Raw genomic sequence first — 72,089 nt, forward strand, 5'->3', positions numbered from 1 at the left:
CGCAACATATTCCATTTATTGAGGTAGTCACAAAATCCCATCCAGTCTCAAGAGGAGGAGAAATAGATAATGCCTCTTAATGGGGAGAAGTAAGTAAGGTGCTGGAACTGCATGAGGGACTGGGAATCTTGTTGCAACCATGTTTGAATGCGGTTTGTTGACTTTGAGCTCCCCTTGAAGTGTAATCTCGTTGGCTCTTTGCAGGGAAGCATTGGTTTTAGTCTTTCTTTGGAGGATGATCAGATTCCTTGAAGTATATTCTTTGAATTTCCTGCTTGGTGCATTTGTGGGAATGCAGCATTCGATGTTGATACGTATCAAGACAAGATTATCTCCTTGTCTTCAGCGGGACACTCCATCTTCGATTACACCAACATCTTTGCCAGCCAACCCCAATTCAAAGTTCTTCCATTTTACCCTCTTCAGAGAATAAACATCTAGTCCTCTGTGGGCTTGGGGAGGGTCAGTTTGCCAGTGGCACAGATTTTGGAAGAGCTAGAAATCTGATTGCTTTGCCAATGGTTTTTACCCAATTCTATTTATTTTTGTTCCCACCATGACGTGCCGTTACAAGGGTAACTGGAGCTGTCCATCCTGAGCATTCTGAGGAATCTGTGATAGGTAACTACTCTGGTTTGGGATTCAGCTGTTTGGTTTACTAGCTCAGTTAGGATTTTCTGTATGCTTTCCAGCTTCCAAATATAATTGTTTTCTTCCTCTTTATTTCCCAGTTCTCTGAATCTCCTCCCTGTAGCTTTGGTGGGGTCTTGACAAGGGGGTGACTTTGGATATGCATATTTGAGCTTCCGTTTTAGTCTAGGAGTCTTAAGTCTCTTTCCACTGTTGTTCAGGGGATCTGATTAGTAAACATCTGAAGATCCTATTTGCTCTTCTTTCAACGTGCTCTTCTTTCAACGTGCTCCTCTTTTCAGCAACTCTCTTCAAGTGTAATAGCACCACAAAGTGAATTTCAGGTGTGTTCTAACCAGTTCAGATTATAATTGTTACTTCATTTGTTGTAGACATTCAACTCAATGCTTTCCAAACTGTGTGAGACAGTATAGTAGTGTCCCTCAAGTGATTAATAGGTATGGTCAAAAAAAGTTTGGAAAATACCATGTGCCCTCCTCTCAAACATCTACAATACTATAAATTGAGAAAGTAATGTGCTTGATTTTTTTTAATCCAGTGTTTCTAAAACATTCGACTATATAATCCCTTTTATGGAGAATATCTTATCAAAGTGGGGTTCACTAACCTCTTGCATCAGATCATTTGGGATTCTTTTATATATTTGGATACAGATCTCGAATCAAGATTGGGCCTGTGGAATCTTGCAATTTAAAACAAACAGCTAATTCTTACACAACCTGACATTCCTGGAGACCCTATTCCCCACCATTTGAACCTCCATATCAAGGAATTCTTCCCTTGGCCCCTCCCCCATGCCTTATGTATTCTACTCCTTTAGGGAGAAATGCCTTTCCTGAGCAGTGAACTTGGCTCACACCCTGCATCTCTCTCCTCTCTTTGGGATCTGCTTGCTGCTAAGAGAGTATATTTCACTCCATGGGGTAGGTTTTGCCCCAAGGGAAGAAACTTGTGATTATCCAACTGTTGGAGACTGAGTTAAAAAGTGTATTGAATACAGGATTAAAACAATAGAAAATCAATCTACTCACTCAAAGTGTTAAAGGTGATATTGTATTCTAGGTTACCTGTGTTCATCTCTCAATTGGTTCTGAACTGAGGCTTGTTATGTATTGAGAGGAATGTACTGAGCTGCCTCAAATCCCAAATTTACATTTGAGGATAACTGACCTGGAGGCAAGCTTCAGAAAACTATGACCTAATATAAGTACATCATATAGTACAGTAGAAAACACATGGCTATTTATCTTTTTGTTGTTGCTGTTTTGTTTGTTTGTTTGTTTTTTAATTTACAATCATGGGAAGAGCAGACAAGGTAAAGAGGCAGTAACTGAAATTCATTGATTTGGAAGTAATTCCCAAGGATTTGAAAATAGCCAGATCCATCCTTCATATTTCTTTTAAGATCCCTCTTAAGCAGGAAGATAGAAGATCAGCCTGGGTAACATCTGGTTTGTTTAGGAATAGAAGGGATGTAGTAGATGAGTTCTTAGAAGCATTCTTAAAAGATGTGAAAGGAGAACACCTGGAAAAGCCCACTTTATTGAAGGAAGGCTGCAGGGACCCAGGCAGAGGAGGTCATGTTGAACAAATCGGATGGAGTTTCCTTGAGATATCCCTGTCATGAAAGATGAAGGAGATTTAGTGGCTGTATAAAGAGTACTTTGATTTTAAATAAGATTTGACAGGATTCCACATCTGGGATTAATGGTCAAGGAGAAGTCATTGAAGGTGGGTAATGTAGAGTGCAAGATACAAAACTGGCTCCAGACAGAGATGGATGAGACAGGGAAGAGCTTTGTGACTTGGAAAAGGATTACCTGCCTGGAGGAGGGGACAGTAGTAACAGAAAATGGTCAGCTGGGTTGGGATAGCTTTTATTTATAATATGCACTGAAGGGGAGCCAAACAATAGAAAAATGCACCAAGTCTTGAGATGATTCTGAAATTCAGACTCAGCAATCCTAGCAAATTGTACCACACAGGGGTCGAGGTCCTTGGCTAGGACATGGTGCCTTGGGCAGAGGGGAGGAAACAATATAAAGCAAGGAGACCAAGATTAATGAGCCAAGGAAGGGAAGAGTTAGCCCAATGGTATTTCCTGAGGCCAGAGCTTTAGATCATTGTGGAGTTAGCCAAATTTGTCTTTGGTGTTTCTGGCTTCTCTTTTTGAGCCATCTCCCTCAAATCTTCCTTTCACCTGCACCAGAAACCACCCCCAATCTCAACCCCAACTTCCTGAGTTTCAGGCATTCTAGTGTTCTCACACTTTCCTCTTTTCCTCCTATAAAAACCTAATGTCAGTAAAGTATCTAACTCCCCCTAAGGGATAAATGTGTAGAGAAAGTGCAAGGCATTACTCTTCCCCTGCATATATACATTTTAATGTGAGACAAAAACTTGAAGTCAGTTATTATAGCTGTTGTGATAGGATTTCAGGGAGGGGCATAGGGAGGATGTAGAGGGGTTATGATGTGTCCCTGAGGTCACTCACAGCTGCTGTCTCCTGCACCTGGTGGTGATATCAAGGTTGGTCCTGCCAAACAGTATTCTGGTCTTCAGTGCTCCTGAACACATACAGTGAAAATCGAGCTTTAAAAGCTGAATTTGCAAAGGAAAAATCAGTATTGGCAGGATCCCATGGTATAACATCATGGTACAAGAATATGAGGGAGAAAAGAGCAACAGGGAAGGATACTCAGGTCCAGAGACATTCAGGCTCTAAGGGCTGCAAGCCTTTTCACCTTCTACATCTTCCTCATCCTGATAGAAATCATGCCCTGTTCAACTGCTGCTTCTTCCATAAAGATAGAAACAGACATGATTTTATTATCTTCTTCTTACTAACAGCATTAGAAGAAATAGAAGGATGTTTTCTATAATGAATCCTCATATGAACTCAAGGAGAAAAAGGAAGGAGGAGAACAAAATGGACGTTAAGCCCAATATTCAGCTACCACAGTCTTTCTTGCTTACTTGGAATCCAGAAGGCGTAATTACTGTACATGACAATGGTTTTCCTTTAGAAATCTGGTAGATTTCTTTCTGAAGACACAGGAGTGTGGGAGATACGCCTGTAAAGGAAGGGGACTGTGTTCCTACAGCTTCTTCACTCTCACCCAAAAGTCAGACACTCAGCAGCCTTACCTAGCAGAGACACAGTGAGAGGTCAGTATGAAAAGACACTGAGTGTTCGAGGGGCTCTCAAACTCTCCATGAACTTTATCATAGAAGAGTCTCTCACACCCTCACTGGAGCCCAATTTGATCTTCTGTATCAGGTTTTAATAAGACTAATTATCTAATTTCTCATTCCAAGATTAGAAACAGGGCCAACTTGATAGAAAAGGAAAAGAAAAAAAAAAACATTATGAAAAGGACACAAGGACTTTAAAGCATTCAGTCTGAGGCCACTGGGATCTGGGATGGAGTCCTGCTACTCGGGGTGTCCTGGAGCCTCACTGTCTCAGAGCAGATTTCCAACCTTGCTCTCCATGACTCTCCCTCCAGCTCATTCCATTCAAGGCTGCCATGGCCTTGCTGTTCCGGGACCACACCCATCCTCAAGTCAGAGCCTTGCCTCACTTTTGCCCCTGCCTGTCATGCTCAGAAGCAGCTCATCACATGGCCAGCCCCTACTCTGTTCAAAGCCCTTGCCATTCCCTAACTAGCCACCCGCAATCTGCAGACCATTACCCCATTCCATTTTCTTTAGAAATGACAGTTACCATTTGAGACTATATGATTTATATACTTTTCTGCTTGTTTATTTTCTGTCTTCTCCCCTTTGAATGAAAGCTCCATGAAAAAAAGAATCTTGCCTTGACTGGTCACAGTTCTACCTCCAGTTCTAGAAAGGCGTGGAGTAGCCACTCTTTAAACACTTGTGAATAACTAATAGGAGAGGGGTTCCCAATGATGCCACCTAGCGCTCTCTAGGAGGTGACATTATTGTCAGTGTCCTCCCCATGAAAGACAGAAGCATCTATGTACGTTTAGTACTCCACCACCTCCCCCCTCCCCACCACACACACACACACACACAATGGATTGTTTGTATTTGCTGGAAATTCTCAGTCATCAGGAAAAATCTGATATTCTGAAAGTCCTTTCCGCAACAGGGATACCAAGAACGTTGTGAGGAGAGGTGGTTGCCTGTTTTCCCTCGCTGGATGAAAGGAGGCCACGAGTCTTTTTGCAGTTCCACTCAGGAGCCAGTAAAACAGAAACAAAACACACACGTGCCAAGAGTTAAGGGACAAGACGGAAGTGGCTTAAGTTTGTGGTCTGTTACCACATGACAACACTGAGTTGGAGCCAAGGTATTTTCTGTTCTCTCCAGTCTCTGGATGTTGGAAGGCTCTGCTTTGGAACAGAGGGGATCAGCATATCACAGAGGAGGAACTCCGTGCCTGGCTCATGGGTGTGAAAACATCAGGGAAGATGCGTTTCCGCAAATTGAAGAGTTAGGAAGTTTAAAGTTTCCCCTACGAAAAGGCTAAGCAAATGATGGCCCAGGGCCAAATCCAGCCTGCTCTCTTTTTTTGGAGGGGATTGGGGCAGTTTTAGTTTTTATTTTCTCAAATGGATTTTTTTTGAATTAAAAAAAAAAACACCTTCTCATATTTACTTAGAATCTTGCTAGTTCCTAGGAAATAAAATTAGCATGGCATAGAAGAAAGGACATTAGTGTGGAAGTCAGGGGACCTGCACTCTTGCCCTGACTCTTCTACTCACTCGTTATGTCTGCGGCCTGTTTTTGTGAATAAAGTTTTATTGGAACACACCCATAGTCATTTGTTTACATATTGTCCATGGATGTTTGCCTATTATAATATCAGAGTTGAGTAGTTGTGGAGCCCACAGAGCCTAAAACATTTACTATCTGGCTCTTTATAGAAAAAGCCTGCCAATCCTTCCCCTATACCGGTAGTATGAAAAGAAACATGTTGTTATACCATATGAAATTGCTGATATTTGACTGTTTTGATTTTTAAAATGGCAATTTCATATAATTCAATTTAAGAGTTCATTCTTTAAAATCCATTATTCAATATCCATCTCAAAACCATTTCATCCATAAAGGTTTCCCCAGTTCTCCCAAACAGATGGGAGCACTCTCTTCTCTTAATCCCCATAGAACTTTGCTCCTACATTTGGCTGATTCTATGTTTGCATAATAGTCATTCAATGCATAGCTTCTCAGCTACCACTAAACAGTACTTTTATAGGCTAAATTGTCTCCCCCAAATTCATGTTGAAGCCTAACCCCCAGTTCCTCACAATGTAACTGTATTTAGAGGTAGGGCCTTTAAAGAAGTAATTAAGTTAAAATGAAGTTTATAGGGTGCGTCCTAATACAAAATGACTGGTATCTTTCTAAGAAGAGATTAGGACACACAGAGAGACACCAGAAATGGCTGCACACAGAGGTAAGATAATGTGAAGGCAGAGGAGAAGGTGGTGGTCTACAAGCCAAGGAGAAAGGCTTAGAAGAAACCAAATCTGCCATCAGCTTTATCTTGGACTTCTAGCCTCCAGAACTGTGAGAAAACAAATTTCTGTTGTTTGATTATGTGGTATTTTATTTCTAAAGTATTTTGTTATGGCAAACTAATACAATACCTCAAGAGTTGAAGTTATTCCTTCTTTTCCTTTGTATTCCCAATAGCATCTGGAGACACATGTCTAGTATATGTTGATTAAACTTCACAGAATTGAGTGAAACAAGGTGTATAACATGATGTGTCTGGGGTTCAGAATATTGATTTTCCAAAATTCCTAGAGTGTAAATAAGAACTTTCTACATAGAAATGTTCCAGAAGCCTCTAGAATGGCCCATTCAACAAACATTTATGAAATGCTCAGCACAAATGTGAACTTACACAGCTCTGATGATTTACTGTTTTCAGTGAAACTGAAGAAGTGCACTATTCCTTTCTTGGTCTACTCAGGGAGAGAAAAGAATAACCGGAATGCTGGATAAGAATTCTGTCAATTAGAATAGCAGGCCTTTGGCAGCCAATCCTGAATAACAATCTTCAAGGGAGACCAATAATGAACATTAAACAGAAATATTAAATGTGTTGTTCTAATTTTCATTCCAGATGTCAGAATCTGCAAAAACGGGCAATGCAACAAAGATCAAACAATTTGAGGAGCCAAAGCTTTCCTGGTTTATCCACAATCCGTTGAGTAAGAAGTAAGAAGTGTGACTGCTTCACATGGGACTGTAGCCAAACCCAACCTGAAAGAACTCGTTTTGCAAATATCTCCCAAATGCAGAAGCTTTCCTGGTTGTTCGTTTCCAAATGAACAAATAAAAGGTTTCAGTATGAACAATGTCCAGATGCCCCAGAAGCCTGTTCTGTTTGCCAATTCCATTGACCAAACACACATTCTACTCTTTTTAGATTTCAATGACAGCACACAGTGAGAAGCACTGTTTTATCTGCTAAGGATTTTACCAACTTAAAGCTTGATGAGCAGATAGCCAAGGAGACACCACCAGCCATTCTGATGGGCTGGAAAATCAGAAGTCATTGAGCATTGTCAGTTCTGATCTTTCCCAGACCCATGCATGTCACCCAGGGAATTTCCATACAATTATGGGAAAACCTAAACCACATTATCCCTAACCAAGTCCTAGTTTTTAGTGGCAAAGGAAACCTCCTCCCTGAATACAATGAAGGCTTTATAAACACCATGGCTGCTGTGGTCTACATTCTCAATAGAAGGGTGATTAGCTTTTCAATGATAAGTTCCTTAAGGGTCTCTGAAAAATAATGCCTGGTCACCAGTTTGCCCTTGGCCACTGGATCAAGCAAAAGAAAAGTGTTCCAAGTTGATACCACAAGCCCTTTTACTCTGTGTGTGGTGAGACTTTCCCTAAGAAGTTGAAGTTCCTATTGTTAGTCCCTGGTGTTCTATGGAAACATGACTTGGTAACTCTAAGTAAAAAATCATAAATCAGTTCATTAAATCCACATCAACTGACCCACATATGAATGTCATGAATGTGGTTGTACAGAGCTATATGTATCTGTATAAACTAGATGGGGCTAACAATAAGATTGTCCAATTAATTAAATAATCTGGACTTCAGGGGATTTATTTACATTTTTTAATCCAGACTTATCACCATTATACAAATAAACAATTGTCCTGGTAATTTCCAATCTTTTTCATGGCATGCAGTAGACCTTTGGGAATGACAATATATGTGCAATCCTTTCTGTGGCCTGAATCTTTAATACACCAAATCCATATTCTTTAACAACAGTATTCATCACATCACCCTTGTATCCCCAACACCCTACTGCCACCACACCCAAAACATTCCATGGTCCTTTACTCCCAACCCATTAAAATTAAACTTCTCCATCTTCCACATTTTTTCTCTAGTCAAATGTCCCAATCCTCTCCAAAGTCTCCCCCAAATGCAAGCTAGTGCAGCCACTCTGGAAAACAGTATGGAGGTTCCTCAAAAAGTTTAAAATAGAGCTACCCTATGACCCAGCAATTGCACTACTGGGCATTTACCCCAAAGATACAAATGTAGTGATCCGAAGGGGCACCTGCACCCCAATGTTTATAGCAGCAATGTCCACAATAGTCAAACTATGGAAAGAGCCTAGATGTCCAACAACAGATGAATTTAAAGAAGATGTGGCATATATATATACAATGGAATATGATGCAGCCATCAAAAAAAAAATGAGGGCGCCTGGGTGGCTCAGTTGGTTAAGCGACTGCCTTTGGCTCAGGTCATGATCCCAGGGTCCTGGGATCGAGTCCCACATCGGGCTCCCTGCTCGGCGGGAGGCCTGCTTCTCCTTCTCCCACTCCCCCTGCTTGTGTTCCTGCTCTCGCTGTCTCTGTCTCTGTCAAATAAATAAATAAATAAAATCTTTAAAAAAAAAAAAAGAAAGAAAGAAATCTTGCCATTTGCAACAACAATGGATGGAACTAGAGGGTATTATGCTAAGTGAAATAAGTAAATGAAAGACAAGTATCATATGATCTCACTGATATGTGGAATTAGACAAACAAGGCAGAGGATCATAGGGAAAGGGAGGGAAAAATGAAACAAGATGAAACCAGAGAGGGAGACAAACCATAAGAGACTCTTAATCTCAGGAAAAAAAACTGATGGTTGCTGGAGGTGGGAGGGATGGGGTGGCTGGGTGATGGACATTGGGGAGGGTATGTGCTATGGTGAGCACTGTGAATTGTGTAAGACTGATGAATCACAGACCTGTACCCCTGAAACAAATAATACATTATATGTTTATATATATATATATATATATATATATAAAAAGAAAGGCTCCCCCATGTCTCCAAAATAACCATGTTTACTCTTGAGTCTTTTCCTTCTATTTCTTCCTGCCTACCATTTGAAGGATTTCTCCCAAACTTCAAACTCCAGTTCAAAATGTAATTCCTTGAAGTTTGTATTCTGGAAACAATACCTCCACAGTCATTCCTATAGCAGTGATCCTTCAGACCATATAATAGCCATTAATTATATTTTGAATACTCTTGTTTATGCATTTTGGTCAAGTCTCCCTGAAATGCAAATTTTGTTCGCTGCTGTATTCTTATCACCTAGAATAGTGCTTGGCACATGAGAGGACTTGATAAATATTTGTTGAATGAATAAATGATTAAACAATGTCTCCCTAGTATAACCTGGAACATCTCAAGGGCAAGGACCATATTATTACCCTCTTATTTTTACTCCCCACAATCCACTGTGGGGTACATCCTCTTTACCAAGCTCTCATCATTCTCCAGTGCCCAGGAACTGATAAGTCAGCCAGAAGTCCAACACAACAGACTAGCTGCATGTCAGCTTTGGAGACGAATACCATGCAATGACCATATTACAGTGGGCATTGCTAAATTCTTCCTGGGGGAAGAAAGAAAAGAAGGAAAGAGAAAGAGAGAGAAAAAGATATATTGAGATTGTCAAGAAAGTAACTGTCCTTAAAGTTGAAAATGAGATCAACCATCATTTAAGGAACATGGTCCTCCTTAATTATCATGTTTCACACAACCATTGTTAGGCCTAGTTATGTCTGCGCTACACAGAACAACACTTATTAAAAAATAATACCTCCTCAGATTTCTATGTGTACATGTACTCCTGAAGACAAGGCAGGTATTATTTTTTAAGATTTTATTTATTTATTTGAGAGAGAGAGCACGAACAGTGGGGGGAGGTGGGGAGAAGCAGGCTCCCCACTGAGCAGGGAGCCCAACTCAGGGCTCAATCCCAGGACCCTGAGCTGAAGGTAGATGCTTAACCAACTGAGCGACCTACGTGCCCCAAGGCAGGTAAGTATTATACCCATTTCACGGATGAAGAAACTAGTAAGTCTTGTCAATGTGATATGGATACTAAATGGTAGGGTTAGTTTGTCTCCCATTTTTTTCATGATGCTCTTTACAAAGATCCATAGTCATAAAGATAATTTCAATGTCTACTCACTATCCATTTTTTGGAATCTTCCTTTTTTTTTTTTATCTCCTTGGTACTCCTAATGGTCTACCTTCCTCCCCCAATGCTCATGAAAATCTGATCATTGCTAAAATGAGCAAAGCAAATTGTAGCAATTCTGAGCATAGCAGGGTAATTCTCTGAAATAGTAACCAATGCATTATTATAAACTTTTCTTCATAGCATCAATCCCTAGAAACCTAGACTTTTGTTTTTGAACTGAACCCAGTGCTCTAGGGAAGGAGAAAATGCAGAAAATGAAAGAATCAGATGTTGACTTCATAGTTCTAAAATATACTCTAGAAACAGAGCATAACCTTGAGAGCCAAGGTTTTCATTGTGAGAGCCAGACTTTTATGCTAGAGAAAAGGTTTTCTGAGTCTTCAACAACTTGGATAGAATCAGAATACAAGTCTTATACTATAAATAGTAGTATAAGGAAGAAGGCAGATTTCTCTCCAGAAATTACATAGCTTTGAACTGCTGGAGGAACAAGAGAATTGAGATGGAAAAGGGGGCAAGATTTAGTAGTTGTTGCAGATCTCAGAGGAAGGATGCATATTTCCATCTTCCCTTCATATACGGCCTGGCCTAGCGCCAGAGGAAGCTGATCAAAACTGTAACTAGATATAAAATGTAACCACAGGGGAATGGAATCTCACTTCCTGTCCAGCAGGCTGAGTGGAGAGCCTCTCTGATGTGACCTCTCCAACCTCAGTGCAGTGAACTAGGAGGGAAAGTTGGGACCAGTCAGAAAGAAGGATACTAAGACCATCTTCTGAATGTCCTCCAGCCCTAGGGAGGCAGGAGAGCATCCAAACATACCCTGTGTCCTTGAGGGAAGACTGGTAAGGGGCCATCAGCAGCGGTGATGGGTGGGACAAACCTGAGGCCATGGATAGATCCTGGATAGATCCTGGACACCAGCAGGAGAGACACAGGTCAATGTCATTGTGCATGAGGTAAACCTCATTGATGACCACAAAAGTCAAGGACAACTATGCCAGCCCCTTGCCCTAATGCCATCATCTGCATACCAACCCCTCCAAAAACACTTAGGTGCCACTCTGAGTTTACAAAGGATGAGGGGAAGAACACTGAATGACTGGGCTTCAATTTAAGCCTGCCAAGAAGTGACTAAAGTTCCTGCTATTGGGCAGAAAGGGGCTCAAGATAGTAAGTGTTTGCCTCCAGAAACTTCAAGAACATCACAGTTTTGCACACCTGCATTTCTACCAGGGACACATGTAGAAGGTGATGGGCTGGGAAGGATGCAGACTACTGTGGGACACTGAGCCAGCGAAGGAATGCCAGATCCATTTCAGAAGCTGGGTCTGTCTTCAAAGGGTTTTGACTCGCTGACCTCTGGCTGTCCTATGCCTTCTCTTCAGACACACCAGACAGACGAGTAAACACAGATCACAAGTGGACCACATGTTCCTATTCTTCTTCCAAGTGCTCTGTGGCTGTGGGCCTCCCCCACTCCAGACTTTTCATCCAGGTCCTCCTGACTGATGCTTGGGCCCCACAGAAGCCCCCTCCCCTCAGCCAGACAATGGCTTAGAAGACAGCAATCTCATTTATGGGAGCTTCCCAATATTGGCCAAGATCCTCACCCACAGTTTCTCTCATATTCATGGTCTATACAGTTCCTGAAACCCTGACTTTACTCATTGCTTTCAACAAATCGTTTCCCTTGCTGGTTTATCCCTTTAAATGCTGACATTCCCAGGTAAAGGCCCTGGTAAGTCCCTAACACTTCACTATGAAGAAATCCTTATATTCTTGCCTTCTATGACAGGGGTGACTGAGAGAAGTAGAAAGACAGTGAGGTAAGAAAGAAGGTGAGGACCCTAAGAAGGGGGAAAGAGGGTCCAGAAGGAGGAGTCTAGAAGAGCCAGAGGGAGCTTTGCCCATCATACTTCTTGAGGATAGGCCCAAGTATGCAGTGAACTGCCTCTGTATGTGGCTAGAAGAAATAGAAATCCATGTCAAAGACAAGGATGCCTGACGGAGGACAGAGGAAGAGGATGTGGACACAGATGCTTTCTGATACACCTGTATCCCATGGTTCCACGTCGGCCAAACTACTCATCCACTGTTTTTAGAATGATAGTCCAGAAATCTCCATCTTATCAGTGACTTTCTTAGCATTCCACTCTTAGCTGAAGCTTAAACTCTTTTGCAAATAAGGAAATGATTCCCTTAAACCAGCCTAGCACAGAAGCTAATAGAGAACTTTTGTAACTATCTTCTCTGTCCTTTCTGCATCACAACCCAATAAAGACGGCAAGGTGTCCCAGTTTGAGCCTCCAGAAATTCACTTTCGATTTTCACTTTTGGTTGAGAAAGAGCGGGTGAGGAGAATGAAGGGGATCTCTGAAAAATCCCTAGGAGCAGCATCAGATGCACTGTGAGAAGGGGCGGCCACTCAGAGGGGTGCCCCAGGGGCTGGGAGTAGCTGCTGGAGAAAGCTCAGCCGCCTTCTCGAGAACATCCTTGGAGACCATTTCAGTTCTCCTTTCACACCTGGCATGTATTTATGTGGTACCAGAAAAGGGATTTTTTACTTTTAAATTATGCATGTGGATTTACACCTTTATTCTATCAGAATCAAACTAAATGTTATTCCACAACACTCCATATAAAGTTAATGATACAACGTGACTAGAGCTCTTTCCTGAAATATGACATTCTTCGGAGACCCTGAAAGTATTAAAGGGACTGGATGCCAGGGCCAAATCATACCTCTGGAGTCACATAGAAGTTCCACAAGTACTTGTATACCAATGACATATATATTCCTTGGTTTCTGTGAATGCAATCAGAAGGTTTATACGCAAAGCCCCTGAAAAACCAGAGGCATCATGGCCCCGGGGTCCGGGAGCCACCCATATCTGGGCAGAGCAGTTCACAGCCATGCTTGATGGCAGAGAACTGATGCTGGTCAAAGTCAAGAGAAAAACTTAAAGATTTAAATGAAAAAGGAAGTTAAACTTTCACCGCTGTGATTCCAAAATGTGGTAACACTTATGAAATTAGAAAGTCTATTTTGTGTTGAACTCAATGAATATTTTTAAATCACCATTTGATCAATAGCTGTTGAATTGCATTTTGTTGACCCAGTGTCAGAGATTTGGCAGAGCAACTAAATTTAGAATTTTTAAAATTACAGAATTTTTTCTCTTCATTTTCCAGATTTAATTTGCATGTGGTCTGCTCATGATATAACTGAGTTCATTTGAGGCATAATACTTCCTATGAAAAGAGTACATATTTACATTTTAGATATGTAACATATATTATCTATGAAATATATAAATATATATATAATACATGTATAAAATATCACATACAAATACATATATAATGTAAATACATACATATGTGTGTGTATATATTTCCATGTAGGTATGTAGGATATTTTGGAGAAGGCACTGAAATAGGATTTTAAAGGGCTGACTGGCTCTAGCCTTATGGCAAGCTAACTGCCACTGGTAGTCTGTGTGGCTTTGGATAAACTATCTAACCTCTCTGGGCCTGTTTATTCATTTATAAAATGGGCGTAATCCATTCTCTCAGTACTATTATGAGTAGTAAATGAGATAACGAATATGAGAGCAGATCACTCTTAAACACTCATTTAGTTATATATTGGTAACAGAGACGTATATTCTGTTTGTCTTTTTTTTTTTTTTCAAGATTTTTTTTAAGAGTCCTACAGAGCTGTGATGGGTTATCCGTGATTCAGTTACCCAAGCTATTCTGGGGCTCCTATGGCAAGTCAGCAATTAGCACCTAGCAGATGTTCACCACGCTCAATCCTTAATAAATATTTCTAATTTTCTATCAGCACTGTTCCATAGCACTTACTATGAAGGAAATGTTCTACATCTTTACTGACCAAAATGGTAGCACTAGATACAACTGGATGCTGAACTTTTGAAATGGATCAGTGCAACTGACAAAATGAGTTTTTCATTTTATTTCATTTTCCTTAATTTAACTACAAATAGCCACATGTGGCTAGTAGCTACCACACTGGAGAGGGTAGGCAGGCTAAAAGCTTGAAATAGCTATATTTTAAGTACTATTCCAGAGCTTATATATCCCTAGTAGTTTGCACCACCAAGATGCAGTGTCTGTCTCCACAGTGACTTCCAACCCTTAAAGATGGGAAGTATGTCTTGAATTAAAGCGTGAGCATTATAAACACACAGTGCACCTCCCCATTCTCATGGCAGACACTCACTCCCAAAGAGGAACCTCAAGAAGGCAACACTTAATCAAAAGGAATGAAAAGCCAGTGGTGAGATTTCCAGAACCTAGGCAGGAACACGGTGTTGGGAAAAGAATCCTCCTCAAAGGATTTACTATAGACCACCTCCCTCCCCACCTCCATATATGGCTCTGTCATCTCTCCTGCTTTCTCATCCCTCCCACTCACCACACACCCGATGGCCTGCTTATTCTAGCCAGGAGAGACATGGCCCAGTTTGGGCCACTGTGAAGATGTGAATTTTCTAAAGGAGCAAAGTTTGCAGTAGCTGCAGAATATCTGGAATTGTGTGTGTGTGTGTGTGTGTGTGTATGTGAGCGCCCTTGCATGTGTGTTCGCGCATGTATTTCTTCCCCCTTTTCTTAAATAGCTCTAATTCCAGCACTGAACTTGAGACTGATCGTTATTTCGTCCTCTCATCATCTCTCAATATATTCATACCAGCACAGACAAGACTCCCAACGTCAACACTGTTTGCTTTCCTTTCTGAGAGAGACACGTTCAGTCCTACACTATCACACATTTAGAGCAGATGTTCCTAAAAAGGATAAACCAGGTGCTTAACATGTTTTATTCCAAGGGGTAATTTTAGAAATTATTGCAATCAATGACCTAATAATAATGGTGGTAATGATGAAGCCAAGTTATTATTACCTATTACCTTTAATCATCGACAGCAACTCAATTGGACATAATTGGAGGCATCATCATAAATAACGTGGAGCAGATGGAAGATGCTGGGCTTTGCATTTCCAGGACTAAGTGGGAGGGTTAATGATGGAGCAATGGCCATAAAAAAAAAATGGGTCACTTATGTCCAAAATGCACCCTGCACTGGAATCTTCCCCGATACCCACAAAAACAGAGCTGAAATTGATAGAGATAGAAGCAGCCGACCCCATGCTAATTTTGCAATGGCCTTCTCCCCATCACTCATTGCAAGACTCCGGTTCTGCCCCATTTCCACCCCTGTGGGGTAACAGTGGCCTTGTTTGTTTCTTTCTTTTGATTTTATTGGCACAAGAAAAATAGAGTAATAGCCTGTCCTAACCTTCTCCCAACCTCCCTCATTCTAGAAAATCATGCCTCTGGGGTAGTTTTCACCTTTTGAAAACATGCAAATGCTTTGGTGAGTCATTTAGCATTACTTTAATATTTGGTATGAAATACAGTAAGAAACCACGTCACCTCCTATTCAGTAACTCCATAAAACACCCATTTCCTCTGTACTGCTGACTGCTGTTTATGTGCTGAATGCCCACTGAAGACACCTTAGGTATACAAGGTGGGTAACTTGATAGAGAGAAAAGCCTAGGATCTGGGGTTTTGCCATTGGGGTTCAATTCCTGCAAGTGCCATATACTGGGCCATGACATTGGACAAGTTACTTGCCCTCTGTGAGCTTCTGCTGCATCAAAGGAAATAGCTTGTGTGTGTGAGCAGACTCCTCTCTGCGAGCCAGTGACACCCCATGCTTTTCTCCACAAAGCACTCTTCCCTCCAGACTACAGCTGTTGGTTCACTTTCCTGTCTCGCCAACAGACTGTGAGGGTACTGTACCGGGTTATTCCATTCACCATCCCTGGCAGCTGGCACATATAAAGTGCTCAAAGAACATGAGCACTTTTCATATCTCTAAAGGAACTTACAGTCTAGATGGGGAGATGACCAGTGTCCACGAAACAGAAAAGAGACACAGAGCCAGAGAGGCAGTATAGAGTCAGGAGGATCAGTGGGGCTCGGGATGGCCAGGCAAACCAACTGGAAGTGGGACTGAACCACTATTGAGGGCTGTGCCACAGTCTTTCCAGATAAAGACATTCCCCAAATTACCTTGTGTGCGCTCTCAAGCAATTAGCTTCACCTCTTCATCATTTGGTTCCACATTAGTCAAATGGCTCTAACCTTGATCCTTAAGAACCATGTAGAGTTGAAACAATTCTATTTTTTAATAGATGTCCTCATTTTAGCTCAAACACCATATAAAATCATAATGATAGTCACACTGAGGAATAAAATGTTAATGGTGCAAACATTTATGTAATATAAAAGACCACAAATATTTCACGTTTGTGGTCTTTGAGGGAAGTTTTCACTCAAATGTCTCTAGATGAATAAATACATATGGTCCATAAATATGTCCAAAAGTACTTTTCTCTGTTGCACGTACACATACCTCACCAGAGAACTAAAAACAAAATCACTTAAAACTTTTATGGATTCATAGTCTTTTTTAAAAAATCAGAATTCTCATTAAAGCTGATAGGAATTTGGTATAAAAATTAATAGCAGGATATAAGCTTATAGAATCTTATCGATAATATCTTTACAATCCACTGAGCTCTTTGAGATGTGCCAAACATAACCAAGATTTACTGATGGATATGATATTTGGGAGCATAAAACTTTATATGTGTTTTCCTTTGTTCAATTAGTAAATCTCATCTAAGTTAATACTGTCATGAGATTTTACTTAGCAATGGCCTTATATCATGGTCAAAATAGACACTTTGGTTTGGATTCTCCACTTATGTGCTCTAAGTATCCACTTTATTTCATGTAATTAGGGAAATTCAGCCGAGGTAAAAATCTTTAACTTGAAAAAAATAAACTTACAACTATAATGAGAGGTATGAATGGGGATAGAAATACAAATAAGAGAATCTCAGCTCTCAATAAGATTACCTCTTAGTTAATAAAGAGACTGGAAAGGAGAGAAGACTAGCAAACAAATAGAGCGTACTGTAGAAATACATGAAATAACAGAAATAAATGCCGGATCATATGAAATCTCCAAGAACAAAGAGAGTCTACTCAATTCGGGTGATGACCAAGGAGCACGGAGTAGTTGGGCCACGGGAGACTTTGGACCAGAAGTGTTAAGAGGCTTGTCAACGCAGACCAGAAAGCTTGAGCCATGAGAGAGAATTGGGAAAACAGGGAGAGCAATTAGCATTCCTTGATGTGTTCTACCAGCAAAGGAATGTTGGGAAATCAAGTCAGAAAAACAGATTGGATCCCAATTCTGGAACATGCAGAATATCAGGCTAAATATTTGCAACTTCATTTAGTAAGTCAGGAGAGACCACCGAACAGTAGGCTTCTCTCTCCTGTAGGATAACATCCAAACCCTCAGCATGGTATACAAAGCCTGTCATCTTCTGAACTTTACCCGTAAACTCCACAAATACACTTACGCCGTGCCCTCTGTGCTTTGACCTAGAATTCATCACCATTTCATTAAACACCATGATTTCTTATACGTCTATGTTTGGGTGAGTAGCCTCCTCGTCTGAGAAAACACTACCGACCCTTGGGAATTTAGCTCAAATGTCACGTCTTCCATGAAGCCTTCCCTGAGACTCCCTACCCTCACCCCTCCTATTGAGTTAATACCTGGTCTCTTCTTCTCCATGATAGCACCACACAAGAGTTCTGTGACGGCACTTCTCACATTTCCTTGTATTCGTTCGCATGACCATTTTCCTGCTACACTGGGCACCACCATTGCTCACTGTTCTCTGTAGTCCTCAGGCAGGCATTCAAAATGTAATGTTGGATAAACTAATTCCTCTATTTTTATCACACCAACTTCCTGAAAATATCCAAGGCAGTGGAGAGAGTAAAGAGCTTTAGAAAAATGCATATGACAGTGATGGATTCGGTAAACTGGATGGGAGACTGCAGGTTTGGAAGGAGGGGGAGAGGCGATGGGTTCTGCTTCGAACATGGAAACTACGCTTCTGGCACCCGTTGCCATGAGGGCCTGCTTTCGAGGCTGTGAGTGGCTCGGATCAGACAGGACCAAAGATTTCACTCGCCCCTCTCGCTTCCCAGCCCAACCTACTGTCACTTTTGAGAACTTCCTCCAAGATGACTTGGAATTTCTGTAGCCCTGTCTCTCTTATCCAAATATTTCCTTGAACAAGAATGCAAACGGGCACATTTTCAGATCCTGTGACTCTGAATGTGTGTGAGCTCAGGGAGAAGGAAACAGAAAGTGATTTGCAACCTGGCGCTGGAGGGATTGCCACTGTCAAGGGGGCTTGGGAGTATTTTTGTTATTGCTGCCTCACTTTAAGCCCAGGTCTGTTTATTGTTATTGTCTTGTCCCCTCACCGATGCTCAGTCCATTTCCTCCTCACAAGTATGAAAGGAAACCTGGCCGAAGTTCCCATAGCGAGAGTTCCGAATCCATAATGGATTCATCCTGAGATACGGCGTGACATCTGTTAGATATTTGGAGACGCTGTCCATCCTGCCTTGAGGGGTACTTAAGCAGTCAGGCTCCTCTCTCCCTGGAAGGCTATAAGACACGGAAAATTAAGAAGAGGCAGGAAAGTGCTAGTGACGTCTGCTTAAAAGAGCAAATGCTAGGACTTCTAGGATGCATACGTTCAAAAAGGAGAGACTGGAGTTTAAATGTAGCATGTGTCCTTGAACTCACACGTACAGGGAACTTGAATCAGGACAACAGAGAAGCATTTAGGCTGACTCTAGCTGTATAAAGGAAATGTACATTTGCATAAGCGATTTTTACATGCTTCTTTTAAGGATTCCAGGCTGTCCTCTCTTGTAAAGGTTTTTCCTTTTCTTTTTTTTTTTTTCCTTCAGTCACATTAAACAAACTTTAAAAGAACCTTTCATAGAAACCCTGATAGCTTCTAGCCACAGCTGGTCTGGTAGGGGTTCCAATGAAATAGCAGAACCCTTTTTTCCTCCTGTAATATGAAAGCTCACCAATGAGAAAATCAACACCAGAAAGAGAGAGGAGGGGAAGATGGAGACAAACAGAAGAGAAGGGGGAGCGAGCAGCAGGGGAGAAGCTTCAGAATAAATGGGAAAGGAAAAGAGGTGGGAAAAAAGCTTAGGAGAGGAACAAAGGACAAAAAGGAAGGAGCAAGCAAATAAAACATAGCCTTCGAGAAAAAAAATTACAGATTACAAAGTCCCCTTTAAATCGATGGTAAAAGAAATCCCAAAGCAAAGCCACAATGGTCACAACAAAGACAAGCAATTTTTTTAAAACCCCATTTGGAATTTCAAGAGGTTATCAAAGTATCAATTAGCCAACTGAATAGTTGGCACAACATTTTAACAACCAAGCTTACCACTTTGAAGAGAGCCTGAGAAAAGACAGATGTAAAAAGGGACCAGAAAAACTGGGAGAACGACAGAAAAATAGAAGGAAGAGGGCAAGAGAAAGCCAGGAATGAAACAAAAGTTGAAATATTTTGTTTTATGAAGTATTAATAACTTGCAAAGGGCTATTTGTCATTGCCGAATTTAGAAATTTATTATCCTATATTAACAGGAGACCAACATGTCTAGAGTCATTGGCTCAGGGTGTTTTTAAAATGTGCCTTCATCCAGAGGACAGTGACCCAAGTTGACAGGCGGTCTCACACTGAAAGGGGAGAGGACAGGGCTCTAAATCTGCCAGTTCCCATACTCACTGCCCTGCTCATGGCCAGAGAGCTGCTCTGGGGGCCCAGGGAGCTTTGAAGTGCAGAAGAGTTTGGGATGGGGAAGGAGGAGTGGCTGCTGAAAAGAGAATGAGAATTTATTATCAGGACCTTTGGGGGTTTCATATAAAAGCCCCAAATTAACGTTTAATACTTATGAAACTCTGTGCTGTCACCCACTTTCTCAGCTTTATTGCTTTAGTGTTTGCTGAGCCCTTGCCATATCATGAGGGACTAATCTCCGATCTTTGCAATTTCATTAACATACAGAAAAAAGCATGTGTGTCCAAGTTCAGGAGGAGTCTTAAGGAGGCAGGAGAGAGAGGGCACCATCAACCACTCTCTGCATGTCTAAGAGAGAGAATATAGAAACGTCTTAGAATTTTGTGAACCATCTAGAATGCCTACCATCAAGGAGGTTCACTGCCTCCAGAGATGCCCCCTTCCAAATGTCAAGTTCTTGAAGACAGGCACGCATACTGTTTGCTGCTGTCTCTTCACACCCAGTCCAGGGTCTGGCACCCAAAAAACCTTTTTGAATTAGTAAGTAAGTGGGATTTGAAATCAGATCTCAACTCTAAAACACACATTCTCTTTGTTTTATCATGGTGCTCAAGATATTATCTGTTTGTGTGGCCCAAATGGGGTTAATGTCGGAAAGGCAGATCCCTGGACTCCAAACTCAAACTCTCACCTGGTCATCTTTCTAAGCACTAATGTTTGAGTTGTACCAGGTTCTAGGGGTAAAATACAATATTTACCTTTAAGGAATGTCTGAGCTTTTTATTCATTATTGAGCTTACAAATTATTATACCTGTCACAGGGGATACAATGGTAAAAATGACAGAAAAGTAGGTTCCAGACTTTAAGGAGCTTACCTTCCAGCAGGTTGACTAACATGAGACCATTAATTACATAGGTGCTATGAGAGTGTGCACCAGGGGACCTCTGTCCAGCCTTCCTGGAAAAGGGCAGTATGAGCTGACCTTTGGAAAATTAATAGACATTCATAAGGCAAAGAGCAAAGGTGAGAGGAAATTTGGGCAGAGTGGAGGGGGAGACATATGTGCAAAGGCCCTGGGGTAGGAAGCTGTGTGGCTTGTTTGAGGGACTGAAAGGTCATGTGACTGAAGTCTAAAGAGAGGGGAATTCCACAGGTGGCATGAGATGAGAGGCTAGAGAGAAAGACAAAAGGAGCCTGTGCTCATGCCTAAAGATACCCAAAGAATGGTCTTTCTTATGTGTGGTTAAGAAATATATAGATATATAAAGCTACCTCTTAATTTTCAACAGGATCCCAAAAGACATATTGTGGATATACTTTTATTTATTTAAGATTGTGTTCTGGGTTCAGTTTGTTTGTTTGGGTTTTGCTACTATAAAAAATGCTACTGTGTTCTTCCTTATCCACAATGGTATGTCTTTGAGTAGCTGGCTGAATTTAACTAGAGGACCGCAACTCCTGGGGCAAAAAATGAGCAGAAACACAGAGACAATCAATAAGTTGATGTTAAAGGGGGGAAATGACTCTTAGGAGATGCATAACTTAGAACCATTAAGGATGTAGGAATAGTGTGGAACAGTCCTACAGATGGTGTTTGCTTGTTACTTTCTCAATCAACATACTGTCTTGCGTTAGCCCAGAGGGGGTTTTCAAATTACAGCAGGTCGCCATCTCCGGCCCCAGGTAGAGCCCAGTGTTTACCTGGATAAGGCACTACTGCATGGTGGTTGCAGACTCCAGCTCTGATGTCCAGAGAGTTGCTTTAACTCCCGGCTCTGCCACTTACTAGCAGTATACATTGGAGCAGCCTACAAAAGAGATCCAACATGACCTACCATGTAGGGTTGTGAGGGTTGAATGAGCCGATGCAGGCAGAGCGTGTAGCACCTGTCTCGACGGGGAGCACCCTGTCAGCGTTCGCTGCTGTCATTAGCAAAGTGAGGCCAAGGCCAGTGTGTAGGCATAGCTTTCTATTTAATATTTTCGATGTCCCAGACCCTGATCTCAGCATTTTGCCTATGTCAACTTGTTTAACCTCACAACTCTATTGAGGCAGGCACTATGACTGCATTTTTTATTGCTATGTTAATCCCCATACATTACATCATCAGTTTTTGATGCAGTGTTCCATGATTCATTGTTTGCGCATAACACCCAGTGCTCCATGCAGAACATGCCCTCTTTAATACCCATCACCGGGCTAACCCATCCCCCCACCCCCTCCCCTCTAGAACCCTCAGTTTGTTTCTCAGAGTCCATGACTGCATTTTTATAAAGAAAGAAACTGAGGCCAATGAGACGAAATCCCTTGGAGCCCATACGTGGCAAAGCCAGAGCATGAACCCAGCGGTCTCCTTGTGCTTGTGAGCCAGGCCTATCCACGGGGCCAGAACCACAGAATGTTATGGTGGGAAGGGAACACAGAGACGATCTGGTAAACTCCAATTTAGATGAGAATATGGAGGCCTGGAGAATTAAAACGAGTTGCTTCCAGATCACACATTTAATCTGAGAAAGTCCATGAGCATTAGGAATTTATATAGTGCTTGAACATTTTGGAGCTGTATCTTGCAAATGAACTTTCCTTTGGAAGACCAAAGGCATCCTGGCTCTTGGGTATCAAGTAGCTCTTATGCAATGCTGTTTTATGATTTAAATGTTGTTAATCCTAAAGCATATGGATTTGATCTTTCTTTAAACGTTCATAAGTTTAGAAATGAAGGGAATAGAGAAGAGTCTTGCAGTGAGTTTTTGGTTTTCAAATCAGGAGGATTTTTTTCAGTTTCAAATGCTAGGCAAGGATTGGCAGGTTCTGCTCGGTTCTCCCTACCCACTGGGCTTGTGAATGTCACCATGAATTGGCCTCTTTTGTCTTTGCGTGGGATCCACATTGTATGCAGTAAATTCCTTTTGTTTGTAAACAGAGCACCAGCTATCAAATTAATGTCTCCATCCCAAACTCTGATAAACCATTCCTTTTTCTGCTCAGTTTATAATTATTTCTGGAAATTCCTTCACACACAGTTAGATGCACTCAAAAAACAGCTTTGATGTGGAGGTGAAGCTTCTACTCTAGCACATAAAGCTATATGTTGGAGGGTGAACAGTGAAGAAATAAAAACTAAAAGAGTTCTAATTCTGGCTTTCCCTCCAACCTGCTGTGTGACTTTAGTCAAGTCCTTCAATGCATCTGGGATTTTGGTTTCCTGATCTATGAATGTGACCCTAAGAATGACCCTGTTCACATCTCCATTTCTGTGAGATTTGAGACAACGGATGCAAAAGTCTCTTGAAATATTTAAACATCTTGAACGTGTAACATTACAGAACCTTCTAAACCATCATTCCTCTGTCCTTCCCCTGGCTTCAGCCTTCTCCTCCTTCAAGACACAATTCTAGTAGTTAAGGAAGCCCTTCTATGGAGCCTCTATCCCCACACATAGCACATCACTTAGTAACTACCTGGTCCTAGGTCTGCCACTCTGCAAGACCAGGAACCTAGCTTATTTTATTTTATTTATTTTATTTTATTTTATTTTATTTTATTTATTTTATTTTATTTTATTTTATTTATTTTATTTATTTTATTTTATTTATTTTTATTTTATTTTATTTTATTTTATTTTATTTTTTTATTTTATTTTATTTTATTTTATTTTATTTTATTTATTTTATTTTATTTTATCCTCCAAATAGTCACCAAAAGTTTTTTGAGCACCTATCAAGCACTCATAGATGTCAAAGGCTGAAATGAAAAGATGGCTAAAACTCAGTCCCTGCCCCCAAGGAATTCACTGCCAACTGGGAGGAACAGATGAGGAAACCAACCATCACAATGAAGTATGGCAAATTCAGACCCATGCGGGGCCCTTGAGAGTGGAGAGGACCTTTGCTGCAGGCTGTGAGCCACTCCTCTTCCGTGCCTACTGAAGGTGTGTTCTAAATTTCCCTTTCAGCAGGATCTCTAGCAGAAATTAGCATTAAATCTAGTCTCCCTGACCTCCAGAAGGAAGTTTACTATCACCACCCACTAAGCACTAGTGATGGGCTCCAGGCATTTCTCTCGAATTCCGGTGACCAAATAACTTTGGCACCGTTGACCACACACCCAGGTGGTGCTATGTATATAGGCTTCATAACAGCAACTAATGAATCATTCCCTTTGGCTACATAAAGAGCAAAGCCAAAGTTGCCTCTGGCACCCACCGTGAGTTAGAGGCCAAGTTCAGAGGAGCCTCGAGTTACAGCCTTTGTTACTTCAGCCTATGTTTCTTTGCATATTCACAAATAGAAATAATAATCTTACACCTGAAGCATACTTTACATTTTACAAAACACCTCCACACCCATCATCCTATTTGATCCTCACAACTACTCATTGTAGGGAATAGAGCAGAGATCATTTCCCCTATTTTATAGATAAGAAAACTGACACCGGATGACTGGGAGTAAAACCCAAGATTGAGGACTCATAATCCACTGCTCTGGCCACTGTAGCATACTGGGGGACACTTAGATTGCCCCTACTTCTCATGAGTCAGTTCAGGTTTTCAAGCAAATGTTCCCTTAGACTGGGTAACATCAAGGCACTGTGCTGGGTGTGTGGAGAGGGGAAAAGAGCAAGACCACCCAACTTCTAGAAACACCTTTCTGGTAAGATATACATAAGACAGGCGTACAATTAACTACATGATAGGCAAAATGAAACAGTGGCCAGAAAAACACCTGAAGGGTTGTGTTTGTTTAAAGAAAGCTGAGTGTAAGCAAATGGACATAAGCCAAAGTAGAGCTAGAAGTCAAGGACTTGGGGAGTACAGAGCCATGGGAGATTTCATCCCTCCAGCAGAGTCCGAGAGGCTTTGGGAAGACAAGGGCTCTAGAGCTGGCAGGTCGTTGCGGTCACTTGGCTCGTCTTCATGGTGCTAGTTAGTCTAAGACACAGCTCATGCACTCATGGTCTTGGAGCAGTGACTACCAAGGCAAGACCCAAACTGCTGAGCAGTCTTTGGAGGTCCTATAAGCTTAGACAAGTAGGAGCCTTACACTCTGGTTAGCAACCGAGATGATTTCAGCCAGGAAGAGGAAGTACACGGGGCTTTATTGATGTGGCTGACTTCATTAGCCAGAGAGGTTCCCTCTGTGGTTACATAAGAATGTCCTAGTATCCCTGAATTCCCTCTTATATCTATTTTATAGTCACTTGCCCATTCAGGCAGTTCACAAATATTTATTGATTACCCAGTATGGGTATGGGGTTAAGTGCTGGGGATCCAGTGATGAACAGAAAAAGACAAGCTTCACAAAGCATATAGTCTGGTGAAAGAGATAGATGTGACCTAAATAACTTGCCCCAAATCAACAGCAAAACACAATTATGATAAAATATATAAAGGAGGGATCATGGTGCTGAAGTAAAACAGGGGTATTAGAACTAGTCATGGGACCAGAATGACATGAAGTTGTGATCTATGTGTTGAGTTGGATTAGATTGAGGGAAGAGAGGGGAAGGATGTGGAAGACTTAGAGGCAGAGAACACAGCACGTGAAAAAGCCCTGTGGTCAATGAGGGCAGTGAGCATAGAAGGAGCTGAAAGAAGATGTATGAGGGATCAGCAGCAGCATGGGAGTGGAGGCTGCTGAACTCGGGGATGGGAGGGTGGCCAGCATGAAGGGTTTCAAGCGGATGGGCAGCATGGTAAGATTAGACCTCATTTTGCCCCAAGATTAGATCCCACAGTGGCTAAAATTTCGAGAACAAATTGGAAAGAGGCAGGTGTGGATGTGGGGAGTCCAACTGGGGTTTATTGCAAAATCTGGTCAAGAGTTAATAGGACATTGGTCTGGAGTGATAGAGGGAGAGAAAAAAACAAGTGAATAAGTTGGAGAGATCTTCAGGATGTATTATACTCAACAGAGCTTTGTGAGGAAACAGGATGGTTTTTTTGTTTTTATTTTTGTTTTTTTAAAGATTTTTATTTATTTATTTATTTATTTATTTGAGACAGAGAGAACGAGAGAGAGAGAGCACATGAGAGGGGGGAGGGTCAGAGGCAGAAGCAGGCTCCCTGCCAAGCAGGGAGCCCGATGCGGGACTCGATCCAGGGACTCCAGGATCATGACCTGAGCCGAAGGCACTCACTTAACCAACTGAGCCACCCAGGCGCCCAAGGGATGGTTTTTATTAGATACAGTCACCCACTATATATACATAAATAGTGAGCTTTGTCTTTGTTCCTACATGTATTTTCTCTGGCTGATTATAATATTTTTGCTTTATCACTGATTCTGAAAATGCCATTATGATGTGCCTTCCTGTAGTCTTATGTTTCTCATGCTTGGTGTTTATTGAACTTTATGTACTTCAAATTTTTGCTAAGTGCATACACATTATGAACTATTATGTCATTTTGATAAACTGACTACTTTATAATAATGTAATGTCCCTTTGAAGTCTATTTTGTCTGATATTAATAGAGCTACTCTGGCTTTTTTTTTGTTAGAATTCGTGTGGTATATTATTTTCCATCTTTATACTCTTAACTATGTCTCTATTTAAAGGGGCTTTCTTATAAACAGTATATAGATTTATCTTGCTTTTTTAGCCAATCTGGGCAATCACTGCTTCCCCCTCCCTAGCTTTGAGATATAATTGGCATGTAACATTGTGTAAGTGTAAGGTGTACAGCATGAGGATTTTATATACATATATGCTGAATCACTGCTTGTCAACTGGAGTGTAGACCAGTCTAATTATTGGTATGGTCAGACATAAATCTATCATCTTCCCAGCTGTTTGCTTATTTGTCTCTTCTGTTCTTTTTTTTTTTCTAGATTTTATTTATTTATTTGAGAGAGAGGACACGAGAGAGAGAGCAAGCAAGTGAGCATGAGCAGGGGGAAGGGCAGAAGGAGAGGAAGAAGCAAACTCTCCACTGGGCAGGGAGCCTGATGCAGGGACCCCGGTATCATGACCCGAGCCAAAGGCAGACACTTAACCACCCAGGCACCCCTGTCTCTTCTGTTCTTGAGAGCTTTCTCCCCTCTTTTCTTGCCTTCTTTTTGATTATTTTTGTGCTCTTTTTATCTGTACTATTGACTCATTAGTTACTCCCCTGCTTTAATGTCATTTTTTAGTGGTTGTTGTATGGTGTATGTCGTCTTTAACATATAAAAGGATGTTCTTTCTCTAGCTGCCTTTGAGATGTTCTCTTCACCTTCAGTTTTCAGCAGTGTGAATATGATGTGCCTAGGTGTGTTGGCAAGGGTAATTAATCTGCTTAGGGATTTGTGGGCTTTGGGGATCTTCGGTTTATCACAGTTCATTAATTTTGGAAAAGTCTTGGCCATGAAATTTTCAAATATTTCATCTGCTTTGTTCATTTCATCTCCATCTGGGACTCCAATTTCACATCTGTCAGACTTTTGATACTGGCCCACGATTCACGGATGTTCTGTCCTCCTCCCTCTCATGCCCCTGCTTGGCTCTCCTCATTGTGTTTCAGTGTGGATGATTTCTAGTGTCCTAACTTTGAGTTCACTCACTTTTTTTTCCTTCAGCTGTATCCAATCTGCTTAAAAACTCTCTTTATATATACAGTTTTCAGCGCTTCACTCAAAGTCCCAATCTATTCTAGCATGTTGTGCACATCCTCCAATGGATAATCTAATTAATAAATATTAACCACAGCTATTTCGAACTGTAAGTCTGATGGCTCCAACATCTGTATCATCTCTATTGTTTTATCTCTTCACAGTGGGTTTCTTTTTTCTTTTCCCACTTTTGGGGGTTTTCATAAGTTCTGTTGTTTAGAAGAACAATATGGACGGAGTTAAAAAATCCATGTATGCAGGAACAGGCATGCCTCTTGGGTCAGCCCATCAGTACAGGGAGCGGTTCAATCTCATTGATCCGGGCTTGGGGGTTTTATGGCTACGGTGACCTTCGGCGCCCCACGGACTCTAGCTCGTCCGGCAGTGGGCTGCTGTCGCCTCCTGCTTCATGCGGGCACCGAGGGCTGAGGGGTGTTCCTCAGTGCTCCTGCGCCCCCACAACTCTGCCCCACAGAGGCCTCTGCCCCCGAGCTCCTGACCAGCTCCAGGCGAAGACAGCTAGTGCGTGTTCCCGATGCGGGACTCCTAAAGTGGGTTCTTGGTTCTCCCGAACCAGACTTAGTCTGAGGCAGGTCCTGTGCACCAGAGCCTTGGGGATTGAGCTTTTTTGGTGCTCCTGCCCTTCTCCTCACCATGACAGCCAGACTCTGCCTTGTGTCCCTGGTGGTGGTGTGGAGAGGTGGGGTGCTGATGGCAGAGAACTTCTGGTCGCCCCTCAGTGACAGAAGACATGGGCTTCATATTCGTGGAGAATCCTGGATCCGAGCAGGTTTTAAGTCCTTTGTTCAGCATTCTAAGGCGTTCCGTTGGGTGTAAGGAAGAACCTTGAGAAGTTAGCAGGGCTTTATTTCTGTGTACTGGCAGCAACGGATCGTTATACATCTGCACTGCCCCCAGTCTCCTGCCCTGTCCCCATTCTTTCTCTTGAGGACCTACTGGAGACCAGCAGAGAAGAGCTTGTGAATGAGCACAGATTCCCTTGGGTCTGGGGCTTCCAGTTATTCTAAGCTGTCACATGCATCCACACTCAACCCGTGAGGACTCATTACAATGCTCACTGTCTTCCTCTTCTCCCCTTTACGTGGTGGCCTCTTCTTTAGCCCATGTTCTGCCCAATGTGGAATCGCTCATGTGTTTGTTCTCTTCTTGGAGAGACCCCGTCACTTCTGGAATTCCGTTTACCTGAATTGTTTCATGACCTCAACTCTATTATGGATTTAAGAAAGTTATTACAGTCTTTTCTTGTTTATAGGGAAACAGCAAAGTTACCTTGTGGCTTTCTGCATCCTAAGCAGACCCAGAATCCTATTCTACTCTATACTACCTCATTCTCTTCTATTTCAATTATGTCGCAATAAGGCTGGAAAAAAATATTATATCCAGTCTCTTCTATTTCATTCCACGCCATTAAAAAAATGATAGGTAGTGACCACCAAATTTAAAATTTCAGAATCCACAAATTAGTCCTGACCTGCTCAAAACCATAAAAAAAAAATGGACATGGGCGCCTGGGTGGCTCAGTTGGTTAAGCGACTGCCTTCAGCTCAGGTCATGATCCCAGGGTCCTGGGATCGAGTCCTGCATCGGGCTCCCTGCTCTGCGGGGAGCCTGCTTCTCCCTCTCCCACCCCCCCCACCGCTTGTGTTCCCTCTCTCGTTGTGTCTCTCTCTGTCAAATAAATAAATAAAATCTTTAAAAAAAAATGGACATAATGGATTGTTGGAATCAAAAATTCAAAGTTTTCCTCTAGATCAAGGATTTATTTCAATAATGTTATCTTTATATCATTCATCTCAATATCAGCAGTCCCAAGAAGAAAGTAGCCATTCAATTATACAAAGGAACAAAATGCATAAGAAAATAAATTTTAGCTTGATAGAAGAATTGTAGAAAGGTTAAAACTATCTAAATTTTGGGGGCACCTGGGTAGCTCAGTTGGTTAAGTGTCTGCCTTCGGCTCAGGTCATGATCTCAGGGTCCTGGGATGGAGTCCCACATCAGGTTCCCTGCAGGGAGCCTGCTTCTAACTCTCCCTCTGCGGCTCCCCCTGCTTGTGCTCACTTGCTCCCTCTCCCTTTCTCTGTCAAATAAACAAAATCTTTAAAAAAAAAATTTTTTTAATTAAAACTATCTAAATTTTTAAGGCTCAACTCACCTCCAGATTTACTCAATCTAAACCAAATAACTCTGGCACTTAAAAAAAATCAGACTCCAACGTCAAAGGACAGAGTTACCACCAATCACAGCTACCCACACAAGTTCTGAATGTGTTTTGAGAAACACATGCAATAAATGAAGATTTCTCCAAAGTTTCTGTTTGGATTGGAATGACACTCAATGGAGATCGTTTTATGGAACAACTGTCTCTCTATTTTGCAACCCAGTCTTACAACACAAGATTTTAAGCTGAAGACTGCACTTGTCAAATAAGTGTAAGCATAAGGCTAACAGGAAAGCACCTGGACACAAGGCAAAGAGTTAGGAGAAAAGTGAGGGTAGGGCCTAGAGGTTTGGAAATCACCTGCACACACAGCTGGCTTGCAGGGCTGAGCTCCCTGAGAGAACAGCTAGGAAGGTAAGGGAGCAGAGGATCCTGTGAAAAGCTTAAAGGGAAATCCCACGCCACTCTGTTTGGATTTGGAATTAAAACCAACAAAGAAGCCAGAGGAAAATGGAAAGATAATGAGAGGACCAGAGAGACAAAGAGAAAAAGAAATACACGCTATCTGAGGGAAAGGTCCAAGTAAACCAGCGCAAGTCCTTGTAAAGTGCTCTGATGATTTTATATATTATCTGTGGCCTTACAGTTAAAACATTTTCTGGCTCTACTGAAGTCACAGCCCGTGGAGTGAGGCTGACAAATCTACCAGGTATCAGGGGTTATGGAAACAATCTCTGGTGCACTCTGTAGCCTAATTTACTGTCATAAACATTGTGGGAAGCAGAAATCTCTATGGCAGCTTGGTGTGGATATTCTCACTGTCAGCAGGGAAGATTCATTGCCTCCTCACAAAGCTGAGACCCCAACAGCATTTACCAAGACAGATGACTTGGTGACAGACACTTCAGGCTGAAAGTTAATAGTTAGCCCAGGAAGATGAAACACGAGAACATCAGAACTGTGCCCCTGGGCCAGCACCTCGGTTCTTGTTGCCCAGGAGACTGTCTGAAATGAGAGTTTCAAGAGTGAGGGCTCCCGGGCAAGGAAGTCACACTGACATCACCTCCGGGGTCAGGGAAGTACCCAATCACCCTGGCCACCCCGAATAATAATCTCTGCTACACCTTTCATCCATGAATGAATTGAAGCTCTGCAGTCCACTCGTATTCTGGCCAGTACCGTCTCCAAGGCTAATGGGTTCCAGAAGTGTATTCACTTCCCTCTTTTGAAATTGTACCTCCCTTTTATTTATGCCAAATTTACCACTCTGAAACTTCGAGTATTTGTGTTTGGTAAACAAACCTCAGCTTATCCTCTCCACCTCATCATGACTTGATAAACTCTGATTTTATCCACACCCAGCCTTATCTTTCCAATGAGACATCTTTTTGTTCGAGGCTACATTCAGACAGCTATCTCTTCTCCCACCACTTCCTCGATCTGTTAGACTATTGGTCTAGATGAAAAAAAAAAGAAGAAGAAGGCAGATCTTAATGATACAAGCTAATATCCCCATTTAGCCACAGCTACCCTGCCCTTCTCTATTTCTCTCCAGAACTGAAGTTGAGCAATACTTGAACAGAAGGTATCTGATTACAGATGACTTTCTCCTAAACTAAGAGAGAACAAAACTGTTACTCTCTTACCAAATTTCATTCTCCCTTAATCTCTGATAACATTTCAAATTAAACTGATGCCTTCAGTGTGACTTAGCACTTTCAGAAAGTTGTGTTACTTCAAGATATTTAGGCAACAAAACCAGCAGAGTAGTTCCTCTGAAGGAGGCTAAATGCACATGCCAAGGACCTCGCTCGCCACCACACAGAACATGTCTGCAATCACGTCTGGAGATTCCTTTAGAACAATTGTATAAATACAGCTAGCAGGAACTCACTGCTTTTATCATTGTACTTAAATTTTGACTGAAGCGTAAAAAGCACTTAGATTTCAGAGCTTGCTTTTTGGTCTGGTTTCCAGTGGCCTTTAAAAAAAAAAAAATCTACCTTCCAAGTATGTCAACTTTGAGGACTAGTCCTTCTTAGCAATCTCACCACAACCATGTCCATCAGCAACTGCCCCTGGGGAACCCGTAATAAATCGACTCTGTGCTGCAAGGGATGCAGTGACCCATAGATTTGGTCCCTTCCCTTAAAGAGCTTGTAGTCCAAGTGCAATGAAAATGCAGGTATAATAATGAAGAGTGCTGGGTGAAGAATACAGTATGTGAGAGTTGAGAAAAGTCTGGGCTAAAGCAGTCTGGGAAGTCCCAACAGGGGGACAGGGACTTGTGCTCAGCCCAGAGGGATGGTTGAGCTAGAAGTGCATGCATTCACAAGCTGAGTGTTCACACCAACTACAAAGACCAGTTTGACTAAAAAAAAAAAGTAAGTGAAGCACAAGTTTCACTACTGACTTATGTTGCTTTCAAAGAGTCATTTATCCTCTTGAACTCTCCATTTTGTCATAATACTTATGCTTCTGGTTCAAAATGGCAGCCTCAACATTTGCATGTACTTCATTCTTCCCCCTAACTCACTGATAAGGCATAAAGTGCAGCATACAGAGTGTATTTGACACCTGGGATGGATCAATTTTTAATACTCTTCCTTAGAACAAAATTACTTTCAGTAATAGTCATTATGTCCTTGGTGTGTTCCATAATTTAAAACAAAAAATTAATTTATAAATAAGAAATTTCCATTTAAAGACATTATTATGATGCAAGAGTTCATGCATGAGGGGTGCCTGGCTCAGTCACTTAAGTGTCCCACTCAATTTCAACTCAGGTCATGATCTCAGGGTCATGACATCGAGACCCGCATAGGGCTCGGCACTGGATGTGGAGCCTGTTTGAGATTCTCTCTCCCTCTCTCTCTGCCCCTCCCACCTTTAAAAAATAGGGGGAAAACAGTTCATACAGAAGCTACTTACCATAAAAATATTACACTTCACACTTTGCCCTGTATATCGCTGCTTTAAATTTAAACAGAAATAAAATTCAGAATGATCACCATAGATCAAGACAAAGTAACTCAGGTTCTGTTTATCTTTACAATACTGCACTGTCAGAGATTATTTCACATCTACTGCTTAAATGCAGGAACATGTAGGACCACAGGGACTAGAGACAGACACGGAACCAAAAGCAAGCTTGAGTGATTCCAAAACTTTATGAATTTACTCTTGAAACAAACATGTGTAGCCGAGTCCATTTGAGCTGAGATCACTATTTAATTGGGAGGTTTCCAAATTAACTTCCCTGTAGAATCCAATGTTTGTTAGAGAAGAAGTAGTAAAAAATTTGCTTATTTGAAACACATACACACACACACACACACAATTAAAATTCTGCAGTAACCAAAGCAATTGTTTAGAACTTAGATTTTTTTAAAAAAGATAGTTATGGGGGTTAGGGAGAGCTCTTTATCACTGACCTTGGTGATAATAAAAAACAGACTTCTTTCAGTCCGTTCTATTATTGCAAATAAATTCGCAACTGGCAACGTACCTCTGTTGCCTATACCCTAAATGGACTTTTCCAAACTGCCCCATAGCTAATATGCCACTGCAGTAAAATACAAAAAGTAAAAAACTTACAAAAAGCACTGAGAATGACAGTAATCCTAGACAGTGGGATCATCCTGCCCATTAAACCAGGCTGTAAGGGGCCACACCTCAGAGCATGTCTAGGAGGGCAGCTCCAGGAGGAATTCTTCACAGCAGAGTTTCTCAGGATGAGCGTGGATGGAGGGAATGGGAGAGGAAGCAGAAGTTGAGGCGGTGGATGAAGAGGTGCCTGCTGAATTCTGCTGGGTCAGCCTGACGCCACCCCCTCCCCCATCACCCTGCTACCTGCAGCAACAGTAGACACCGAGACACAGGAAGACCTGAGAAAGGCTCCAAAGGAATTAAGGCATCTGCTGGGAGGAGTTTGTGCCCCATCCCCCACCACCATGAGAGTTGGTACCCCAAAGCTGACTCTTCATTTAGGCCCAGCAGAGGTGGAGGCAGGAAACCCGGCAGTCGACACTCCCAAAATTTGAATCACCATCTCCTTCTGGAGGGGGTCCTGAAGCAACAGAGCAAATCATGGATCTGCTTTTATTGATCAACCTAGCTATTCCTTCCTAAATATGGATTTCAGTCAAGGCTTCTGGGAAACGTGCAGCAAACCAGCTGTTCAAAAGAAAGAATAGAATGGAAACAGAAACTGAGGAACAGAAGATAATCTAGAAAAGAGGAACAAACGTCAAAAGAATTCTAATAGCCTCAGAGACATTTCAGACAAACGGGCATCCATAATACAAGAACAGGTTGTTATTTTTTTAAAGATGGAATCAAAGAACAAAAAAGAGGTCATGGCAGTAAAAGCATATTACTTAATATAAGGGCTGAAAGAAGGAGCTCAGGGAGTTTCCGAACATACGTTTTAAAAAAGACAGAAAATACAAGAGAAAATTATGTTTAACACATTTCTTCTCAAAATATCTGTTATTGAACCAGTTAATAATATTGATGAATGACTATATTAGAATTTAAGAAAGCAGTACAACCTGATTCTCTAGATGACTGTACCTTATCACAGAATCACCGAAGATTCATGCTTTAAAAATGTGGAAATCATCTAGGTCGGTAGTTTTCAAACAGTATTCCCTTGAGGACTAGGATTTGACAAAATTTTCTCAGTCGGTTTAAAGGGAACCTGAGTGAACAGAGTCCCATGTCCTCACATCTAATTTAAGCAGGGTGGGTGTTTTTTAAATCCATTTTTTGTATTGGGGCTCTATATAAGTTTCCTTTGTGACTGAGCTATTTGCTGTGGAACTAGTCTGAGGCTTGCAATGCTAATACATGTATGTCCCATTCAGACTATAGTTTTAAAATATGTATTCATTTATGTAAAAATACTGAGCCCTGCATGAAGGGGGCAGAAAAATAGGAGAGCGAATGGTGAGGTTCAACATCTCCTCTTGTCCCAGGCATCTTGGATGGGGCCCAAGCTTGCAGTTTAACAAAACAAAAGCTCTGTGGTAAACCAGATTCTCTTTCTTTAGGAGGGTTTATCCTCCATCTGTTGTTTCTTAAGCATGCTCCTTGGGAATCTCACCCAATATCCCAAACAGCTAACTCTAAGATCACATATGGTACTCTTCCCGAGAGGAGTTCTGATAATTCAGATTTCTCCATCTTACCCTATTTCCATTGCTGGTTTGGCACCTCATGTAGATGGAAATACTGCACAGCTACTCAGCTGGCCAGCTCCATTATCTGGCTTAGTGTATTTAACACAAATGTTTGATAACCACTAATCAAAATCAAACCTTTCATTTGCAACTGAGGAAACTGGATCCAGAAGACAAAGTAACTTCATCAAGGTTGCACGGTTCCCCATTATACTCGACAATGCTATCATGCTCCCTCATAATTTCACTTGCATATGTTTTTCTTCTCAAATGGATATTGGCTACCTTGGTTAAGGATCATTGCTTGAAGACTTTTTGTAACTCCTTCAGCACAATGTTAAGAATAAAACAAGTGTCCAATTAAGGACCCATTGGCCAATCTTTTTCAAAAGAGCTTTTAAAAAGAAAATAGACATCCATTTTCAAGTTGCATGTAACAGGATATAATTGCCCAATACTTCTGCTGCAACAATTAGAGAAAAATAGGAAAATATTTTTAAATGATTTTTTTTAAGACATCAGATAACCATAGAAGCAAAAATGCCTGAATCATCTAAATTTCTGGAGAATAAAATGTTCTTTTTAGAGGTCGCTGACAAATGCTGGCTGTTTTCCACCCTGGTGGCATTTGCCAACCATGGGTGCGGGACAACGTGGAGGTAATTTACTGATGGGAAATACAAACCAGTAGATTTTGGTAGTCACACAGACTAAGCTGAAGGACTGAAATCTAGTCAAGCCCCAAATTTACCACCATTTTCCCCAGTGGGACATCTGATGAGGTTTGGGACAGCACAAAAGGCTGGTCACAGAAAAAACTGGGGCGCCTGGGTGGCTCAGTTGGTTAAGCAACTACCTTCGGCTCAGGTCATGATCCTGGAGTTCCAGGATCGAGTCCCACATCGGGCTCCCTACTCATCGGGGAATCTGCTTCTTCCTCTGACCCTCCCCCCTCCCATGTGTTCTCGCTCTCTCTCTCTCATTCTCTCTCAAATAAACAAATAAAATCTTAAAAAAAAAAAAGAAATCAAAAAGTGGTGGCCTCTGCTGGTGGGTATTGAAGAGAGGGCTGGTTGGAAAGGGCCACAAGGGAACTTCTGGTGATGAATATATTCTGTAAGTTGTCCTGAGGAGTGTGTCTGTGTAGATAGAACCTATAGCTCTCCTCTGCAGGGAAAAGCCCAGTTCTTTCCTCCTCCTGTGAGTCTTTCACCTGTGTCTCCCTCACTACTCACACTAAACACTTCACTTCTTTTTTTTTTTAATTTATTTTATTATGTTATGTTAATCACCATACATTACATCATTAGTTTTTGATGTAGTGTTCCATGATTCATTGTTTGCATATAACACCCAGTGCTCCATTCAATACATGCCCTCTTTAATACCCATCACCAGGCTAACCCATCCTCCCACCACCCTCCCTTCTAGAACCCTCAGTTTGTTTCTCAGAGTCCATAGTCTCTCATGGTTCATCGCCCCCTCTGATTTCTCCCCCTTCATTTTTCCCTTCCTACTTTTTTTTTTTAACATATAATGTATTATTTGTTTCAGGGGTACAGGTCTGTGATTCATCAGTCTTACACAATTCACAGCGCTCACCATAGCACATACCCTCCCCAATGTCTATCACCCAGCCACCCCACCCCTCCCACCCCCCACCACTCCAGCAACCCTCAGTTTCCTGAGATTAAGAATTCCTCATATCAGTGAGATCATATGATACATGTCTTTCTCTGATTGACTTATTTCGCTTAACATAATACCCTCTAGTTCCATCCACATCATTGCAAAAGGCAAGATTTGGGGGGTTTTTGATGGCTGCATAATATTCCATTGTATATATATATATACCACATCTTCTTTATCCATTCATCTGCTGATGGACATCTTGGCTCTTTCCATAGTTTGGCTATTGTGGACACTGCTGCTATAAACATTGGGGTGCACGTACCCCTTCGGATCACTACATTTATATCTTTGGGGTAACCTCTTCAACCTGAGCTGCAGCAACTTCTTCCTAGAAACATCACCAAAGGCAAGGGAAGCAAGGGCAAAAATGAACTATTGGGACTTCATCAAGATAAAAAGCTTTTGCACAGCAAAAGAAACAGTCAATAAAACCAAAAGACAACCGACAGAATGGGAGAAGATATTTGCAAATGACATATCAGATAAAGGGCTAGTATCCAAAATCTATAAAGAACTTATCAAGCTCAACACCCAAAGAACAAATAATCCAATCAAGAAATGAACACTTCACTTCTGACACTTATGACAGAGTGACAAGGGACAGGGTGGCCAGGGAAGGTGACTCTGGGCGCACAGTGTTTGAGACGAGTCATGAAAGCTAAGAGTGGACAATCACACTAATGCGGGGAAAGAAAAGAGGAGGGAAAGAATTTGTTGCTTCTCAGGAGCAGAATGGAGGCCAGTGGAAACCAAAGGAGGAAGTGGCATGAGGTGGGTTGGAGACACCAACAGGGGCAGATTTTGCAGGTTGCTGTAGACCATGATAAAGTTAGGATTTCTTTCTATGTATAGGAGGAAGTGACTGAAGGTTTAGAAGCAGGGAAGTGACATGAAATAATTGGTTTTATTTTTTTTTTTAAGATTTTATTTACTCATTAGAGAGAGACATACAGAGAGAGGCCGAGAGAGAGTGAGTAGGGCGAGGGAGAGGCAGAATCCTCACCGAACAGGGAGTTCAATATGAGGCTCAATCCCAGGACCCTGGGATCACGACCTGAGCCGAAGGCAGTCACTTAACCAATTGAGCCACCAGGCACCCCAAAATAATTGGTTTTACATGTAGAACTCTGGCTAAAATTTACAGTGAGAATGGAGGCAAGAGAAGAGTCAAGAGGCCATCACAGTAAAGCTGATGGCAGTGTAGGCTTGGGGGACAGTGACAGCAGGGGAGAGCAGTGGGGATCTGAGCTCAGGGTTGTCATCAGCAGGGCCGGCTAATGGATACGTGTGCGGGATGGAAAGAAGGAAGCCCTTCCTCCTCCTCAGCATCAAGTGCTGTTTCTGAGACTTCCAATGAACCAGCTTCTCCTAGTTTCCTTCTGTTTTGCAGATTTCTTCTTCTCCTGCTCTCATTCTTCTATTATAACCTGAATACCTTCCTTTACTCCTCCTTTCCTCTAGAATTCCTTTGTATTCTCCAGAGTGCTTGGTCCTTTTTTCTCTTCCTCCCACATATTCCCCCAGAGCACTTCTTCCTCTGCCACATCCCCAGATTTGTAGTTCCAGCTCAGACCACTGTCCTGGTAACAGATCTCATTGCCTATTAGATATCACTGCTGGGTCAGCCCCACAAATGTTCCATACTCAACACGTCTACTCCTCCTCAACCTTCTCCTAAATTCCCTCAATGTTTCATAACATGACTTTTCACCCAAGCATCCAAGCCAGAAGCCTGGGGGCTATGCTAAATTTTTTTTTCTCACCTCCCAATATCTAATCGGTCACAACATACTATCAATTTTACCCCTTAGTACCTTCCAGATCTTTCCTGGCATCTGTCCCCATTGTTTCTTCCTTAATTCAGATACTTGACTTCTCTTACATAGATTGTTTCAAATATCCTAGATTTCTCTCTCAGTTCTCTTCCAATCCAGTCTCTACCCTCCCTGGGGAATGGTCCATAGAGCACACAATCCATTCTTACGTTTCCTCTGCTTCAAAGTTCCATCAGTTCCATTGTGTCTGGGATAAAATACAAGTGGCTTGCAGGGCATGCCAGACCGTCTGTACCCCACTTGGAACACGCGCCTCATCTCCTGCTACTTCTCGACACATATTGTATGCTCCAGTTATGCTGAATTATTTACATTCTCCAAATTTTCCATATTGCTCTATGCCTGAAGAGCTGGTGCAAGTATTTCCTCCTCTGAGAAGGCTTCTCCTATCCTTACAGATTCCATCAACTTCTGCCTCATTTCAAAAATGTTATTTTGGGCATTCTCCTACATCACACTAGTTTTATGTTGTGCAGTCATGAATTGTTTGATTGTTGTCTTTCTTCTCTTTTCTTCCTCTTTATTCTTTTTATTTTGTCTTTATACAGCTCCCTATACTTCCCCCCATGGGCAACCAGGTGTTAATTCTGTGTCTTTACAATACATCCATGCTGCTACACAGTTAGTATGTTGCTTCTAACAGATTATTCATCATGTTCCACCCACCTTATTTTATCCATATAGTCTCCAAGTAATGCACAATCAGAATGCCTTCAGCTCCCTGCTACCATACTAAGGTGGCAATGAACTTATTCACTGATGTTCTCTCTTCTATAAATTGATTGTTCTTTGGCCTGCTAAGAGTACATACACACCAACAACTGACCAAAAACTAAGTCTCATTTTTCAAATCAGACCTGCCAGTTTTTCTTCATTCTGATTAATAAATCATTGGCTGCTTAATGCAGCCATCTTTTTTTTTTTTTTTTTTAGGCTAGTTAGCATGTTGAGTCTCCCAAGGTGATCTGCTGGTTAAACTCAAATTTTTGCACCCACAGAGCAAGACCCCTGTAAGATATCTGTTCTCTGTTTGACATCTTTTTAATTTTATTAGTGGCTTATGGACAAAATCACTTGAGTGAAACTTTTTCAAGTTTCAGTTATTTGGATTCACAAGAGCATTTCTCCCCCCAGTTATAAATCAATGAACCCAGTCAAGATTAACTGCCTACACATGAGCTTCAAAAGATCCTCTATGGATAGACAGAGTTGAAAGAAACACATAATTCCGTAACACACTAAATACAAGCTGATCAAAGTTATTGGAGCTGGTTACTTAATGCTGTACTTCCTCATTGTCATACAATCTGATTTCAAGTAGTTTGAATCTAAAACATATATTACTAGATCCAAAAACTCCTCCTTTGGAAATAAAATCGTTTCTGTATCCTGACTGGTCAAAATGTGTATTTAGACAAAAAAATGTGTATTTAAACTAACCCCCAGGTTAAAAATTTCTGAACTTAATTTGTGAAATTCCATATGTTTTTGGAATTAAAGCAAAAAGAAAAGAAACATAGCTAATGAACCATTTCAAATAAGAACAGTTCCCATACAGAATCATCATGGAATCCTGGAAGCAAAAGGAATCATAAATCCTCAAGTATTATGTACAGAGGAGGTAGGGGGGGTTGTTCAAGCTCTCGGAATTCTGAGGGGGTGCCAAGGGGCAGTCATGTGAGAGTTGAGACCCACAGGGTGGGACTCGCTAAAGCAGCCTTCTTTAATCTGCTATATATATATTTTTAAATTTTGTGCTTTTATGTAAGAGATGATTTGAAAGAAGTTTCTATTCCTTAAAACTAAATTGAAAGTCACTGATCTAGCCCAGTCTTTTACACAAATCAGTTCTTTCCATGACATCCTTGACAGGCAGTAATCCAATATCTGCTTGAACGCTGCTGTTATTGTGAGTTCACAATCTGAAGCCACTCATTTCCATGTTGGATATCTCGAGTTCTCAGGAAGTTCCTCCCTTCTAGAGAGCCAAGTTTTACCTCCCCATAAGTTCCATGTCCTCGGAGATAACACAGAATTTCTGCTTGTTACCTCCCTCCTCCGTGTCCCTTCAGAACTAGAAGTATGCTATCACTCTTCCACAAGACACATTTTATTCACCTTTAAGACTAACTTTCATCTCAAATCACATATCCATACATCTATTTCCTTTTTGCTGATTTCACTTGAACTTAAATGCCTGCTTTGCTAAACAGACTGTAAACAAATATTTACCATGTAACACACAGAAACTGCCCTTTTAACAATATTCGTCAATCCTTTCCCACCCCTGACATTTCTTTATTATAAATGCAGGTATCAAAACAACCCTGAATATAGTTTTGATACTACTTGTAATCAGCATCCACACTGTTTCAATAATTAACACAATTTGTGACAACATTCATTGTACCTGCTACTTTAGACAATTTAAACTGTAGCTCTTCCACTAAGCAAGATGGTTAGAGCATGTCATTTCTGCTTTTCCTTTTTGAGATTGCTATTTTTCAGAGACACACACTTCCACAGCCATCCATATTTCTCACCATGCTTTCATCATATAAACCTGAATTCCATTTCAAGTACTCCAGGTTTATGCTTAAACGCCAGTGCCTTAAGAAGAGGGAAATATTTGTACTGCATTTTCCTCCTGTGATATGAAAACATAATAAGTGCACATATATATTAAATATTTTCTTACAAATATCCAGGTCATGTTTATCAGCTAGCCTTCTACATCACACATGGATATATTTCACTGTGATATTTAATCAAGACATTAATGTGAGTAGGAGGCTATTGATTTAAGACAAGTTTGATATCCACCAAAATTAATTATTCTATGTTTGTCCTTCTGGTGGCTGTGGATGCCTCATATTTTCTCTGGACATTCATCATTAGACATGTTAGCCCATGAAATCTAACTTTTATGCTATACAAATGTTTCCATTTTGCTAAATCCTGTATGCTCTGTGCATCTACCACTCCACCGGAATTACTTATTCCATTAATATTAATTTTTCTTACAAATTTAACTGACAGGGTGCTTCTGAGCATTCAGGCCCTATATTCTGTTTTCATAATTTGTCTGTGGAGACTGCCATTTTTTCCCATGATGTGAAGTATTGATCTGTCTGTTTTGTATGGGCTACCTGGGAGTGGTTCCTTTAAACATGTAGATTTAAAAAAAAAAAAAAAGGGACATCTGGGTGGCTCAGTTGGTTAAGCGTCTGCCTTCCGCTCAGGTCATGATCTCAGGGTCCGGGATTGATTGAGCCTCACGTGGGGCTCTGCCCCTCACCTGCTTGTGTGCTCTCTCCCTCTCTCTCTCAAATAAATAATCTTTAAAAAAAATAAAAACAAAAATCACCAGTGGAAGGAATATTCTCTTCATGTTAGTTGCTCCCTTACCCATGTCATCATGGCAACTTAGATTGATCATTCTCTTTCTGTCTCCTCCACCATACAAATACACATCTGGAGGGCATGGATTTCCTTCCTTACTTGGGTGTCCCCAGGGCATGAGCCCAGAAGATTATACTAGACACTCACCCTGTATTAGTTGGTAATTAAATTCAAAGCAAAATATATGGTTTTTCCACACTAGAACTAAAAGATGAGGCAATAAACACAGACCTTAAAATCTTAGCCTTGGACAAGCCTAACTATCAGCCACAAGCAGAAAACCTCACCTTTCCTAAATCCTTACATTCTGACTCCTTCAAAACTCTACCTTTTCTTTAAGACATGTAGAAAAGTCAGAAAGGCCACCTGAGGTTTTAAAAGCGTGTTCCCCATCAATACAAACCAAAGCATGGAAGTAAAAGTCAATGAAATTCCAGCCATACAATTCCACTGGAAAGATCGAGACTTCCCTCTCAAAGGAACAGAATGTTTGGGCACCTGTGGGGACAAAGTGCCAGCACCATGTAGTGCTATAACCAGTAGACTCATTTTAGGAATCAGAATCATATGCCAAGGCAGGTGGGAAAATAAAGAGTAGGTGTTCAACTCCTAGTAAACCTTGCTGGAAGAAGAAAAAGTACAGCTATCCAGTTGATTGTGGGTGGTGAATTTATGAGAAAATTAGAAACAAAATCAGACTATTTAAAGTCTTAAGTAGTAGGGAACCTTGGGGAAAGAAGGTGTGAAATTTGTAAAAAGCCAGGAGTAAAGGAAAGAAGTTATGCCCCAGAAAAAAACACTCTACTCCCTCCATTTTGAAAATGTTGGCAGACGAAAGGGTTAGAAAATGAAATCCAAATTCAGTCCATGGTAAATTTCCAACTCTGAATCTATGGAACAAACATACACACACCTACACCTACACACACACACACACACGCACACAAACTCCTGTTTAATTAAAAAAGAAGACTGCCAAGACTGAATGCAAAACATCCTCAATGGCCTGAGGGGGCAGCCCTCAGTGTGTGACTGGGAACCTATAGCTTGGTAGCCGAGATCAAGTAAGACTATCCACAGGAGTATCTATCTCCCTTGGCTTCACTGAATTTCATTCGTTTCCATGCCTTTGCTTACCACCTATGTGGTAGCAATGACCAACAAGTTTTCAAGGTCAGCCATGACCTCTCCTCTGAGCTTTAGTCTCGCATATCCATGTGCCAACTCCATGTCTACACAGAGATGGCACAAGGGCACCTCAATATCAACATGTGCAAAATGAACCTGTGATCTTTCCTCATACCTGGTGTTCTTCCAGGGTTCCTTACCTCAGGAAATGGCACCCACACCTAGCCAGCTATACCAGCCAAAAACCCAGGAGTCACTGTTGTAGCCATCACATAAATATCTAACCTAGCACCAAGTTTGTCAATCTTTACCAAGTCCTCCATTCTGTCCACTTATCTTCACTTTCTTCTACCACCACCTTAGTCTTTCTTAGTTGCCATCTTGTTTCATCTTCACTACTGTCCTAGCCTCCTAACACATGTCCCACCTTCACTCTCACTACTCCAAACCGTCCCTCATGCCAAGCTTTTCTAATCCTTTCAGGTTTCCCATTTTTTCTTAGGCTAAAGAAGAGAATTCCTATCCTGGCCACAAAGCCTTGAATGGTCTGGTCCCTGCCTAGTCTCCCAGCATCAGCAGGAATCATTACTTCTTATTCTAACTTCACACCATACATTTTCTTTCAGCCCTCCAGAACGCTATGCTTCCTCCTCTAACAGTCTTTGCTGGAGCATCTGCTTCTACTTGGGTCTCTTCTGAGCTGACCCATCCTCATTCTTCTGATCTCACCTCCAGTGTCATTTCCTTAGGGAAGACCTCCTGATACTCAGACTGTGAAAACATTCTTATTTTATATTTGAATATGTGTCCTTTTGATTCAAGTCTTTCTCCCCTTCTAGACTATATGGGCAGGAACCATTGCTGGTCTTGCCACCATTGTGTGCCCAACACCCCGATTCTGCCTGGGCCACAGGCATTCAATCAACATTGTTCTACTGTGTCAATGAATGAATGAAAACTGGCACCCAAAGGCTCACTGTAATAACCTAACTTTCTTCTTACAAGTCCAGCTGAGTCCAATGTAGTGAGGTCTAGACTAAGACAGAGCCCTAGCTGACTTGGCTGTTCATGCCTAAGGTTGGGGAGGCCTTGGCCTGGAGGGAAAAAAGGGGACCTCGAGGACAACTCCTCCTAGCATGAGGTCCACACCTGCCTTGACAGCAGGACGGCCGCACTTGAGCCTCAGGGTGTCCAAGCTTGCAAAAAAAGTCTGGCAGAGATCTGCTCATATGGGTCAGACATCAGCCTTGAGAGGGAACAAGCTCTAGGTGGGCCAATAAGGGCAGAACTCATGCCTTCTCGCTGGGCATCATGCATGATGAGCCACCTCCCAAACGATAGGAAATTACCTGAACAACTTTGGCCACTGTTTTTCTACTGTAAAGGGGTTTAGGTGGTACAGTCTGAACAAATTTCTTAATTAGGCTGAATATAAAATAGGTTCACCTGATAACTACATCATCTTTTACATGAGGAATATTTAAAGACTCACATGTCTAGGCTGGGCTGAGACAAGAACCCATAAAATACATGAAAAGATCCAAATGACTAGTGTCTGCAAACATATCCCAAAAATATTTTTTACACTCTTTTGGTATGTCTAGTTCTGATCACATCAGGAAAACCAGATGTTAAGAGAAAGAAAGAAAGAAGGAAAAAAAAAAAGGAACACCACAAAACAATTTGTCTGACAATTTTAGAAAAACAAAAATGAAATTAGATCATTCATTTCTCAAAATTCCAGAGTGCCAACTCTGATCTAAGTGGGTCTGCTTATCTGAAATTATACAATGATAACGGTTAACGCCAAATCCTTGTTCCACAGATGACATGGAGATCTTTGCTCCATCTTTGTGATAATATTAACTAAAATGGTGAAGCATTTTAGAATTTACAAATCATAGTTATATGCATTATATCACTGGGGTCATTCAAAACCCTGAGAGGTTATGTGGGCAAATTTTATTACCATATTGATACTGTCATTGAGGAAACTGAGGCTCAGAGCAGATCACTAGGGATAGTGTATTTTTTCATACCAGAGACTTAAAAGCCAAATCCGCACCATTGTTTTCTTTCCCTTTTTTTTTCTCCATTGCACCATTTAAAAATAGCAGTTTATTGGGATAAAAGAAAAGATCTGTCCCATAGGTACATTTGAATTGGAAAGATAAACAGAGGTTATCAGTTTTCTGCATTTCTTTCATTGTTCTATAGTTTAGTGTTGATCTGGCCTACATAGAACTCCTGGTAAAAACGACACGTCCTTCCAGAGAAATGTGAACTATGAAACCGAAATCTGGCATGTTTTTACTTCTGTGTGTTTGGGAGATAAGTTAATAGCTCTCGGCCAGTAAGGTTCCATTTTGGTATACACTCAAAAAGGTTATGCTACTGTTTTCTTTTGGAACTGAATTTTCTAAACTTATTTTCGTTCTTAAAAGTATTTTTATTTATCAAGCAATTGATCAAAAAACAATTGCTCTCGGCCCTTGCTGGAATCTGAGGCTGACCAGGGTGGGTGAGACGCAGCGTGCTCGCCAGTTGTTTGGAATTGCTCAGGGAGGCTGAGTCCACGAGAAGCCAGTAGGTCCCAGGTACCCACATTCAGGCACCAATGCTGCGTACAGGGAAGGGAGAGGAAGAATGGATAGGGATAGTCCGCAAAAGCTACGTAAGAGGGGAAGGCTCGCTGTGAAAGCTAGAATCTCAGCAACCTGTTGAGAGAGAGCAGAATTGCACCAAATAGCAGAGCCTGAACTTGACCCTGGGACTTGGGCCATTAGATCTGTTTTATCATTGTTACTGCTACTGCTGTTGTTTTCCTCTCCTGCCTGGAGGACGGCTAAGACCTATAGAAAATGTCCTTGGACAGGATTCTTTTCAGTTGGCTGATTATCAAACATCTTATTTTACAACACCTCTATTTCCAAAATAGATATCGATCTTCTCATTCATTCTTCCCCTGGGGCTTGAAGCATGGGGGGAGGCAGGTTTAGTGCTCCCTCTCTTCCATTGGGGAAGCCGCCCCCCCGGGACTATGCACCTGCATGTTGCTCACTGGGGGAACACTTGCCCTTGGCATCTGATTCACTTTCCAGTGGGATGGGTGTGGGTATGTGTGCATATGTGTACATGCTCTGTTTGGCTTATTTCACTGTAATCATCTGTCGCTCTTCTTATACATACTTTTAAATGGTGGAAACGGAAGACAGGGACTTTCACAAACCTCACAGAAAATTGACCTTAGAATCTTGAGATTCAATACAAAAGCCTAGCAGTTTCTCCCAAGTGCACAGGCAAAATTAACAATCTTTGTTCTTAGCCACATGACCACCTTATCAAGAATCTTAATTCCAGAGCAATTCCAACACAGCTGGACTGATTCAAGGCTGCAAAGAATTCCTAATAGTGCCTGTCATTGCTGGATTTGAGTCATCTCTTTGGGGTAAGGTGAGTGCAAGTTGATATCTGAAGCTGAGAGCTTCCATTGGGGTCACCCTGTTTCGCAGGTGTTTAGATTCCAATTTAGCTCAAGCCTCAATCCCTGCTTTTGTTCTCTTCTTTTCTCCAGTAAACACCTTCCTGGGTCCTGCCCTGGGGAAGAGAAGTGTGAACAGCACTTCCCACTTGGCTCATTAGGGATTCCACCCCAAGAAACAACCTTGGTGAATTCCTGAAGAACCAACAAAGAAGAAAAAAAAAAGCTATTATATTGGAGCTAACGAACAAGTTTAGCAAAGTTGCAGAATACAAAATCAACATATAAAAAATCATTTATATTTCCTTTTTTTAAGATTTATTTATTTATTTAAGAGAGGGGGGGAGGGGCAGGGGAGAGGGAGAGAGAACCTCAAGCAGACTCCCTACTGAGCCTGGAGCCCAACATGGGGCTAAATCCCATGACCCTGAGATCATGACCTGAGCTGAAGCCAAGAGTAGGATGCTCAACCAACTGAGCCACCCAGGTGCCCCAAATCAGTTATATTTCTATATGCCAGCAACAAACAATCTAAAACCGAAATTAAAAAAAAAAAATTCTGTTGACAATAGTATCAAAAAGAATAAAATGCTTACAAATAAGTTTAACCAAGGAGGTGCAAGAAATGTGCACTGAAAAGAAAAACAAAACATTCTTGAAAGAAATTTTAAAATACCTAAATAAATGGAAAGACATTCTATGTTCGTGGATTAAAAGATTTGATATTAAGATGACAATATTCCTGAAGTCTATCTAAAAATTCAATGCAATCTCTATCAAAATCCCAAAGGCCTTTTATGCAGAAATGAATAAGCTGATCCTAAATCCATATGAAATTGCAAAAGGCCCTGATTAGCCACAATGATCTAGAAAAAGAACATAATTGATGGACTCATATTTTCCAATTTCAAAACTTACTATCAGGGCACCTGGGTGGCTCAGTTGGTTAAGCGACTGCCTTCGGCTCAGGTCATGATCCTGGAGTCCCGGGATTGAGTCCCCCATCGGGCTCCCTGCTCGGCAGGGAGCCTGCTTCTGCCTCTGACCCTCCCCCCCTCATGTGCTCTCTGTCTCTCTCATTCTCTCTGTCTCAAATAAATAAATAAAATCTTTAAAAAAAAAAAACTTACTATCAAGTTATAGTAATTAAATGATGTGTATTGGCATATAGGTAGACATATAAATCAACAAAATAGAAATTGAGAGTCCGGAAGTAAACTCATACATGTATGGTTAATCTATTTTTGACAAGGGTAAAAAAAGCCATTTAGTGGGGAAAGTGTAATCTTTTTAACAAATGCTGCTAGGACACCTGAATGTACACATGAAAAAGAATGAATCTGGACCACTACCTCACACCATATGTAAAAATGTATTCAAAGTGGATGGAAGGCCTAAATGTAAGAGCTAAAGCTATTAACCTCTTGGAGGAAAATATAGGGGTAAATCTTCATGACCTTGGATTAGACTATAGTTCCTTTTTTTTTTTAAGATTTTATTTATTTATTTGACAGAAAGAGACACAGCGAGAGAGAGAACACAAGCAGGGGGAGTGGGAGAGGGAGAAGCAGGCTTCCCACGGAGCAGGGAGCCTGATGCGGGGCTCAATCCCAGGACCCTGCGATCACGCCTGAGCCGAAGGCAGACGCTTAACAACTGAGCCACTCAGGCACCCCTAGACTATAGTTTCTTAAATGTGACAACAAAATCACAGGGAATAGAAGAAAAAATAAACTGAATATCAAAATTTCAAGTTTTCATGCTAAAACACTATCAGGAAAGTAAAAAGATATCCCACAGGACAGGAGAAAATATTTGCAAATCATGTATCTTGTAAGGGTCTAGTATCCAGAATATATAAAGAACTCTTACAACTAAACAAGAAAAAGACTAACAACCCAATTTAAGAATGGTCAAATGGCTCGAATAGGCATTTCCCTAAAGAAGAGATTAAAATGGCCAATAAGCACATGAAAAGATGTTCAACATCATTAGTCAATAAGGATATCTGAATCAAAGTCACAATGAGATTCCACTTTATGCCCAATAGAATGGCTCCACTTAAAAAACAAAAAACAAAAAAACAAAAGCAAAAACTGGAAAGTAACCAGTGTTGGTGAGGATGTAGAGAAATTGGAACCTTCATACATTGCTAAGTGAGAATGTAAAATGGTGCAGCCCTGTGGAAAACAGTTTGGTGGTTCCTTAAAAAGTTAAAAATAAAATTACCATATGATCTAGAAATTCTATTCCTAGGTAAACCTAAGAGAATTGAAAACAAAAATTCAAACAAAAACTGGTACGCAAGCATTCATAGCAGTATTATTAATTAATAGCCGAAAACTGGAAATAATCCAAAAGTCCATCAACTGATGAATGGATCCATAAAATGTAGCAGATCCCTACAATGGAATATTGTTCGACCATAAAAAAGAATGAAGTACTGATACACACCACTACATGGATGAGCCTTAAACATATTATGCTAAGTGCCAGAAGCCAGTCACAAAAGACCACATAGTGTATGATTTATTTATATGAAATGTCTCGGATAGGCAAATCCACAGGGGCAGAAAGTAGACCCATGGTTACAGGGGGCTCGGGGCAGAGCAGAACAGGGAGTGAGTGCTTACAAGGTACAAGATTTCTTTTCAGAGTGACACAGAGAACTGGGAATTAGAGAATGGAGGTAGCTCACAACATTGTGAATGTACCAAAAGCCACTCACTTGTACACGCTGAGATGGTTAGAATGGCAAATTTTATCAAATCTCAAGCATTTTTTAAGAAAAAGCAACCCGGGGTGTCTGGGTGGCTCATTTGTTAAGCATCTGCCTTCGGCTCAGATCATGATCCCAGGATCTTGGGATCGAGCCCCGCATCGGGCTCCCTGCTCCGCGGGAAGCCTGCTTCTCCCTCTCCCACTCCCCCTGCTTGTGTTCCCTCTCTCACTGTGTCCCTCTCTGTCAAATAAATAAATAAAATCTTTAAAAAAAGAAAAAGCAACCCTAAGAAGGACAACAAAAATCACATAGGACCATAAGTGCTTTCTGACTCATTTTCTCATTTGTTTTCATAGAAATCACTATAGGTAGGGAAAACGATACTTTGATTATAAGTTCAGCTATGTGATGAACTAAAAAAAAAAGCCAGAGAGTTTAGAGATTTCAAAAATAGAAGCCCCTGGGGCGCCTGGGTGGCTCAGTCATTAAGCGTCTGCCTTCGGCTCAGGTCATGATCCCAGGGTCCTGGATCGAGCCCCACGTTGGGCTCCCTGCTCAGCAGGAAGCCTGCTTCTCCCTCTCCCACTTCCCCTTGCTTGTGTTCCCTCTCTCGCTGTGTCTCTCTCTGTCAAATAAATAAATAAAATCTTAAAAAAAAAAATCAAAGCCCCTTCGATTCTCTGGGCTCCAGTTACCTCAGATGACACCCTGGTATCCACCTGCCCAATGCACAGGCGTGGCCTGGTCTGGATCCAAAGATCACATAGAAAGGCACTGAGTCAGTTCTGAGCCTGACTCATCACAAGACGGGTTAATGGTAAAGTGGGAGGAGAGGGGAAACAATCCACAATTTTTCCTAAGATTTCCTCTGAATTATCCTCATTTGTGGGCAAAATGCTCAAGAATGCTATTTTTAAGGAGTGACGATATTTGGGGAAAATGTCCTCAGAGGAAGGGGAGGTAAGGACTGGGAGAAGTTTGCCCAAACCACAGGGCCTCTGAGCTACAGGCCACATCACCAGCAACAGCCCTAATGAGCTCTGTGTTGGACTCTCCAAATTGAATTACATAATACATTTCCGTTTCATTTCATGAATCACAACTTGGGATACAATGTTCCTGGGTTGCAGTTGATATATTTCAGAGATTACCAAAGATTTCAAAAAGAAAAATCTATTTTATTAAATTCATATGTAAAATGTCTGTATGTCAGCCAACTTATTTATTTTCAAATTTGGGATTTTCTTAAATGCCCTAGTTAGAGCTCAATGTCAAGAGAGTTCCCGATAAACCCATTAATGAACGGTAAGACTGCAGTTGCCCCCGGATTTTTCATTTCTTTTGACAGCTCAGTTCCTGGTCGATGACGGTGGGTTTTATTCCAGCTGCCCCTGTTGGAGTCCCCTTGCAGGTGAGAGTGAGAAAGAGCCGTAAAGCTCAGAACATGGGCGAGGGGGAGCGAAGCTGGTATGCAGGGAACTAGGGACCAGTTCACTCCCACCCTAAGCCCCACATTCAAACAGTGACTCCTCTGTGGATGGCAGTGTCCTTGGCATCTGTCGCTGGTCACCCTCCTTTGCTCAGTACAACTGAGAAATGAGAGCACAGCTTCTGGAATCCAAAAGACACAGGTCCACATCCTAACCCAGCCACCGATAGCCGTGCAGCCTTGGGAAGCTTAGGTAATTGCTCCAAGCTTCCGGACATTCACTGTAATGAGGGAAAGAAAAGCACACACGTCACAGAGCTGTTCCAAGGACTAGCAGCAGGAGATACGCAGAGTGATCAGCACAGCACCTCGCACCTAGTAAGCGGTCAAATATCAGCCATGTGTTATTGGGATTCCACTGTGGAAGGAGCAGCTTTGAAGTGGAAGCTCTGTTTTGGCTCCTCCAGCATCTCCGGAGTCGTCAGTCATTTTCAACTGATGATCAAGTTCAGTTTTGTGAAAGAACATGTTCTTGGAGATGCGACCTGGCTGCACACCATTAATTCATGCATTCATATATATCTTCTATGTGCCAGACAGAATATGAAACAAAGGGAATGAACTTGAGAACAAAACGCAGTGTTTTCCCTCCAGGTTCTGACTGGGGGGACAGGCAAGGATTGAGATGGGGACAGGTGGGTTTGGTGAGTGCCAAATGGGATGTAGGTGCCCTGGGAGCAGAGGGACGCATGTGACCCAGAGCAGGAAGCTGGGAGGACCGCGCCCTCCCCACCAGGCTGCCTGCAGGTGAAACAGAGCCAGGGCGAAATGGGAAAGGATGCTGTGTGGGGGGTACAGTCCAGCCAGGGAGATGCTGAGAACAGGTGCCGGGAACAGCAAGTCCAGGCACTTTACATCTGTCACTCCAACAAACATAACCCCCCATTTTACAGATGAGGAAATGGAGGCCCAGAGAGATTTTGCACCTGGTTCAAGATCGTACAGCCAGTAGTTAATAGCAGAGGCAAGACTCAAGCCCAAAGGCGACTGACGTTTCCCATAGGACCATAGCATCCCCCTTACTCTATCACACATTCTATGATGGAGATGTAAGTGACTCGTATTGGTTCGAAGACCAAAGAGGCTTCTACTTCTTCTGGACTCGCATGCATTCCACCTATTGGCACTGAATAGTCTATGGGCTGTCTAATCAGCACTTCCTCCAGAGCGGTAATGAGCAGGTGATAGGTCACTTGAACAGTCCCTGCGGAACAGTCCCTTTGGCCTACATTCTCACACCTCAACACAACACAGGTGTGGTGGGGGCATTTTCAGCTCTTACTCGGGAAGACAAAAAACAATCTTTAGTTGATAAAAGAATAATGTAGCTCTATTAGAATGATTGGAGTTTTCTTTTTTTAACCCCTAAACACCTATCCGTGGAGTAAGATCTCTCAGTTATCCAGACACATTGTTATTAACAACCCTGATGACCGATCTTGCCAAAGACAGTTCACAGTGCTGAGAGGCTGGTGTGCGTGCTTGGCAGGCTCTGTCCCTCAGGGTGATACCCCTCACCTGACCTTGTATCGCATTTGTACTTTATAAAGCACCGGGCTTCCTTTTTCTTTCTTGATGCCTATAGGGACTCTGGAAGGGAAATAAGACAGGCATTTCACATCCACTGGACAGAGTGCTCAGGGGACACTCATGGTGTCACAAGGGACAGTACTGATCCCCCATTGCTTGCATCCCAACCCAGTTCTGTTCCCTACACTGTTCTCTCTCCTAATTGCTTTGTTCATTTTGTACCTGTGAGGGTTAACTGGGAACACAGGAGTTCTGTTAAATATCACAGTAGTTAGTACATTTTAATCCTGATCCCCTAGCCTACTGTAGTTGCTGTAAAATATATGGCAATAATTTCCTGAGGCAGGGTAATGTATAAGGAATGTCAGGCCAGCCTCTGGGCATATTTGCCTTAGCTCAGTTTTATTAAAGTGAAACTTTTATTAAGGCATGTGGTGAATTGAGCAATCGGCATGATTCATGCTGTTATAAACCCATTGCTACACTCACAATAAATCAATGAGCCATTGTCGTACATTTGCTGTGGAGTTGGGAGAAACGAGGAAAAAATCAATATGGGGATATTATTCAGACCATATGAAAGTATTAAAGTGTATTCTGTGTGTATTAAACCTGGCCAAACTATATTTCATGTGTACTTTTTTTTCCCTATAAATATCTCCGTTAGTATCCTCTACCCTACAGTATTTGCTAATCCAGACCCTACTGTGAAATAATTATAGGAACCATTTCAAATCCCATACAGGTCTTCATTATTTTAAAAATGCATTTCATAACGACAAATTTGCATAATAAAATGGCCCTGAGGAAAAGCATCCACAATATTAACAATGAACCTCTTCCTTTACCAACACGCTATAGCTGTACCTGTATAATTCAGAAAAAAAAAAAAATCAACCCACAGGAGGAAGTGATTTGAACCAGAGAAAGGGCACTTTTCATTATCCCTCCCCTTGATGGGGCCATTCACTGAGGCAGCGGCAATCTCCACATAGCTGGAAATGATTACCATATCTCTGTGCACTCGGATGCTGAAATACGTGTCGGTGACAGATGTCTCTCTATGGCCGCTGTGTGTGATCACCTGCACTTCTGTGGTGATGCAGAACCTCTGCAGGTTGGTGGAAGTTGGTCACACACCAAAAAGGGGGGTAGGCACATCTGGCTTCAAACTCAAGCTGCAATACTCTGAGATCATTCTCTGTTTTAGGAAGTGGGAGCTGGGCCATTTATTGCCACCTTAATTACTTAAATGGGTTTCTGAGGGGCTTTAGCGCTCTCCAAAACAAAGGCTGGTTTTCACAAAAGCCCTACGCACCACCCATGGGGTCTGAGGCCCTCTGCTAGGCCCAAAGGGAAAGGCGTCTGTGAACGCGCCCGTAGTACCACATTCAGTAGGTCTGGGCTGTCTTTGAAAAGCACCCTAAGCAAAGAAGACTATGGGAAGCAAGAAGAGGCAGGGACGGTTCCAACTAGAGGATCTGAGATTTCTGGAGGAGATTTTGAAGGATGGTTTTAACTTCCACAAGCTTAACCCATGAACCCAAAATATCTTCCCTGTCCTTGACTTGTTGGCTGTTTGTAGCTTGCTACCCAAGGGCTATCAGCTGGAGAAAGAGAATCAGAGACTCCACATAGTTGGTAGTCAACCGGGAATCTCCTTCAGTGACATCATTTTACATTTTCCAGTAAAAGAAGAGCTCCAAAAGCATACTCCAGGCACCAGGGACTTCACAGGAGTTTTGTGATGATCCTGGTAAGGTTTGAAGCTTATTGTAATCGAAAGATCATGCTCAGCCCCATGCAGAAACCTTTCTGCTCTGCTTTGTTTTGTGTCTCTCATGTATGACAGGTTTAAAAAGTGTATATCGGTGGTTTAATTACTTAGTCAAACTGGTTATAATTAAGAAATGTTATTTTGCTTGATTTCAAAAGAAACAGGAGGTGGAGAGAGCAAGCTAAGCAGGAAAGCTGAATGACAGAGCTGAGCCGGCAGCAAGCACAGGGTCAGGGAGGCGAGAAGGAGCCTCCCCTCGCCCGCTCACTCCTGACCCCGCCAATTAGCCCAGCAACTGCTGCTCCCAGGATACGAGGCTGGATGTCCTGGTTTTCTGCTGCCTCCCAATGCTTCTGTTTGGAGCCCAACTTATTGATGACAGGAGGTTCGGTGGAGAGACCAGAGTGTATGTGACATAATCTTTGGCTTTAGTATGGTATGTGTGTCTTTCAGGGCATATGGTCCGAGATGATCCATCATGGCCTATGATGTCAGATTATCCACTGAGACTGAGGTCTCTCTGCAGAAATGCAATTATATTCAGATAATGGCATTTCCAGTTGTTGCGATAGACAAGACTGATGCTGGGAAGAAGTGACTGGTGGAATACTGGATGATATACGCACAGGGCAGGCACAAGAATGAGGCATCGGGACCCAGGCTGTCAGGGAGTTTAGCAGCTCTTTCCTTCCCTGCACATTTCTCAGCAGTCAGCATTGGTTGCCATCCAAAACCCCATGGTCAACCCTTCCAGGGGCTCGGCCCGACAGCCTGGTGAGTCCCAGGCCATGCAGCGATTACCCGACCTCCACTCGTCCCTCCAGCCGTGCACCGCCCTCCGACTGCATAAACCACGAGGACCATTTAGAGGACGGCCTTCAGCGCTTCCTTCTGCATGTGTAATTATCCTAATCATTTTCCTCTTCCTCTAAATCTTTATTTGGCTTCACTTTTCTACTTTTCATTCATTCTTTTTGTTTTTAAGGGTGTTTGGGGTTTGTTTTTTTTTTTTTTCAGACTTTTCCTCTAAATCTAGATCCTGCTTTGAATCTTCTGGCCTCCAACACAGGGTTGAAGACAAACAGAAATCGAACACTGTGGTCAACGTGCTCAGTCATTTAGCCAGTATGGACTGAGAATCCACATTCCCCTGGCTCTGGGGACTGAGACACGAAGAAGCAGAATGACGTGATAGAGAGGTGGCCTTAGAAACCAAACTGATTTGGGTCCAGATAGCTGCTTTGCTACTTACTAAGCCAAGGGGCCTCCGTTTCCCCACCTTGGCATAGTCCCTGACACAGAGGCACCCACTGCATGGGTCCCATTATATCCATGATCATTTCTAAGCTGTAATCAAGACCCTTACAGAGTACATGTTTCTTAGGCTCATCATCTTTTTGTAGATAGTTGGTCCATCTTGCTGAATTATCTTGACATTTGTTTAAATACTTGAAAGATTTTGGAAGGGATTTGCAAAGCACAAAGACATGGAAGCAACAGACAGATTCAGTGTTGATTAAAAATCAGTGAAATTTTCTTTTTGCTCTTGGATCTTGTATCTCAAAGACCACCCCACCTGGATCTTATTCCCAGCCCCATCCCAGGTTCCCTTTCTCTGCCTTGAGCCAGCAACAATCAGCAAGCCTCAGTAAATGTTTGAATTGACTTTCTCTTCCCAATTGCATGCATATTTTAATAGGGGGCATTATAAGACCAAACTGCCTTCAGACACCACGGAAGGTTTCTTGGCAGATCTAGGCTGTGTCCCAGCCTAGGCCAAGCAAATCAGAATCTCCAAGGAGAGGCATAGGGATCTGTTTTTAACAAGTCATCAGTCAAGTTGGAAAACCAGATCTGTATCATTTGTAAAACAAGGACTGGGCATCCCCATGTCTTTAAGCAGTGCAGTATGGGGCAAGAAAAATGTCAAACAGGATATATGCCCTCAGGGAGTTTATACTCTACTTGGAGATTATATATATATATGTGCATACCTACATATATATGTGTATATATATATATATGCATGTGAATGTGCACACACACACACACACATAAAAAGACAAGTATTTACGCAAAGGTGTCATTACAAGTAAGGTTAGCGTGAGTAAAATGCACAGGAACAATATGCCCAAGAAGATGGAACCAATGCGGCATCTTGAACAAAGTTCATATAGGAATTTTCAACTCCTGTTACTATGGAAGTATCCAAATACCCACACAAGCCAAATAAGTAGTGCGGTTAACCCCCATGGGCCTGTCACTGATTTCCAGTGACTTTGCCTACCTTTCCATCTGTCGTCCTCCTTAATCCCCCCCAGAGCATTTTTAGGCAGACCACTCAAGCCCCGTGCTGGGCCCAAACTGTTTGTTCCCCATCTGTGGCAAGACCACATTAAGGTTGACTCCTCTTCTATGCCCATCTTGTGGAGGACGAATCTGCAGTACACGCTTTGAGAAGCACTGCTGAAAAGCACAGGCCAGACCTCAAGGCACGAGTTAATAAAGAGAACAGTGAAAGGATCCCAGGCAAGGGTGGTGTTGAAAACGGGATGAGCCGTGGCTGGGAACGAGCCTTACTAACGGTACCTAAACCACGCCAGGGACTTATATACGTGTCTCACTCCCGTGGCAGCCCAAGAGATAAGCATTATTACTTCTCACTTTATGGATGAGGAAACAAAAGGCTTCAAGGGAATAGGGAGTGTGCCTAGTCAGCCAGCGCTGAATGGGCAAAGGTGGGCCCCTAAGTTCAGTCCAACTCCAAGGTCACTGTTTGCTTCTCTGACCCTGCAGCCTCCTTCTCACCAAGGACACAACCAAGCACCAGCCTGACAAGAGCATAAGGAGCACAAAAAACCTGAAGTTCATGGGGATGGAAAGGAAGAACCAAGCAGGATGGTGGGGGCCGTAGGTGCTGAGAGCAGGTGCTTTCCTTTATCCTAGGGTGGGCAATGAGGAGACTTTAAAAGTTCTGTAGTGATAACATTTATCATGGTGAAAATTAAAAATTTTAGTATTATGAAAATAATGTAAGGCTGTTGCATAAACTTTGGATGACAGGGAAAAAAAAAATCTTGCACAACAGTTACTTAAACTTCTTTAGTGTCTTTTTCCCCTTACTTGTATTTTTCACATAACTCTAATCATACTCTCATATAGTTTTATATCCTGCTTTGTTATTTAACTTTATATCTTATGTATCATGTTATTTCATAGTTTGTATCTCTCTCACTTATCATGATCTCACTAGTTCATCTAATAAATATATCATAATTAATTCAAAAACCTCTTCAGTGGGAGGCACTTGGGTTCTCTGCAGTTTTGTTTTATATAAATAATGCTATGATGAACAACTTTATGCATACAGGTTTTTCTGTACTGAGGAATATTTCTTTAGGGAGGGGTCAAGAAGTAGAATTACTGGGTCATATGAGCATGTTTTTGGTTCTTGATGTGTATTGCCAACTGCTTTCCTAAAGGATTATGCCAATTTACATCATCATCAACAACATAGGAGAATGCCAGCCACTGAGTGGGGAAAGGGGATTAGACTATGGCTGATTTCAACACATAAAAAATTCAACCTTGATCTTTGATCACCGGGTGTTGTATGTAAGTACTAAATCGCTAATATTACACTGCATGTTAACTAACTGGAATTTAAATTAAAACTTAAAAAAAGGGGCGCCTGGGTGGCTCAGTCATTAAGCGTCTGCCTTTGGCTCAGGTCATGATCCCAGGGTCCTGGGATCGAGCCCTGTGTCAGGCTCTCTGCTCGGCAGGGAGCCTGCTTCTCCCTCTCCCACTCCCCCTGCTTGTGTTCCCTCTCTCGCTGTGTTTCTCTCTGTCAAATAAATAAATAAAATCTTTTAAAAAAAAAAACTTAAAAAAAACTAAATTAAAATAATAATAAAAATGTAAAAAAAAAAGTTTTTTGAAGAGATTTAACCTTGATCTTTAAGGTAGTAGGGAGCCACTGAAGGTTCTCGGGTAGGAGAGTGAGGTGTGAAAAGCTTTATAAGATTTACCTGAGGTTAGCACTTGTGAGACATAAAGAGAACACCAGATTAGTAGACAGGAGCCTGGTTCTTGCCTTTGTTCTACTGAAATCAACCTTGTCACCTTGGGCAAGTCACTTGTCTTCAGACATTGGTTTCTTGCTAAGTTAAGTGAGGGTAGTAATAAATGATCCTCTATAGTTTTATAGCACTGAGGTTGTATGAGTCATTTGAATTCTGAACATTTACTTATAGATAATTGAAATTTCCACAATTACTGGCCATTCCTCTAAGTTACAATTTCTAGTAAAATCCCAGTTCTTTGGAGGATAGATAATACCTGGCACGTACGTCACTATTTCTGCTCCTGAATTAATGGCATATAGAGCCCATAGATCATGGCTCTCTTTCTGGCCCTCCACACAGCACTTAGGCAGTCCCTCACTAGTGACTGGTGGTAAGTGACACACAAGGGGAACCCCAGGCCCTGAGCTAATCTCATCCCTGATTCCACAGTGTCTAGAAAAGCAGGGGAACAGAGGCAGAGAAAGAAAAATGAGAACGTTCAGAGCTGCAGGAGACGTGAACCCTCAGACTGTGCTCACTGTGGCCCATTATGTTCAAAGAACTTTACAAAGACTACCTCACCTCATCCTCAAACAACTCTGATAGGTAAGTCATTATTAGGTATTTCTCAATAAGGAAACTGAGGCATGGGGGCTAAGGGTCACACAGCTGGTGGGAAACGGCAAAGCCTGGGTTCCGACCTTGGCAGTCTGGCTTCGAACACTATGGACTCTGTCGTCCACTGCGACATGCATGAAGGTAGGAAGGAGACTTGTGGGAAGGGCAGGCAGGGGTGGGATGGGGACAGAAAGAGGATGCTGGGTGCTGACAGACAAACCACTGATTCTGTCATTTCACCACAAGAGGTCCTACACTTAATGGTTCATTTCTTCTCTCCATCATTACTTCCAGGTGATTTTAAACACATGGAGTTGGGTGGAGGGGGCCACTCAGCACTCTGCTATGGGCATAACAAAGGTAAAATGAACATGAGCTCCCCAACTTCCTAAGAATTTGCAAGTGGGCAGGGAAATAAGATCTACAAAGCACAACTGAACTACACAGGGGGCCGGGAGGAGCAGATACAGAGATCTGAGGCCCAGATGGGGTTCCTCCCTGCAGCCGCAGTAGCTGAGGGAAGCTGAGTGGAGCAGGGTCCTTTCCCCTGCATCTTGAGCCAAGGGCAGGATGACATGGATTCATACAGGTAAGGATAAAGGTGAGGTGTGCATAGGCAGGTAAGACGTGTGTCCAAGGAACAGCAGATTTGGCCTAAAGATGGGAGTATAAATGACAGCGATGGAAAATAAAGTTAGAAATGCCATCGAAGACTCTACTAGTCAAGACAACATTAGCCAAAACCAAAATAACCCCCAAATTCCCAGTGGCTTAAGACAATACACGGCTACTTCTACTTCACAAACCAGACCAACCAGGCTTTCCTTGTCAGCAAAATAGCTTGCTCCAAGTGGTGTTTCTGGGACCCACACTCCTTCCATCTCATGGTTCCTCGGTTCCCACAGGTACAGAATGCTCTGTTTCCAACTGACAGAACCGGAAAAAAAGGGGGGGTTAGGAAAGGCTCACCCTCTTCCTAATAATGTTGGCCCTAAAGCGACACACATCACTTTTGCTTACATTTCATTTGCGAAATTCAATGGGTGGGAAATGTAGTCCCAGTCTGGACAGCTGTTTCCAAGAAACATCTCTACCTGTGGGTGGGAAGGATTGCCTCGACCACAGGCCTTGATCAGAGAAGGCCTTGATGCCAGGCTAACATGACATGGCATCATGGCGTAGGTGTGCTGGCCTTGGAAGGGTTCTGAATTACCTCAGCAAAGGTACACACTTTGGAAGGAGAAATCTGGCAACAGGATATCTCTGAAGGAGGGAGACAAGGAAAGAAGGGAGAATGGTAGGAGATTTAGAAGGACACAGGCAAGAAGTGGGGACCTGAATGAGCATTAGCTATGGGAGGAGGAGAAGGCAGGAAGAAAGGACAAGGTGGGCTCTCACAGAGAGGGGACTGGGCAACCGGCCCCTGAAGGAGTGGGGGGGGAGGGGCGCTCATCAGCACTTGGTTCCCGTTCAGGAAGCAGGCGGAATTCAGAACCCCCACGAGGCCCGGCGACCAGCAGGAGAGCCTCTTCCTCCCTGCCCCATTACAGAGGTATGAGTCTGGGCCTGCAGTAGAGGTATGGGCCATGGTGCAGATATTCAGCTTCATTGGGTTTGGATGGAGCCAAAGAAAAACATCAAATCCATGAGCTCCTGGGCAGATCTTTCCTGGATATGTCTCAAAGACAGTGTCCATCCAGGCTTCATCTGCATCTGGAGTGGAGAGCGTCTGGGACTCAAGAGCCTGCTGGTGGACCGTGGACATGGGCAGTTGCCAAATGTGGCCAAAGCTGCCACCAGAGATCTGTTTTCACAGGTTTTGTTTGGAAACTCAGTGTGGGGCTTGGGAACAGCTGGGAGATTCTGAGTAATTGCGTACCCTAGGGGTGGAGGGAGGCCAAGTACAACAGCCTTTCCCAGAGACCCAAGTGAGGGTGGGCAGGAAGTCAGGTGAGGCCACTGGAGGCCCAAGGCCAGAGGTCAGCATCAGGGCCCTGAGGACACAGCCTCACCCGCACACAGACCCAGTAGCTCCCAGGTCAACAAGCTGGGCACCCTGAGCCCTGCTCTCAGCCTCAGGGGTTACTTTCCATATCAGGGAATTTGGGGTGCTTTGTGTACTACAAGCCCCCCTTAAAGCATCAGAACTGGATATCCTGAAACTTAGGTAGACCGGAGGATCATCTTTAGTTCTGCAATGTGTTTCCCTTTAGGCTCAGATCGAGTATCGGTTTTGAAGCTTTCCTTGACCTTGTTCTTTTCCACACCCCAGGAAGATTGATCATCCCCTCTTCTCCACACTCAGGGCAATTCTACCACCAACTTAACATGGAACTATCCATATTCCATCACCAAATGTTGCTTTAATTCTTAATGGGTGTTAAGGACTGTGTATAGAAGGATAAAGAAGCTTCAATCTGTGCCATCCTCTTTGGACCGTGAGCTTCCTCCAGGCTGTGATCAGCTTCCTGACTTCTGAACATCTGCCTAGCTCAAGGGTGTTTGTTAAGGCTGATGGAATCGATGTGTATTCGCCAAAGTAATCTGCTCTCTCCAGTGAAGATCACCAAGAAAGGGCTCAAAATGCAAGCTCTGCTAGTACCTTTGAAATCAACGATTTCATTCTCCTGCCCAGACCTTGACTCCACCGGGCTGCCGTTGGAAGGTGACTGTACCTGATTCATTGCATGCAATGAGGTGTCACCACCTATCACCTAATTATTTAGAGTCATTACTGCCAGGCAGTGAGAAAGCACCGCATTTCAGGGTGGCCTTCAGAATACGTCTTTGTTACCAAGCAGAGATTTCATCCCAAACAAGATAATAAGAGACCTGGTGCCAAAAAACTCTGTATTCTAGTGTAGCCTTGATGACAAAAGCCTTGTGAGCTGGTGTAAGTTAGACAACTCTCCCAGATCTTAATTTGGACACTTCCTCCACAGTAAAATGAACATTTGCCTCTCGGCTCAAAGACACTCTTATTCCTTAATACTAAGATCTTCTCCCTGGATCTGACTGCAGTAGTCGGATTCAACATTAAGTTTCTCTATAGTTTAGACCCTCTGTGCTTCTTTCTATATCCTATTTTTTAGTCGAGGAATAAAAAGACAGCCTTTTTGACCAGACAGCCAAGATTCCCAGGTGGACCCCTCTCTGAGAGAAGCACATATGTCTGTCAAGATTCTGAAAAATGTATCCTCTTCAATTCCAGTGTTTTTCTTTAAAAGAAAATATATAGAAACCACAAACATATTTGTATCATTCCCATATGATGCCTTCATTCTTGAAGGAAGTGTTGGATTTTCTTGTTCTTTGGCTCAAAAAGCAATGGGTGACATCAGTGAGCTAAAACTGCAAGTTCTACTGCCCTTTCCCTATTAAACTTGAATGTTTACTTCTCAGGGGATTGGCCAAGAAAAGTCCATTTGGGCTGGAACGCAGCATATTTAGTCTCAGAATTAAGGTAATTTCTTTGGAAGGGTTTCAACCAAATCAATTTATTTCAGAGATGTTGGTGTTGGGTCCCTTTTAAAAATTCCAAAGCCTCAGGCTTTTTAACTGTACCTGCTCTGCTAACACAATTCTAAGCTGGCTCTCACTCTGAAAGCCATATACTCTAGGTGTACAGATTCTTTGATGTGTGCCTTGGGTGTGCTAGAAAAAGATCGCAAGTTTTGCAGGGTGAGTGTAGATGCCGAGCTGCGTGGGCCCTCTGGAGACTGAAGATCCAAGGGCTTGAGGAGTCCAGACAAGATCCACCCCTCACATCTATAAATTTCCTTCAACAACAATATACATTCATCACACAATTTTCCACTTGACTCTTAAAACAATTTTGTGAAGCAGACAGACACGGTATCATTATATCTATTTTCATAAAAACATACAGGGGTTTGGTGGGATTTGGCCAAGGCCTCCTGGTTGGTGAATGGCAAACCTGAAATGTGGTCTTCATGTGAATAGCATTTCCACAAGCCTGTCCTGTCTATCAAATTGGGAAGAACTGTGAGTGAAGAGCTATTATAAAGTACTTACCTTTGAAGATGCGCCATTGAGGAAACAGAAGAGAAACATCTAAGTACGATTTGAAGACCATCTAGAAAGCTCCTGCGTAAAATTATTTCCTCTACTTACTTGTCAATGACACCAATATTTTACCATTAGAGAGCCACTTCTTTCAGCAAAGAACTGGGATTCTTGTCATTCCCTGAGTTTAAACGGGTCCCAACAAAGAGCTAAGTCATTGTCTAATACTTCTGGAGCAACGTTTACTTATGGCAACATGAGTGAGAGTTCTTTCCTTGTTCCTGATAGGCATGTTTTATCATGTTAAGAAAGTAACTATTATCTCTATTTTACTAAAAGTTGCCAACCTAAGTCATTCCTCTTAGCCAAACTGGCCTCTTTGCTGTCCCTGAAATAGCTAATAACCATGACTCCAAGTATTACTCCAATGCTCCAGCCATTACTCCCTCATTACTCCACGTCTGTGCTCATTCTGGTTGCTGCTTTATCAGGCTCTTGTTTTCCCCAGCTCTAGGGCTGGAAAGTCTATGGATTTGTTTAGAGATGACCTTGTCTTGTTTCTTGTTCAGTAGATGAGCAAGGAGGTTATGTGAGTTGCCAAGACCACGTAATGGACTTTGTCTAAATGCTGGAACCTAAGACAAATGCCATTTTTCTGATACCGCTTCCATGTGTCATGCTGAAGTAGTAATAGCAGCAACTCGGAAACTAGCCCATAGCTTCTTTTCTATTCTGTAATCCCTTTTTTGGTACCAAAAGCCCTAGCACCCTTCACAGCCATGTAGAAGATCTATGAGGATTGGATGCAACTGAAAACTGTCCAGTTCTGTGTAGATCAATTTCTCAGGAAGAGAAAATAATAGGTTCAAATTTTGCTTGTTAAAGATCTAGTGATCCAGGTTTGAACCCCAACTCTGCCACTAACTAGTTGTGTAACATGACAAGCCACCATTTATTTCTGGGTTTGAACTTTTTCACCAACAAAGTAAAGAGTATCAGTGGTATTTCTGTTGGCCCTTTCAATTCTAAAATGCTAGTACTCAATAATCTTAGACTCTGAATGGGTACTAAGAACAGAAAGTAGCAGGCATGATCTCAGGGGCCTCAGGAATATTCTTACAAACTACTTGCCAATGACTAGAATGAATGAAGCTCTTCTTTTCCTAGTAAGAGATGAGACTTTCCCACTAACTGATATTCACACTGTAGTGTAAATAACTGGTAGCTGATTCTTTCTTGAAGGTCACGTATGGAACAGAGCAGCTGATGACAAGTGGGCATCAGGTGCCTGAAAGAGGCAGAAGAGCAGAATTAAAGCCCAAGAAGAGGAAGTAGAGAACTCCAAAGGTGGTCTTTGCTATGGGGTGGCCCTGGCAGGTTAGAGGGCAAAGGCAAGCCTAAGTTTAACTTTTCAAGGCTTAAAATGAAACACCAGGGCATCTGGCCTTCCTCCCTGTGCCAAAACAGCCTCCCCTCCGGATTGCAGTGCGGCTTGAGATCCATCAGTCTCTGAGGTCAGAAGGTTAATGTCCCACCCTGACTCAGGTCACCTCTCTATGCCCCCTCTGAAACTTCAGCTCTACATTTTTTAAGATGCATATAATAAAACTTGACCTTGAGGTCCACCCCATTAAAGGATAAAACGGTAATCCAGATACATACAACATTTCAGATACATGGAAGCTCCATTTGCCTCTGTTTTGAAATGGAATGCCGACAGATTTATGATAATTTGGATACTGTCTTTCTTCATGTATTAAACTTACTGTGGAGGAGACTGTGGAAAAGAACCTCAACTATCCTGGTAAAAACACATGGAAATGTCCATGGAACTCAAGAGAAGAAGGGGCTTTTATTTTTACCTATGCCACGCATTCTTATAGAGACTGTAGAAACAAGTTACGGCCTACTTAAAACGTGGTCCTTTAACCTGTTTTGAATGTCATGCTAGGTATAGGTTACAGATTACTTGAAAGAAAAGAGATGCTTTGTTATTCATCTTCGGATCCACCAAAATGCTCAGCACAGCTCCTAGCATGTAGTACATGCCCAGTAATCCTTACTGTGGTTGATGAATGAGCTTGAACATGGCCATTGAGGAGCAGTGTGTTACAGAGTGCACATGGTACTAGGTTAGGGGAGTTAGCATACCTGCATTTTCATCCCAGTCAATGCACTGAAGGTGACCTTGTGTGACTTCTGAGACTGGTCTTTTTGAAAGGCCTTGCAGCCTTCCCCCTCTTAGAACTGCCCTGACATTGCCCTGTGAGGAGCCAACCTTATCTACTAGAGGGTGAGAGGCCACATGGGGAACAAGGGCCCCCAACCAACAGCCAGCACCAACTTTCAGACATGTGAATGAAGCCATCTTGGAGCTTCTGGCCCAGCTGACACTCTGGCTGAAATCCGTCATGAGTGAGCTCAGGAAAAGCAGAAGACAGACTGCTCAGCCATACAGAATTATGAGAAATAACACTTTGTTTGTTTTAACCCACTAAGTTTTTGTGTGGTTTGGTACACAGCAAGGGCTAAGTGAGCCAGGAAGTTAGACCCGGTGACTCTGTTTTTGTTTTTCATTTTTTTAGAGAGTGCGGGGAGAGAGCAGAGGGAAAGGGAGAGAAAGAATCTTAAGCAGGCTCCATGCCCCCAGCATGGAGCCTGACACAGGACTCAGTCTCACAACCCTCAGGTCATGACCTGAGCCAAATTCAAGAGTCAGACACTTAACCGACTGAACCACCGAGGGGCCCTTAGACCAGGAGGCTTCTAAAGTGCTTTCAACTTTATGATTCCAAAATCTTAATATAGAACTCCTAGTGAGAATAGAACGATAGTGCTGGAAGCATCTCTATTCTACACCATTGATTTTGCAGAGGACGAAACAGACACAGAGAGGAAAGGTCATTTCCCCAAGTTTGTCCTATATCATTCTTGACTATGTCACATAGATTCTGACACAAAGAAAAGCGAAGTGTAGCCCGTGGTCCATGCCCTCTTGCAGTGCCCTCCACACACTAGAAAAGATGGTGCTTCTGCTCTGTCTCACAGATCAAGGGGTATTCCTTTCTGAAGAGCAGCCAGTCCATTAATGGACAAAACCTCAAGAAACAGCCCACACCAGGAGACCATCCTTCCCTTTAAAAGACCCTGAATCTCTGTATCTTTCTCTTGGGACCAAATTCAAATGTAATTAAAGAGTTCGGCTTAAATTTGGAGAGGTTCAGGCTTTCAGGCACACACTTCTAATATTCATTTTGTCTCCTAACACCAAATCTCTCCTCTCGCCACCTATGGTTTCTACCTGCCTTATAGGGATTGTTGCAGCCTAAGTGTGCGCTGTCTGCTGCTTTTATGTGCATCTCTGAAGCTACTCATGAAAATTCTCCTCCCTGAAGTGTGAGCCATTACTAACATACCATACAGTCTGGCATTGATTTAGGGCCAACCTGGGAATTTCAGGGTTGGGCTTGGATTTATCTGAGAGGAGTTAAATGTTTGGGGCAGGGGTGTAGTGCTGTTCCAACAAAATGGCAAAAGTAAACTTCAAGATGAGTGTCAGTAGAGAGAATTGGAAGAGACAATTAAATAAATACCTGGATGGAAATTGTGGGTCTGGTGCCATCCACAGAGCACACAACATCCATTTTAGACACATTCTAAAGACAATTTCAATAAGTCATCTGAGAAGATGAATCAAATAAATCCCAAATCTTAAGAACAGATTGGTTGCTATGTGGCTTCTTGCAAGTGGACCATTAAATCAACTTTTTTAAAACTAACAGTTTCTCCTGTCATCACCAAGTGAAGAAGTGGAGGAAAAAAAAATCGGTTCGCCAAAGGAATGACATTCAGATGTTGAAAGGCTGAAACCTGAGGAACACTACCAAACTGTTGCTAAAAAACAACAAGGAGCTGGTGTTGAAAATGAAGACACAAAGGGGCGCGCTCCCCAAGGCTTAGCACACGGTTGGTGCCCGCACGTGCTGACTGGCATCAGCCATCTGCCTAAGAAAACAGTCACTCTTTTCCCTCCGGCACCTTCTCACCTGTCGTTCTAACTCCAAGTGACAGGGGTGGAGTGGAAGGGAGGATGGCCACCTGCACCTTCTCATACAGCACTGCCTCACATTTCTGCAACCAGCAGTCCTCTGAGCCTCTGGTTTGCCCCACCCTGTTGATCCTTTCCGATCCGATACTGTTGGCTCTCAGCACATTGCAGACAAATTCACTGCTCCAGGAGCTCCTGCACCCACTAAAGATGGTGCAACTCATGAGAGAAAATGCCAGTGTCCCCAATGGGTCCAAGTACCTAGAGTTGGCAGCGAGAGGTATGTAGTCCCAGGCTAAATCATGGGACTGGAACCAAAGTTAGAATTATTGAGAGAGTACTGGAAGAAGAATAAGAAGACATGGAGAGTAGCCCAGCTGTGCTAATTACTGCCTGAGAAACTGGGGGTAACACTTAAACTGCTCTGGCCTCAGTTTCCCGATTCAGAAACAAAAGAGTTCGACTAGATGATCCCTCTGAAGGTGGAGTAGAAGCCATCTCTCCCTCAAAACCCCCCTGCCATGTTAGCCATGGGATCTTAGTCAACCTGACCTCAGGTCCTCTGTTCCTCATCTGCAAAGTCATAGAGTTGGAAGGATAAAATAAGTTACAATGTGTTAGGAGTTTAGGACACTATCTGGCATGTAGAGATTAAGTATTCAATATCTGTGAGCATAAATAAATATAACTCAGTTGTTCAAGTAGCCTGAAAATAAGCAGAGAATGAACTACAGTAGCCTTCCGATGGCGTGAACACATTTGAAGTTATAGTAGGAAAGGACCATACTTCCCCATTTTCCCCATGATGTGTCTGCTCCTCTTCCTTCAAGTGCCTTGTTCCTTTTATGGAATATTTTTATTATAGATTAGCTTTTCTCTATTAATCTTTTTTGAAGAATAATCATAAAAATCAGCATAAATCTTTTTATTTACTTCAATAAAGAAAAGTCATCATTTGCTTGTTTGTCTAGACTTTGGTGTGTCTTCTGACCTTTGACTAAATTTCACTAACATTTACTAATATTTAAACTCACACCCATCAAAGATGTGTTAAAACACATGAACAACAACTTCTTCATGTTTATCTCTTTAGAAAAAGAGCAAATGAAAGCAAGAAATTATTTAGGAGTTAGTTTCTCTTACATTGAAGAAACATCTGTCAAGAACTAAGTCTTTTCTTCTATTTCTTTTTATTCTGCTAAATTCAAATAGAATGTAAAGTCTCTAATCTCAAATAGTCAATCCTTGGGTGGGAGGATTAGAGTAGTGTTCTAAAAATTTCCTTCTTTGTAATATTTTATAATTTCCAAATTTTCTAACATGACCTTGTATTTTATCATAAGAAAAAATAATGTTATTTTTAAAAGTATTCATTGGTCCAGCAACCAGCTAGACTTGTACTAATTGCTCCATCCACGAAGCTGAAGGCAGATCTTCAGAGGCCAGGAAAACTGCCAAGCTAGAAGGTCATGTCTCCTTTTTTGGAAACACACAGTTTATGGAAGAGACAAGACACAAAGATAAAGTGAACTGAGATACACCGACCACCAAAGGGGATGTTCAGAGGAAATAAACCAAGAGCAACAGAAGGAGCTGGAGCTCTGGGGCTTCTTTGTAGTAGTCTCATCCCTACCCTGCACTCAATAATTTCACCACCATGAGTTGAGAGCCTCCTGCTCGCCAGGCCCTGATGCAGGCTTCAGGGGTACAATGATGACGAAGATGCTTTCCCCTCCCTCATCAAAGTCATAGGCTAACAGGAGATACAAAGACTTAAAAAGATCATTTAAAATGAGTTATTGAGGGTGTGTGGTGCTCTTTTATATATATATTCATTCATTCAACAAAAACGCACTGCTTTTCTACGTCAAACACACAGAGAGAGGCAGAAATAAGAACTGAACTGTGCCCTTAAAGAAGCTTCCACGTGAATGGTCAAGCATACATTGCAGCATCCAGGGAGACTGGTGAAGTAAATATCATTACCTGCCTTCCACAAAAAAACTGAAGCTTGAGCTAATGCCCCCAAAGCCACACAGTGACCAGGGGCAGATCAGGGCTGGAACCCAGAACCTCTGAAGCCGCATCCTGGTGGAGCCTTCTCCTCTGCATTGCTGGTTTCCACAGAGGCAGAAGTCCTTTTGAACTACTTCCCTTATACCTGAGTGGGAATAAAAAACTATGCAAGACCATGTCCACAATAGCCAAACTGCAGAGAGAGCCAAGATGTCCATCGACAGATGAATGGATAAAGAAGATGTGGTATATATATACAATGGAATATTATGCAGCCATCAAAAGTAACGAAATCTTGCCATTTGCAACGATGTGGATGGACCTGGAGAGTGTTATGCTGAGCGAAATAAGTCAATCAGGGAAAGACATGTATCATATGACCTCACTGATATGAGGAATTCTTAATCTCAGGAAACAAACTGAGGGTTGCTGGAGTGGTGGGGGGTGGGGGGAGGGATGGGGTGACTGGGTGATAGACACTGGGGAGGGTATGTGCTCTGGTAAGCGCTGTGAATTGTGCAAGACTGTTGAATCTCAGATCTGTACCTCTGAAACAAATAATGCAATATATGTTAAGAAAAAAAAAAAGAAGAAGAAGAAGAAGATAGCAGGAGGGGAAGAATGAAGGGGGGGATATCAGAGGGGGAGATGAACCATGAGAGACTATGGACTCTGAGAAACAAACTGAGGGTTCTAGAGGGGAGGGGGGTGGGGGATGGGTTAGCCTGGTGATGGGTATTAAGGAGGGCACGTTCTGCATGGAGCACTGGGTGTTATATGCAAACAATGAATCCTGGAACACTACATCAAAAACTAATGATGTAATGTATGGTGACTAACATAACATAGTAATAAATAAATAAATAAATAACCACAAAAAAAAAAACCCAAAAAATAAATAAAAACGATGCAAGACCAGTTTCAGTGCAGCTATCCATCCACCCAGACATTCCCCTGACAGACACTTCCTGATGCCACCTGGCTGCCATGGCCTTCAATGGGCCGGGCCATTCAGAGATGTTCACATTTCCACATCAGTGCATTTCCAGCCTCCCTGAGCTGGGAAGATTGTCAGCTACCAAGGGGGAAGATAATGTGATTCATTTATGTGAAGGAAGGGGGCTTAAAACTCTGAGTTGAGACCCACAGAATTAATTCCACTACATTCTTCAAGCTTGAACACTGGTTTTGGCGATGAAAGGTTCAAAGCATCCCCACTGAAAGAGCAAGCCTAGCCCACCATCCACCTCATGGAGGGCCGCCATGCAGAAGTGGCTTTGTTTTCCAGGTCTAGACCTGCTGCTTCCTTCTAGAGGTTAGTGATGAGTAGGGAAGGCCAGGGTGGGGGGTCTGTGGGGCACTCTCTCCCATCTGTTCTGCAGCTACCCTGGTTGAGGTGGAAGGTGCGACAAGTTTCTTACCCAAGTCACTGTGAGAGTCAGGGCCGTGCTCAGGAAGCATGCGTGCTCACCCTGTGAGGGGGTGGGCAGCTCAGCCTGTGCTGGACAGCAAGTCGACTTGTGTTGTTTGCTTCTCATTTTCAGCTCTTCTGAGCCCAGGTTGAAGTGGTAGGTGGGGGGGAGTGCTAACCATGCTGAGCTGGCTCCCAAGGCCAGAGTTCCCATGCACTGACTCAGGGGCCTGGGTCAAGTCCACACTGTCTCTGAGAAAACTCTTCATCTGCAGAGGACCGCAGATTTTCAGAAGCTGACTTTGGCAAGTGCTGACTAGTGGGCCATGCCCTCTGCCCAGCACATTGTAGGCATCACCTCCTGTAATCCTCACATCCGAGGAGGATGCTGTCATCAGCCCCACGTTAGAGTCGAGAGAAGAGGGACGGAGAAGTCACGTGCTGGTGATGGATGAGCTAGTGGGAGGGGGAACCAGGTCCCCCGCCGAGGCCTCTGCTCTCCAGGACCTGAGCTGTAGCTCAGCCATCAGCCTTGCACTGTGCAGGCCGCCCCTCATTACAGTGGTTTGGCTTATGTGTTTTCAACTTGACATGGTACCAAAGTGATATGCATTCAGTAGAAATTGTACTTTGGATTTGGACTTTGGATCTTTTCCTCAGCTGGCGAGATGCAGTCCAATCCCTTCACGATCCTGGGTGGTGAAGATGCTCCCCGTCAGCCACACGACCACAACAGTGAACAACCAATACTCTGATACCCCTTCTGCACCCATACGACCCTTCTGTTTCCCACGTTTGGTACAGTGGTCAATCAATTACATGACATATCCAATACTTTATTGTAAAATAGGCTTTGTGTTAGATGACTTTTGCCCAACTGGAGGCTAATGGAAGTGTTCTGAGTACGTGTGTGGTAGGTGAGGCTAAGCTGTGATGTTTGGTAGGTCAAGAATATTAAATGCATTTTTGACTCAGGTTATTTTCAACTTATGATGGGTTTATCAGGACAAAACCCTATCGTAAGCTGAGGAAGATTTGTGATGACTGCGGTCTTCTCTGTCTTGTTTCTGATTTTACTGGTAATGATTTTTCTGTTTCTCTGGTAAGAAGGCTCTTAGACATTGGTGATATATGAAGCCTTTGAAGCATTTTTTTAAAAAGGACCCTTCTAATTAAATTTAATGTTCTTGTTTGCTTTGACGTGGGATGAGCCTCTGATTCCATGTTATAAATGTTTTAACAAACACATAACGTTTACTAAATAAAGCCAAAATGATAAGGTCTCAACGTCCCAATGCTGGACCTGTACTGTCTCTTAATTTCCCTTAATAATAACATTGCCTTGGATGTTTGTTTTCAAAAAAAATCACCAGACTTCTCTCTTGGAAATTCTGGCTCAGTGATACAGAGTGAGGCCCAGGAACCTGGAATTTTAATACAGTTGCTAGGTGTTTCTAAGGAGGAAGATGTGCCCAAGTCACCATAAGGCAAACTATGGGTTATGGTGGTTTTATAAAACAAACTTTGAAGGGTACTGGGAAAATTTAATAAACTAAATAGGTGGTCCCTGCAATAGCTACAAGCCCAGGTCCTGGAGTCCAGTGGCCCTGAGCTGTGACCCTAGTTCTTCCAATAACTAGCTTTTTAAATTAAATAGACAAGTATCTTTCTTAGTCTAATTTTTAAAGAGTTTTATCAGGAATGAGTGCTTAGTGAGTACTTTTTTGAGCCTCTATTGATATGGTGAGTAAAAATAAAAGTACTGAATATGTGCTGAGAACATTATGGTTATTATCTTACTTAGTCCTCATCAAACCTCTGAGAGAAAGCACAACAGATTAATGGCAGAAGATCATGTTATATCAGTAAACATAAATAGGCTAAATTCTCTTAGTAAAAAGCAGAAGGCCTTCTCAGATCAAGTTAGAAAACATAACAACGATGTATCACCTATACGCGCAACAAAGTAAATGACACAGGAAGGTTAA

This window comes from Mirounga angustirostris, unplaced genomic scaffold (genome assembly GCF_029215605.1).
Source record: "Mirounga angustirostris isolate CCGP_5_RB_7025 unplaced genomic scaffold, mMirAng1.0.hap1 SCAF_10, whole genome shotgun sequence".
NCBI classification, from domain to species: domain Eukaryota; kingdom Metazoa; phylum Chordata; class Mammalia; order Carnivora; family Phocidae; genus Mirounga; species Mirounga angustirostris.